This window comes from Mercenaria mercenaria, chromosome 2 (genome assembly GCF_021730395.1).
Source record: "Mercenaria mercenaria strain notata chromosome 2, MADL_Memer_1, whole genome shotgun sequence".
NCBI lineage: Eukaryota > Metazoa > Mollusca > Bivalvia > Venerida > Veneridae > Mercenaria > Mercenaria mercenaria.
The window spans coordinates 28,799,884-28,871,972 of record NC_069362.1 but is presented as its reverse complement, the minus strand read 5'-3'; the positions used below and the strand labels follow the sequence as shown (position 1 = coordinate 28,871,972).

The window sequence follows — 72,089 nt, the reverse complement described above, 5'->3', positions numbered from 1 at the left end:
TTGCAATTAAGCAGAACAAGCAGATCAGTTATTCATAAATTCATATTATCTCCCCTTGTTACACAAAATGATATCGATAGAAAAGAATAAAATGTACTCTTTTGTCATAATACAATATTCTAATATTGTGTACCATGACTGCATGTATAAAGATAATTTATTTATCCAAACAGAAACGGTTATCATTTTCATGTAAGATGTTTACAAACTTATATTACAAAAAATATTCGACTGATGACATCCAGTTATAGGTTTTTATCCTATTTATAATACATGGGGTAATTCCCATGCCGAGCTCTAATCAGACGCTAAGTAATGTTGATACTCAGAATAACTCATAATACATCAAGTTCGACACTTTTATAAACATAAAACATATACAATATTTTGTCAATTCCTATTTTCTTTCTTTGGTAATTGTTTTATTCAATATTTGTATATATGTCAGGTGTTTAATCATGGATATACAAATTCCATCGAAAGTATTATTGAATTAATTAGTTTTACTACCTCCCCTTATGATTATTGTATAATCTTATTTGAAATACTGAAAAAAGTGCCACTCAAACCATGTACCAAATGCACAAATTGTATATCGACAGCTTTCTCAACTGTTTTAACTTTAAATCGTTTGGGACTTTAAAATCTTACTGAAATTTAAAAATATTGCAATGTTTAGATTTTCAATGGGTGGGCGGGATCTTATCCAGTTTTATACATGCAAGTAGTGTACGTGTTGTGTTAAGCAATGCAGACAACCTCGAATGACTTAATTGACTATTCAGCTCAGCTATATACCATTGAAAATAGCACGAAATAATCGTGCATCCTACACTTCAATAACTTTTCAATACAGTAAAATCTTTTCTTTAAACCTAGGATAAATACATTTATTTCCTAATTCGCTACGCGCAAACGTAAATAAATCATTTATCCTATAATCAAAGTAAATTAAGGGAAGAAAGAAAAACAAATACATAAATTCACATTTAGGATTTGTTATCTGCATTGTCATGTATCGAACTAAAAACAAAGAACGGGAATATGGAATTGTAATGTAAAATGAAACTATTGGTAAACTTCTGACTGAATCTTGGCTATCACTGAACAACGGACAGTCTATTCAGTACGTATGGACTTCATAGTCATCAGTATGTTCATAGAATATATCAGAATGTCTTAAAGCATTAAATTCAACAAACTGAAAATTCCTCATGTCCAACACAACTTTATATATGCTGCTTAACTGAGATGTTCAAGAAACACTAATTAAAAAGAATTGTTGAAATGTATTTCTAATACACATGCAATGTCAAAAAAGGTATGCTGACATAACATTTTTGAATGACTTTTCAAATAGTCAATTTACTGACTGGAGGTCATTGTGATAAATTTTCAGTTAAAGCAAAAATTGAAAAATTCCACAAAAAGACAGATTTTTAAAAATATTTTCCCGGTGTGAAATATTAAAAAACAAGAGCTGTCTCCATAGGATGACACATGCCCCCGATGGCACTTTGAATGAATAGTTATGGCCGATGTTAGAGTTATGGACCTTTGACCTACGGACCTGGGTCTTGCGTGCGACACGTCGTCTTACTGTGCCACACATTCATGCGTAGTTATTTTAAAATCCATGCATGAATGACAAAGATATGGACCGGACATGCCCATCATTGCACTATCATGAAATATGACCTTTAACTTCTAAGTGTGACCTTGACCTTTGAGCTACGGACCTGGGTCTTGCGCGCGACACGTCGTCTTACTGTGGTACACGTTCATGCCAAGTTATTTGAAAATCCATCCATGGATGACAAAGATATGGACCGGACACGAATGCACTATCATGAAAAATGATCTTTACGTCTAAGTGTGACCTTGACCTTTGAGCTACGGACCTGGGTCTTGCGCGCGACACGTCGTCTTACTGTGGTACACATTCATGCCAAGTTATTTGAAAATCCATCCTTGGATGACAAAGATATGGACCGGCCACGGAAATTGCGGACAGACCGACAGACTGACAGACCGACAGACGGTTCAAAAACTATATGCCTCCCTTCGGGGGCATAAAAATCAGCAATTCAGTTAACCCCATTTATCAGAAATAGAATAAACTAAATAGGTACTGAATTACTATCGAATCTGAGAACAATAGAAATCATAAAAATACATGTTCATTTATAAACTTTTTCTTATCAGTTGAGTATTGTTATTCACTAAACCCGATTACATTATTCTTAAGAATATACAGAAATAATCTTTATAAAATAATATAAGTGCTATTTTGTGTTTCTTCAATTATCATATATAACACGAAAAACAAATAATATATGCAAGTTCTTCTTAAATATAGCGTGATTGTCGTATGTAAATCAAGTCGATACAGTACGTGTCTTCATACAACACGACGTTCAAATCGTATCTACGTTTATGTGCATACCGAAGCAATAACGAAAACAAAACAAAAATAAGACAACGCTACGTAATAAACCTGAAATTGTTCCAAACTAACCTCCAAACCAGATTTTACCCATCTACTACTGCTTGATATTGACAGTCATGTAGTTACCATCGTGTATCTTCATTAGAACTACTGTGACGATATCCACCACCTATAGTGCCTTTACATATAATTTGGTCAATTTTAATACTACATAATGAACTAAAGTAAATGATCTTTATTTAATTTTTGGGTTAAAGATGCCATTTTGCACGACTATTTCATATAATAGAAAACGTTTGATCGTCACCCTATATCTGTAACAGTCTTTAAGTGATGTTATCTTCCATTGATTATCCCAAATAAATAACAGGTGCTAAAATATCCTTCGAATTAACAACCATAGTCACCTGGAATGCTACATTATATATGTGGCTTAAATGATCTAAATTCGCCTTTCGAGATAAATTTCACTTTTCTACAGTTATTCAATGTATTGACAATCGTCCAATTACCATCTTGTAACTATGACAACCTTTCTAAAGCGTATTCTACCACAGATTTAGGTAATAAATGCGTGACCAAGGTACAGCAATCTCACTGTGTTTTACCAATTATATCACAAGTAATTACATGAACAATAATCAGCAATCGCTAAAATAAATCATTAATCGACTATTCAACGTTACCACTATAATCAGCATTTATCTTTCGCTAGTACGATTGTTCCATGTACTGACAATTGTTTAACTAACATCTTATATCTATAGCAATTATACTGTAGTCTAATCCATCACTAATAATGCAAACAATCATGCGACCAATAAACGATTAGTAGACGATTAGAATGCCATCTAATATATTATATTTATTCAACTTCCGATTATACGACTGTTCCATATACCGACAACCGTCTTATAACCACCTAATATCTATAGCAAATATACTTTTATCTTACACATATATATCTTTGATGAAAAAACACATCAATAATAATCTACAGGCTTCAAATCGCAACTGTAATTGACTACCCTAGTCAGATGAAATGCTACTTATCCAACATTACTTTATTGATCTTCGTCCGTCTTTCACTAGTACGATTGTTCCATGTACTGACAATCGTTTAATTACCATCTTATATCTATAGCAATACTTTAAATAGTCTAATCCATCATTAATAATGCAAGCAATCATGCGACCAATAATCGATTGGTAGGCGATTAGAGTGCTATCTTATAAATATGGCTTTGACGATTTTTAATTCGTCTCTGAATACGACTTATTCTCTTTACGATTATTCGAAAAAAATGATAATCAACTAATTACGTTCTAATATCTAAAACAATTTAGCTTTGATAATGCAGACAATTACGTGACCAATAATCTAAAGGTTTCAAATATACCTTTAATTAACTATTCTAATCATTCAGAATGCTACCAAACCAACGTAACTTTCCTGCTCTATATTCAGCTTTCGATTATACGACTGTTCCATATACTGATAATCGTCTTATAACCACCTAATATCTATAGTAAATATACTTTTATCTTACACATATATATCTTTGATGATGCGAAAAATCACATCAGTAATAATCTACAGGCTTCAAATTGCAACTGTAATTGACTATCCTAGTCAGATGAAATGCTACTTATCCAACATTACTTTATTGATCTTCATCCGTCTTTCACTAGTACGATTGTTCCATGTACTGACATTCGTTTAATTACCATCTTATATCTATAGCAATTATACTTTAAATAGTCTAATCCATCATTAATAATGCAAGCAATCATGCGACCAATAATCGCTTGGTAGACAATTAGAGTGCTATCTTATAAATATGGCTTTAACGATTTTTAATTCGTCTCTGAATACGACTTATCCTCTTTACGATTATTCGAAAAAATGATAATCAACTAATTACGTTCTAATTTCTAAAACAATTTAACTTTGATAATGCAGACAATTACGTGACGAATAATCTAAAGGTTTCAAATATACCTTTTATTAACTATTCTAATCATTCAGAATGTTACCAAACCAACGTAACTTTCCTGCTCTATATCCAACTTTCGATTTTACGACTGTTCCATATACTAACAATTGTCTTATTACCACCTTGCATCTATAGTAATCTTACTTCTATTTTTACACATAAATCTATCTTAAAGTTTGATGATGCGAAAATTCACAATAATAATCCACAGACTTCAAAATACATCGTACTTGACTTTCATAGTCAAATAAAATGCTACTTATCCAACAATGTTTTACTGATCTTCATTCATCTTTCAATAGCACGATTGTTCCTTGTACCGACAATCGTTTAATTAACATCTTATATCTATAGCAATTATGCTGTTGTCTAATCCGCCATTGATAATGCAAGCAATCATGCGACCAATGATCAATGACAGAAAATCATAATGTTATCTAATAAATGACGATGTGGTTGTTGTTGTTGTTGTAAATCATTTAATTACCTTGTTCACTGGCACCAGAACAGAAAGAAATTGCCTCTGTACATATTATACCTTACCCCTAGGTATTCTATAAGAACCATGGTCATGAACGGGAAAATATACTAACTCGTTGCAATCGCGCATTTCATACCTAAAACACGCAGTTCGGTAAATGTGTACTATGGATATCAAACAAGTGGTAATTTATCTTACATTGTGTACCGGTCTCATTTCTTCAATACATTTTATCTTAGAAAAAGAACGCGTAGTTTATAGTTATTTCAACGTTACACAAAACACTTGCTTGAACTTCCCTGGTGAAGTTCCGTTCTAGATTACAAAACCATTCTGATTGGCTAATGTGAAAATATATGTCAATCGTCATTTTACTACACGTGTTCGCTAAAATGTGAAAATGCAGCATAAATGTGCAAACTGAATAAAATAAACAGAACAGATGCAGACCAATGTACGATTTCAAATTAAAGATCATATACAAGATGAATTTCATTCATCATTTCGAGTTTTATTGTAAAAATGTGTTTTTTATGCCCCCGAAGGGAGGCATATAGTTTTTGAACCGTCTGTCTGTCGGTCTGTCGGTCTGTCAGTCTGTCGGTCTGTCGGTCTGTCAGTCTGTCGGTCTGTCGGTCTGTCCGCATTTTTCGTGTCCGGACCATATCTTTGTCATCGATGGATGGATTTTCAAATAACTTGGCATGAATGTGTACCACAGTAAGACGACGTGTCGCGCGCAAGACCCAGGTCCGTAGCTCAAAGGTCAAGGTCACACTTAGACATTAAAGGTTATTGCATTGATGGGCGTGTCCGGTCCATATCTTTGTCATCGATGGATGGGTTTTCAAATAACTTGGCATGAATGTGTACCACAGTAAGACGATGTGTCGCGCGCAAGACCCAGGTCCGTACCTCAAAGGTCAAGGTCACACTTAGACATTAAGGGATAGTGCATTGATGGGCGTGTCCGGTCCATATCTTTGTCATCGATGGATGGATTTTCATATAACTTGGCATGAATGTGTACCACAGTAAGACGACGTGTCATGCGCAAGACCCAGGTCCGTAGCTCAAAGGTCAAGGTCACACTTAGATGTTAAAGGTCTTTTTTCATGATAGTGCATTGATGGGCGTGTCCGGTCCATATCTTTGTCATTCATGCATGGATTTTAAAATAACTACGCATAAATGTGTGACACAGTAAGACGACGTGTCGCGCGCAAGACCCAGCTCCGTAGGTCAAAGGTCCTAAACTCGAACATCGGCCATAACTATTCATTTAAAGTGCCATCGGGGGCATGTGTCATCCTATGGAAACAGCTCTTGTTTTAAATTCTATTTTTGTTTGTTTACATTCCGCCAAACATGTGCACACTACCGTGACCTCTAAACCGGATGTTCATTAGGGAAGGTCAAGCAAGATTTTTTTGTAACGTTGACGAAAGCTTAAAATATGTTGATAATCTCAGCAATATGGAACATTGAGATAATGTGACTGGCGCACGATGGAAGATAAATTATCGCTTGTTCAATACACTAGGTACCCATTCACCGAACTGCGTGTTTAATATGAGAAATTTACGATTGAAACGGGTAAGTATATTTTCTCGTTCATGACCATGGTTCTTATAGAATACCTAGGGGTAGGGTATAACATGTACAGAGGCATTTTCTTTCTGTTCTGGTGCCAGTGACCTTGTTATATCTATAGCAACTTACTTTGGTATTTGCAGTAAGTCACGTGACCAGTAATCTACAGGTTTAAAAAATACATAAAACTAACTATCCTAATCAATCGATATGCTACCCACATGATCATTGTTTAAATTTCGATTCTACATTTGTTCCTTGTATTGACAATCTTCTAATTACCATTTTGGAACTATATCGCTATTCGACGACTATATATTGTGCAATTAATTTAGTAGACCAATAATCAGCATGTGCTGAATATAAATGTTAACTTGAAAGCCTAGTCAATTAGAATGTACAAACAGAAAAACGGGAATTTCAACATAATGTAATCCAAAAGTTTGCAATATGACATTCAAAAGATACCCAAATAAATTATATAAAATTGGAAATATTGACACGACTGAAAATCTAATAATCTAATAATAAATAATAAATAAATATAATGTAATGTAAATCTCGCGCATCGGCGTTTGCCCTTGCCATTCGGCCTGGCGTAATACAACTATAAATCTCGCCCATCGGCGCTTGCCCTTGCCGTTCGGCTTGGCGTAATACAACTATAAATCTCGCCCATCGGCGCTTGCCCTTGCCATTCGGCTTGGCGTAATACAACTATAAATCTCGCCCATCGGCGCTTGCCCGTGCCATTCGGCTTGGCGTAATACAACACAAGACCTCGCTCCTCGACATCTGACACTTAGACCAATCACATCTCAAACTAAAATTATATTAAACGAAAATAATACTCATCTTATATAAAATGTTCAGTCTTTTTCTCTCTGGACCATATTGATAAGTTTGTTGTCAGTCAACCCGTGGTCTCCTCACTCCCTGTTTAGACGGAATCCGACACTCAGCTCGTCCTAAAATATTTTTCATCTACACATCAATGACTTTTCATGCTGATGTACTGTGTCCCTGTATCCTGAGTTTATCAGCATTTCGATAAGTTTACGACAGTCTTTGTTACAACTTGGGGTAGATCCAAAGAATTTTTTGATAGACCCGTATGATGAACTCTGAGCAGAAAATACAACTTTTTTGCCAACTTCTAGATGAAAAGGAAATGCTGGTGAGCATTTGTCGTCATTGAATTTCTTGATAATGTTCAATGATCTAGTTGAACTCTCTTGTCTGAATCAATATAATTCTTTAACTCCGCTGCAGCTAAATTGCCGCCGAATTTACAAGTGGTCGTTTGTTCACCAGCCATTATAATCCAGTTTATAAATGTAAGTAGTGTACGTGTTGTGTTAAGCAATGCAGACAACCTCGAATGACTTAATTGACTATTCAACTCAGCTATAAACCATTGAAAATAGCACGAAATAATCGTGCATCCTACACTTCAATAACTTTTCAATACAGTAAAATCTTGATTTCTTTAAACCTAGGATAAAAACATCTGTTGTACCTATACGATCAGTTAACCTTATATCGCCTGCAGCCTAACAATATAAAGCGACGCGCACGAGTTTTATCTAAAATTTATGAATTTATCCTATTTCTAAGTGTTAGAGAGCTTTACGATCAGGCACGTAGGGTAGATAAATAGACCCTAAATACCTTATAAGTGGCAGATGTCCGGTATCCAACGCAGATTTCCAACGACGGCCAGTTAATTGAGTGGTTCTATGAGCATACCGTTGCAAAGAATAAGTCACAGGACGAGCCTATTTGCCCTACTCGAGAACCTACCGAAGCTTAGTATGACACTTGTCGATAATTTGCTATACCATACGTACGGTCAACGCACTGTTAAAGTTAAAGCATAGCAAAAGTTCCTTCTAGGGCATATCTATATAAATATAAAATGATCATCTTGTAAAATTTTGGATGCAATGTCTGTTTTATACTGCCAAAAAACTTCCAAGTAAGTAGTTACGCTAGTTATTTAACATAAACTGTTAAATCCAACAACAAATTAGATCTGTTTCCACTTTCAGTAGAGTAAACGGCATCCGGTTAATCAATTGCGATTCGATGCGTGAATTTGTTGCGCAAAATTAGAGGGTCGCAATGGGGTTTGTTTTCATATTTTAACTATGCATTTCAAGGTAACGATAATATTTAGTTGTTTACATTTAAATTGCTGATATATGTCTATCTGGCCGACTGAATGTATGTTATATTCCTCAAGAATGGAGGAAATAACATCCTCGGGTTTAGTAATATGTAATCCACGGAGCGCGTTCAGTCAGAGAGTCGCCTCAATTAGGAAAGAATACTCTAACCACGGGTGGTAAACGCGCAATCCAATTCCCGCTGGGAATACGCTTAAAATGGGTTGCGCAACGTCCGGTGCTGGTGTTGCGCGTATGAAAAGACGAAATTGAGATATGTGAAGTTATGATTTTGCTTAGTATGAGACAAGAATGAATTTTCTCGAAAAAAGCAAAATGCTATTCGACACAAATATGATAATACATCATATGTGTAAAATATCTGGTTTGTAAGTTATGATTCGGCTCTATTATCACGAAAACTCAGGCGACAACAAGCGTGAAGTATGAAATCAACAAAAATGGACGTTTTTTGACCTCATATGCCTAATCTGAGGACATTTGATGCTTTTTATGATAACTTAACTGTTATAAAGTAACGAATATCTAAATTATTTGCTTCAAATCCTGATTACGGGGACGTAATTGACAGAAAAATAATCGGGAATATGGTTGCGAACCGGGAATGGAGTTGCTCGTATACAACATAATGTATATAATGTATACGCGCAACTCCATTCCCGGGGCGCAATCCCATTCCCGATTATTTTTTTTTGCCAATCTTTACCCCAAAAGCAACATTTCATGCAAATGTATGTAATATTCATGACTGTTTTACACGTGTTTGATCATTAGAAGCGTCACATTTCCAAAAAGGAGGCACAAGAGTTAGAAAATTGGCATTTTTCATGATTTCATGCTTTTTTTGACAGTTCGAGCCAGCAGAGTTTTCGTGATAAAATAGCTGATTCTTAAATTGATAAGTTGGTATTTCACACATATGATCTTTATTCATTTTTATGTCGAATAGCGTTTTGCTTTTTTCGAAAACATTTGTAAATGTGTCATTATTTACAAAAGACAAAAACCCACCTACCTCGATTTTGTATATATTGATGCGCAACACCAGCACCAGAAGCCGCGCATCCCATTTTTAGCGTATTTCCAGTGGGAATTAGATTGCGCGTTTACCACCCGTGCTAACGTCAGAGGTTATTTCTAAGGTCACGGAGTTTTATTGGCCAGCTTGTAATGACAACAGCTTTCGGTATTAGTAGCTCAGTCAAGTGTGACTTATTGAACTATAATATTCCTTCTCAAGAGAAGGAATAATAACGTCTTAACACTACGCAGCCAATATGGGATGATAATGACGTAGAGAGCCATTGTGTCCGTTTATAAACACGCCTGTAAATTATGGATCACACAGTACAGCTATATATAAAGCACAGACATTCCGGGTTCGGACCCCCATCCACCCGGCTCTTCTCCGCCCCTGGTTAAGTTTAGCCAATAACTTTTAGCATTTCACCATGAGAGCGGGACAGCGGGCTGGATGGGGTCCGAACCCAAAGTGTCTGTGTGCTTGGCCAGTCTTACGACATTTGCAATATTATGAACCTCCGGAATTCGAGGACGAATTTCCAGTTTGTGGGGGTGTAAGTCACGGTACGGACTTAGTCACGTTAGGGGAGAAGATGTGTCAGACAGCCGGTTAGCTTAGTCAGTACAGCACTCGCCCTGTAAACGAGGGGTCCCGGGTTCGAGCCCCGGACTTAATGGCCATTTTTCTCACCCTGTGACACATTGTTGTATATTCAAATCACTTGGCATAAATATTAAACATTACAGTTAACTTTCTTTTATTTTCTATTTCATGAAATTACAACCCTTTTGTATGATAAAGTAAAACACATGTATTTTTTATATCAGTTCTCCTATTATTTTGCCCCCGAAGGTGGGCATAATAAAATAGCACAGTCAGTCCCTCCGTGTGCGTGGTTTAGTGTGTGTATGTGTGTGTGTGTGTGTGTGTGTGTGTGTGTGTGTGAGCGTGCGTGCGTGCGCGAGCAAGCGCATCCGGCTGTATCATAAACATTTATAGGGGGATTTCAAAATTATTTGACATAAATGTTAACCATATTGAAAAGGCGTGTCGCCTGGTCTCTCATATCAAGGTCAATGTCACAAATGATGTGTGATTTTTTTTTCGTGTCCGCAGGGGTTTTGAAATAAAATATATTGTTCATCGAATAGAATGTCAGAGGCTTGATTCATCCACATGTGCCGTCTTTATCGCAACTTTGTTCGTCTTTGATACCATATTGTGATGTAATAGTTTGCGGAACCTCTGTAGCATCGAATACGTTTGGTAAAGTATTCCTCAAGAAGTCGGTTTCTTTCGTAAACAAATACTGACCAATAGAATCTTCCCTATCAAACTTGATGTAGGACTGTGATGTGACGTCATATTTTGGCCAAACTGTAGAAGATACTACATCTGATGCTGGTTTATTCGGATTTCTAAGAAAAAAAGATAGAGGAAAATACATATTTCATGACTTAAAATTTCTTTATACTAAACATTTTCATCGTTAGTCTATGCATAATTTATATTAAGTCGATCACGAGGATATGAGAGAGGCCAGTTTCCCTTTTAATGCTGAGCGTCAAGCAAGGGAGCTACTGGTACCATTTTTCACGTCTTTGGTATGACGCGGTCGGGGATCGAACCCAAGACCTCCCGCACTCAAAGCGGACGCTCCACACTAGGCTACTGAGCCGACTTTTCATCCTTATGATTTCTGTACAAAGATCTCGAATCAAACTTAATAAGACCTTCATTATTTATGTTAATTTGAGAAAGGAAATTACGCGCTATACATGATTGGATGAATACTGTGTTATATCACTGTTATATTTAAATAATAATCGTGACAAATGTCATACCCTGTTTTTGCAAAGTTTGTCCAATATGTCATCATTCTCCCTGACAACTCGAGCTCCCATTCTGGAGGTGTGTAATCAGATATGTTCATCAGAGCTGCCAAATCAAAGCCGTATCCAAACACAGGCGCTAATTCGTCCCCATGGTTTGCCATACTAACCCAGCTTGGTGTTTGAAACATTTGTTTGTCCAGAACAGGAACGAAGTTGTAGAGGTAACTGTAAACATCAGATGCATTGGAATGAACGCGACTCATTTCTATCGCAGGAACATTGAAATAAATGTCACCAAAAAGGCGCAATACTTGTTCACGAAGTGTTCTGGGATCATCAGGATTTTTCCAGTCCGTGTATTCTGCAATCAGAAGCTGTTTCACAACTTCAGGAACAGTTCGCTGACCATAGAGTAATGCTGTAGCACCAGGAATTTGCTGCGTATTCATCTGTTCTCTAGTTATCTCAAGTTCTTCCAAATTATCTGATCCGAACATTATAAGAAACATCCCGCCTTCTATACCATTAACGCCATTTATTAGTTTAAGTGTTCGAAAGAAGTTTATTTCCTCACTCTCTTCATTTACTGCTTTCCTATACAAGTCAACGGGGTTCGTTTTGATAAATTCTCCATCAATTGTTGGAACAGCACCAACTTTTGCTGCGTCAGCCATACCAGGAGATGCCACTGCGTCAGAAACAACTTTGATTATATTTTCAGGTGTTGCCGACTTAAGACAACTGAAAACTTCATTCATGTCTTTAACACTACAGTTCATTTTCTCAGCATAAAATTTAGCAACATCGATGTTATTTTCCTTGTAATATCCCGGCACATTTAAAGCCCCGCTCTGCGAGATACCACTTCCGAAGAATCCGTCATTTGGGGGATAAATCATTTGCAATAAAACACTTATTGAACCTGCGGATTCCCCAAATATGGTCACCCTATCTTTGTCACCTCCAAACGAACCGATATTTTCATTGATCCATTGCAGGGCCAAACGTTGGTCCGTAAGACCAAAATTACCCGAAGATTTTCCATTGTCAATATCAAGAAATCCAAGCAATCCAAGTCTGTAATTGATGGTGACTACAATCACATTTCCGACAGATGAAAGGAATCCTCCATCATAAAACGTTCCTGAACCGATTGAAAATCCGCCGCCGTGAATAAAGAACATAACCGCGTGGCCTGATTTCTGGTCGGATTCCTGTCGTGGTACATAAATATTGAGAAATAAACAGTCTTCTGATGTCTTCTCCTCGGGCTGGTGAGGAAGAACTATAGCTTGTGGACATGCTGGTCCAAAGTCTGTAGCACTGTACGGCTCAGGAAATGGGCCAAACGGCTCCGGCTTTCTGAACCTCAGTTCTCCAGTTGGAGGCTTAGCATATGGAATGCCGAGATATCTGTCAACTTCATACGGTTTATTTCGAAATACCACACTTTTAGTTTCTCCGCTTATTGTCCCTAGTCTCATAGTCACACTTGGAACTTCCACTGAAAGAAATCGAGAAACCAAACTCAGAAGCAAAAATATTCTTGATGTAAAATGTGCCATATCTCTCTGTGTATCTGTGTAAACCACAAACAAGCAAATATTTAACAGTTCCTATACCCCCGTCCGTTATATAACTTGATACATGCGTACTCGTTTATAAAATGCGATCTGTGTATTTCACAAGTTTAACACTGCTTAGATTGATAAAGTTACAGGGTTGCATAAAGAAGCACGTCCCAGTTCAAACAAGAAGGTCGATATTCCATACAATTTCACACTTCTTTTACCTGCAAGTCTATACCAGAATGTAAATGGCTCATTCGACTGATAACAAGTGTCACTGATATAAGTATTTTCATTATATATAGAAACTATAACAAGAATATTGAATCCGTTAATACCCGTCAAATCAATATTTCACAGTAAAACACTAGCGTGTCAGTTTTGTATGGAACGCCCTAGCTGTTTTCAGATGTTTATGTTAAGTTCATTAAATACTGTAATCGGTGAATGAAATATATCCCCATCCCCCTCTCTCTTTATATGCAACTGTAAAGTTAAAAAGGTACAGCACATGTTAGTGAAAACTCTTCCTTTACAATGTTTTATAAGTAGACGCACTCCATATCCTGATATACGTATAGGATAAATAATCATCAGAAGACAGCTAAGTCGTTCCAAAATATGATCATATTTCTTTAAATCACTCATTTATAAGGTTATGAATTTTTAAAAGGCATTGTAAGAAATTTTATCATAGTTGAGCAGAAAGACACTGTGATATGATAATGTAAACTTCTTCTACTTAGGCCATGCTAAATCAATTTTTATTATATACCTACATAAATTCTGTAAAAAATCGGCTTGTATTACACAATTAAATATGAACAGACAGACAAAAATTCCGTATTGTACCTTTTGAATTCCGTATTGTACCTTCCGTATTGTATGCTTCCGGACTATTTTCACATTAAATCACTATCCTTCTCCAACGAGAAGGTTTCAGTACAATAAAAGATGTTTTAGTCTTCCTCTCGCTGTGTTTTGTATACGAGGAATGCTCGAAAAGTATTGTGCATTGTGGTGACACGCCATTTCCACAAGGCATTTCACGTCGGTGTTTATACAACTGATTACCTCTATTCAATATCTACGCAAAGGTATATACATGTATTCCATTCAATAATCATTTTACAGAATTGTCGCTATTTCAATTTAGACATTCGTTGACCACTGTAGCAGAAAATGGTTGGTAAACGAATAACAATTACTGAAGAAATTCGGTTATATATAAAAGTTCGCTGTAAACTCGGTTGTTCTTCGAAAGAGCTTTTGCCGAAATACCCCGTGTTTATGGGTTTAGAAAGGTGTCTTATGAGACGGCTCGTAGGTGGAAAAAGAAATTCGATTGTGGTGTAGTCTCTTGAAAATGTCCCAAAATCAGGTCGGCCAAAGACAGCAACGTGTGACCAAAATGTTTTGAAAATCACAGAAATTCTTCAAAATGATGCTCGATATACTGTGCGCAATATTGCACGCATTGATGGCATTTCAGTATCAGCAGTTCATTTTATTTCAAAGAAAAGGATGCAAGCAAAATGCAGATAAGTACAACGCATTTGAACAAACTTTGTCTGTTTAGGTTATTACGTATTTCATTAAATTAAAAAATGAATGAACATATATAATTAATGTTCACTAAAGCTCATGAATAATTTCAAATACTAGTTAATGCGTTATTTATTTCGAACACTCATTGTTTATCTAAGATATCAAAACTGGGTTCTTTTCAAGGGAAACCCCGATTCTGTTGAAATCTATTTATATCCTCGGCGGTTATCCGGTGACCTAGTTTTCGCGCAGTAATATGTTACTGCAGTCAGAACAAAAAACAACAGAAATGTATATTATACCGACTGAAAAATTAGTTGATGTTCGACAGTTGAAAATACCGTCGTGGCAAAATAACTATATTTTGATGGTTAAATAAATGTACTATTTGTTTGTACCTACGGCACTATGTTTGTTCGGTTAGCAGGAAGGAAATTTCTACATTGTTAAATTTGGATCAATTGTGAGACCCAAACATTTCACGTTGTGATGAAAACTTCATATATTTGATAAGTAGAAGCACAATATATATTGATGTATTTATCTCACAAGTTAAAGCATAGCAAAAGTTCCTTCTAGGGCATATCTATATAAATATAAAATGATCATCTTGTAAAATTTTGGTTGCAATGTCTGTTTTATACTGCCAAAAATTTCAAGTAAGTATTTACGCTAGTTATTTAACATAAATTGTTAAATCCAACAACAAATTAAATCTGTTACCACTTTCAGTAGAGTAAATACGGCAATAAGATATTGACCCGGTTAATTATTTACGATAGGATGCGTGAATTTGTTGCGCATAATTAGAGGGTCGCAATGGGGTTTGTTTTCATATATTAACTATGCATTTCAAGGTATAGTAGTCGCAACTTGACCGCGATGGTTGACCTTAGGCTGATTATTCATATCGATGATTTCATTTTAGAAATCAAGGGTGCTTAGGGTATCCGAATCAGGCCCTTCCCCAGAAATTTTTGAAGGTGCTGGGGTAAAGTTTGCGTAATATATTTATATATTCGGAATATATTTATATGGTATTAGCCCTCTAGTTTGTTTCCAGAGCATTATCAAAGTACATATACTTACATTTGATCAGTTAAAGCTTTCCAATACACTAATTTATATTTACACAAATTTATATTTCCTTTTTCTCGTGCAGCTCTTGTTTTACGTACACTCCTTTTCAATAATAGGTTGTGCCTCATTATGTATTATAATACAAAGGTGAACCATCGGGGTCAAGTTGCGTCCACTATAACGGTAATATTTAGTTGTTTACATTTAAATTTGCTGATATATGTCTATCAGGACCCAGTTGTTCGAAACTTTAACAGGCAATTAAGCTAACAGTCGATTTTAAGGGTTATATTTCAACATCTTAGAAGACTTAGAAATACAAAGTTATGAGTTAAGGATTATGAGCGCTTAAATGTCTTTACAGTAAAATCAAAATATTATACTAGTGTTTCCCACAAAGACAAATATTTTGAACTAAATTTTAACCAGCGGTTAGTTTAACAGCCTGTTAAATTTTCGAACAACTGGGCCCTAGCCGACTGAATGTATGTTATGTTCCTCAAGAATGGAGGAAATAACATCCTCGGGTTTAGAAATATGTAATCCACGGAACGAGTTCAGGCAGAGAGTCGCCTCAATTAGGAAAGAATAGTCTAACGTCAGAGGTTATTTCTAAGGTCATGGAGTTTTATTGGCCAGCTTGTAATGACAACAGTTTTCGGTATCAGTAGCTCAGTCAAGTGTGACTTATTGAACTATAATATTCCTTCTCAAGAGAATAATAAGCATCTACATTTAAAACTGTTATAGGAATTATACAAATTCATTCTTTAACCTGGTTTAAACTGAATATATCATCGTTGATGAACTTTTAATTGACGTTTGAACTGACCATTTAATAAGAAAAAGTAGTAGCTCAAAAGTACTGGGACATGTATATATATTCAAGTGTGCTTATAGATACGCGAAGCCACCATACAATATAATAAGACTACTAGTCTTTTACATTCCATTGAAAGCGCTATGATCCATTGATCCATTGATCCATTGACACACACCCTGGTTTCTGAAACATATTTTCATCACTTAAAAGTGGCGAAACTAATTTTGGTCAAGTAATGCATATGATCAAAATTCTAAGGTCGGATCATTTAAACTTAAGTTCAACGAGTGCTTTATTATACATAATAGAGTTTTACTGGAGGTATTTTCAAAACTTGTTTTGGTGTCCTTGTTTTTCAATCAAGATAGAGTTTCTTTCAGCACATGTATAAAATTTGATAAACATACTTTACCTAAGGAATGAATATAACAAATATTCTGTAACATCTGTTAAGATTAGCGTTAAGCCGGAATTCATTAGAAATGCAAGTTTGTAAAGCTACAATTCCCTATTGTATGCCTTGAAAGCACAAGAAAGAAATTAATCAGTTTTTAATTTGCTTTTGGTTTGAAATGTTGAAAAACTGAAATCTATTAAACGGGAGTGTATGACTATAGATACAGAAAATATATATTTTCCATAAAAGGGGCGTTATCACAATATTTTTAAGTCATACATTTTTAATAGGGACCTAACTAACTATTTGAACCCTTACCCAAATCTATACTCAACATTTACATATGCTGCAAGTACAAAAATCAATTTAGAATATATCAATTGAATAGTCAATAATAATTTTTTTCAACATTATAACTGAAGTTGTTTGTATTGTATATATTTCGATATTTGAATACAATTCTGGTGGCATGTCCTTCTATTTTTGTGACAAATATATTATTTAAGGTGAAACATATTGTCAAAAAATAATAACTTTCGATTTGGTAAAAGATTATTTCGTATTAAGTGATTCACAATCAGCAGCAACTGGTTTTAAATAGTATGACTTGATAAGAAACTATGTGCAGAAATGTCCACATAAAAGTTTTAAAATGGAACAATTTGTTCAATGAATATAAATTCAGAGTGTTTTTTATCCACATGTGCCATCTTTTCCGCAAGTTTGTTCGTCTTTGCTACCATATTGGGATGTAATAGTTTGCGCATGCTCCGTAGCATCGAACACGGCCGTTAGAGTATTCTTCCAGAAGTCGGTTTCTCTTGCAAACAAATATTGACCAACAGAATCCTCTCTGTCAATCTTGATGTAAGACTGAGATGTGACGTCATATTTTGGCCAAACTACAGAGGACACATCATCTGACACTGGTTTATTCGGATCGCTGAGAATAAAGGTATTAGAACGGTTAAATACATATTTCGTAGTTTATAATTTTATGCAAACTATTTTTATCTTTACGGTTTGTGTTCGAAGATCTTAAATCTAGTTTCGTTATTTTGAGTTTAAAGTGTGCCTACCAGTATTCATATTAAGTTAAGCATACCATTAAAATGTTCTCTGTACATGTTGCGACATGCTAATGAATGTTTGTTGTATTATTGCTATATTGACAATTGGCGTACCTTGTTTTTGCAAAGTTTGTCCAGTATGTCATCATTCTCTCGGACAGCTCGAGCTCCCATTCTGGAGGTGTGTAATCAGATATATTCAGCAGACCTTTATAATCAAAGTTATATCCAAACACAGGCCCTAACTCGTCTCCATGGTTTGACATATTAACCCAGTTTGGTGTCGGAAGTAGACGCTTGTCCAAAACAGGAACGAAATTGTAGAGATAACTTTCAACATCAGATGCATTAGAATGAACGAGACTCATTTCTATCGCAGGAACATTGAAATAAATGTCACCGAAAAGACGCACTAGTTCTTCACGGAGTTTTTTGGGATCATCAGGATTTTCCCAATCCGTGTATTCAGCAATTAAAAGCTGTTTCACAACTTCAGGAACAGTCCGTTGACCATAGACCATTGCTGTAGCACCAGGAATTTGCTGCGTATTCATCTGTTCTCGAGTTATCTCGAGTTCGTCCAAATTATCTGATCCCAGCATCAGAAGAAACATTGCACCTTCTTTACCATTAACGCCATTCATCAGTTTAAGTGTCCGAAAGAAGTTTATTTCCTCGCTCTCTTCATTTACTGCTTTCCTATACAAGTCCGCGGGATTAGTTTTGATGAATTCTCCATCAATTGTCGGAGCAGTACCAACTTTAACTGTAGCCGCCATACCGCCAGATGCAACTGTGTCAGAAACAACTTTGATTATACTTTCAGGTGTTGCTGATTGAAGGCAACTGAAAACTTCATCCATGTCTTCGACACTACAACTCATGTTCTCTGCATAATATTTAGCTATTTCGATGTTATTTTCTAGGTACAGACCAGGTAACGTTAAAGCCCCACTCTCCGAAATACCACTTCTGAAGAGTCCTTCGTTTTGTGGAAACATCATTTGTAGAGAAACACTCATCGAACCTGCGGATTCTCCAAATATGGTGACCCTATCTTTATCCCCTCCAAACGCACCGATATTTTCGTTGACCCACTGTAGGGCCAAGCGTTGGTCATAAAAGCCAAAATTACCAGATGCTTTTACATTGTCAATATCTAAAAAACCAAGTAATCCAAGTCGGTAATTAATGGTGACTACAATTACATTGCCAACAGAAGAAAGGACACCTCCATCATATATCTTTCCTGAACCCATTGTAAATCCGCCGCCGTGAATAAAGAACATGATCGCATGACCCGAAGGCTCATCGGGTCCTTGTCGTGGTACATAAATGTTCAGAAATAAGCAGTCTTCGGATGTGTTTTCTTCAGGCACGAAATGTAGAAAGAAAGATTGTGGACATGATAATCCGAACTTTGTAGCACTGTATGCCTCCGCGAAGGGACCATACGGTTGCGGCCTTTTAAATCTCAGTTTTCCAGTCGGTGGTTTAGCATATGGAATTCCAAGATACTTGTCAACATCATACTGTTTCTTTTGAAATATCACATGTTTAGTTTCTCCAGTTATTGTTCCTAGAGCCGTAGATACTGATGGAATTTCTGCTGACAGAAATGGATTCACTAAACACAGAAGTATAAATTTTCCTGCTAAAGATTTTGCCATATCTCTATATATGCAGAGAAAATCAAGTAACACCCTAACAATTATGTATGTATGATAACTGTAAGATATAGCCTATATATTTCACAAGTTTAACACTGTTCAAATATTTAATCATTTAATCATGTTCTTGAGTTTAAGTACAGGACAGTGCATAATATAGAACGCGTCACATTGGTGTAGTTAATTTTTAATACCACACTTCTTTGAAAGTTTATATTCCTTTCACTTTAAAAACTTCACGTTCTTTACATATTTAAAAAGTATACACTTAGGGTCCATGATATTTAAATTTTCAAATTCGGCTCATTTGAAGTCGAGAACAAACATGAGTCCACTATCCCATTTAAACACGAATCTTTGTCTTAATCTTTTTCTTTACATTTGTCCTTTTCCTTTTTATGTTATGTATATTGTTTTGTTTGTCTGTTGTGTTTCTTTCCTTATTCCCTCATCGCTCCCCCTCTACCCCTCGCATTTACTTCAATCTCTCCTGCCATCCAGCTGGCTTACGGAAGGTCGGTGGTTCTACCCAGGTGACCGCTCGTGATGAAATTGTGCACGGAGGGGCACCTGGGGTCTTCCTCCACCATTAAAGCTGGAAAGTCGCCATATGACCTAAAATTGTGTCGGTGCGACGTTAAACCCAACAAAACAAAAACAATCAATCTCTCCTACTACTATGAGTAAGGTTAAGTGCCCACCATTGTTTGGCAACCAGCCGTTCCTGGGCGGTGCACCACTATGTTTTGTTTTTTTCTTGATTGTCTATTCGTTTGATTTGCTTGCGTCCGTGTGTGCATGCGCGAGTGCGAGCGTATGTGCATTTATCCCTTCTTTTTTCCACTTTCCCTAACACCCCAGCCTTTGCTATACCTCTTACCTCTTTTTACATCTTGCATACATGTTGATTTTTTAAGCAGCCCGTCTACTATATATATCTTTCCACTAACTAATATTTCTATTTGTTGCGGGCCTTCTTTACGGTGCATGGTACTATAGCTAGTATTTCTATTTGGTGCGGGCCTACTTTACGATGCATGGTACTATAGCTAGTATTTTTATTCGTTGCGGGCTTACTTTACGATGCATGGTACTATATCTAGTATTTCTATTTGTTGCAACCCTACTTTGCGATATATGGTACTATAGCTGGTATTTCTATTTGTTGCGGGCCTACTTTACGATGCATGGTACTATAGCTAGTATTTCTATTTGTTGCGGGCCTACTTTACGATACATGGTTCTATAGCTAGTATTTCTATTCGTTGCGAGCCTACTTTGCGATGTATGGTACTATAGCTAGTATTTCTATTCGTTACGGGCCTACTTTGTTGTTATTGAAGTCGAATTAAATACAGCTACCTATCCGAAGTTCGAAAAAAATGAAAAGGAAAGTTATTATGATTAATAAAGTTGTGATACATGTTGAAATAAAATTAAGTAAGACTGATGTTTGTTGCTGTTGTAAATAATGGTAAGAATCAAATTTAATGTAAAGTTGATAAAATAAAAGAGATTGGTTGTTATACTAATGTAAGAGAAAGTATAACGGTTTGTTTCATATAATCATGATACAGCAGTAATAATGGAATACTGATTGTGTCTTTTCGGATATTTGGATAAGTAATTACGTTATCGTCATCACTGTTGTCGTCACGGATATGTTGTAATTTCAGTTCATCAACAACAGACAAAATCGTTGAAAACTTCTAAACAACAAAATTGTCTAAATTTCAATCATAGTCTTCAACAAGAATCTCCATCACAATAGTCGTCATCAACGACAATGACAATAACAAACCCCACTCGGACCAATTTTTTTCCATGTTTTCCTTTTTTCTAGTAAGTTTTTACTTCTTCTAAGACTAATTATGGATGAATTGTACAAAAGAGGAAAAGGACATCGGACATTATGCTAGGGATTTTGCCCTAAGTTCAATGCTATTTCTTGACTTCAGTAGCTGATAGTTTCGTATAACAGCTTCAAATACTTATAAATAAGTTATATTTCTATCAAACTGTCACAAAAAAATAGTTTTATTTCATATTTGTTTTCTTGAAATTCGAACAGTTTGTAACTAAGGGTCATATTTTTGAAAAAATTAAGATGTGTATTTTTAGTTAAAATAAGCATTGGTATTTAAGGTATGTCTACTATGAAATATTTTAACACAATAAATAAACTTATACCATGCAGAGTATCAGTTTTGTTGATACTTTTGAAAATAAACGAAATAAAATCAATAGGTAACTTGGTGCAATCACATTTATTCGTACGGAATGAAACCAAATCTAACGATGAAGCCGATTACCCTAAACTTAACGATAGAATGGCCCATTGATGACCTTTCTATAAATATCTCTGCCAGGTCAGAAAATATGTACTATACACATGTACAATACTGACCGGGCATTATGTGGAGGATTATTATTGAATACATGCAGTGGTGTAGCTGGCCATACATTGGCGTAGTTGGCCTTTTTCAATTGAAACGGAGGGGTGCAGGAGACTGCCTATTCCACTGTGGGTTCAAGGATGCCTTACTTTTAGCATTTTATATCAGTGGAACAGAACTTCACTAGCTAGTATCAACATTTATATAGACATTCTTGGGGTGTCTGTGTCTTTGAGGTCCTTACTAATATTTCGGTTGCCTTCACAATAAGTTTCAGACGTGTGAGCGAATTGATGTTAATTCTGGGGGTGTCAGTGCTAGTTCTGGGCGAGTCAGTATTAGTTCTATGGGTGTCAGTGTAAGTTCTGGAAGCAACTTGGTTAGTTAATGAGATGGTGTCTGGTGTAGTTCTGCTACGTATAGGATGCTGGATCGAATAAAAGCAAATGTTGCTCTTAAAATGCATTCTAGGTTCGCTTCAACTGTATCCTACAAAAGGTAAAAAAAGTGCACCTATTCTAGTAAGTGGCACTATTCCCATAGAAGTTCGTCTGTATTTCTTTGTCATTGTAATGTATTCACTCACTATTGGTCAGCTAGGACTAGCCAGTAGCTGATAAGCTCCGCCTCATCTCACCTTATATTATGTTACAGTTGTAGTATCAAATTAGAATAGATTTAGTAACTATGAAAGTGACTTGTGTCTTTCTAGTCTAATGACTATATAAATTTATATCCTATCAAGAACCCAAATGAACATTACATTTTTGGCGACGAGCATGGAAATTAAAAATAGTGCCATAAAGGATTATAAATATTCATAATACAATTTCTTCAAAAATCAAGACTGATCTATTCTCTCGAGATGGCTACCAGAAAATTGGACTTGCCAACACCAAAACCTTTTAAAGGTTTTGTAGTATATTTGTGAAACAGACTATAGCAGAGACTCCTTATAATTTTAAATAAGCAGATCCTCCCGCAGTCGCAGAGTGACCACGCTTGTGGATAGTTTAATACAACATGTATTTATATAGTTAATACAACATGTATTCATAACACTTGTATATTTTCTGTAAATAAACTGTAAATATGTATACCTTGGATTTATTATAATATGTACAATTAACGACAGAACTAATATCACAACATGGTGTCAGAATAAATGGATTATTAATTTGTGGAGTTTTAAACGGATTATAAGCAGTGCATATTAATTTGTGATTAAAATCAAAATGGATATGTCAGGAATAACACCGCCCAGAATGGACTGGGAAAGTTCTAACTTGCCAGAGGCATGGAATCGGTTCCAAAGACATGTTGAACTGATTTTTGAGGGACCGCTAAAATCAAAAAAGGAAGAAGAATGACTGGCATATCTTCTCATTTGGAGATATCCAGCAATCATGGTAATTGACGGGAGACGCAAAGAAATCGTTACAAACACATTTTGACAAATTCAAAAAAACACGTGCAGCCTACCTTAAACCCTGTATTTGCTCGATATGAGTTTAACAATGAAACGCAAGGAATGGAGTCAATTGACCAATTCGTTACCAGGTTAAGAATATGTGCTACGAACTGCCGATATGGGGATAAAGAAGACGAAATGATTCGTGACAGGATTGTGTTTGGCACGAATAGGGCCAAAATTCGTGCGAAATTGATCAATGAAGGGGAAAAAATTAACATTACCCCGGGCTATACAAATTTCACAAAACGATGAATACTGTCAACAGCAAATGGCATCCATGGCCCTTGGAGAAAAACCGAATAATGTGGATACCGTACAGAGAACAAGAAGACATCCTCTACCAACATACCCTCAAAGACCCGAAAATTATGGATTCAAACAATGTGGAAACTGTGGAATGAAACATAACTCGACTTCTCGTGCTTCCTGTCCCGCGTTTGGGAAAACGTGTTTAAAATGCAGAAAACAAAACCATTTCATTAAAATGTTCCGCTCCAAAACAAAGGATGTACATGATATTGAAAAGGATTGTGTGGACTGTAGTGCTCATGGATTTAGCTATGAACATGAAAGTGAAAACAATGGCGCATGCGGATTTAGCTATGAAAACAGCGTTGAATACTTCATTGATACGGTAAGCGCTTCATCTTTTCCATCTCAAAGCCCAGACTGTGCCTTTGTTTCCCTTCTCGTTGGCCCAACAAAGCAAAGCCTCAAATTTAAGATTGATACAGACAGCGCTGTTAACATTATTTCCCGCCAAATGTATGAAACACTTGGCTTGAGAAACCCCTTGGAACCCCCAGATAGCAAACTGACCTCATATTCTGGTGATTTGATACAGGTCATCGGAAAAGTACGCCTGGAATGTGTACATAACACTTCCTGCATTGTCACAACCTTCTATATAGTGGATACTGTAGCCCCGCCTCTGTTAGGGCTGAGATCCTGCCTTGACCTTGGTCTCTTACAATTGACATACGCCATAGAAAAATCCCCGTCTATCGAAATTCAAGAAGCCATGACAAAACAGTGTGTAATGTCCGGGTATGGTGACCTTTTTAAAGGTATTGGTAAAATCCCAGGGAAATGTAAATTGTATGTGAAAGAATATGCTGTCCCTGTGGTTAACGCCTCTCGCAAGGTGCCGGAAGCTCTTAAATTAAGGCTTGAACAAGAGCTCCTACGAATGGAGAAAGATAAAATCATAATGAGGGTTACGGAGCCTACAGACTGGATGAATTCTATAGTTGTCGTAGAAAAGCCAAAAACAGGTTAACTCCGAATATGTCTAGACCCCAAAGCCCTCAATGACTCAATATGCAGGCCACATTACCCTATGCCTACACTAGAAGATGTGACAGCAGATCTCAAGGGTGCGTCTCATTTTAGTATTCTAGACATTACACATGCTTATTGGAGCATAGAATTAGAGAAAGAGTCGTCAATGTTTACAACTTTCTCTACGCCGTTCGGAAGATGGCGGTACCTGAGATTACCGTTTGGTATTTCCTCATCCGGTGACATATTTCAACGGAAAGTTCATGAGATATTTCAAAATATTCCTGGTATACATGCCATTGTCGATGACATTCTAATCAGTGACCGTTCTAAGGCAGAACACGACGAAAGCTTGCGTAACACACTGCAACGCGCACGAGAAGCGGGCATCAGGTTTAATCCTGATAAATGCGTAATAGGTGTGTCTGAAGTGCCGTTTTTCGGGCACATAATCTCTGCAAAGGGCATAAAACCTGATCCAAGCAAGATAGAGGCAATTACGAGGTTAGAAATGCCAGACACGCGCGGGAAACTAGAAACGTTTCTCGGTATGGTCAATTACATGGCTAAATTCGCGCCAAACTTAGCTCAGGTTATTGCCCCTCTACGGAGGGAATGTAGAAATCGAAGGAATTGAATGTTCATTATTAATTGATTCTGGATTTAGGGTTAATTGTTTGGATCGCGCTACGTATGAGAAAATAAGATCAGGTGATACAAAAATTTCAAGTGCTCATTCAAAAATCTATTCTTATGCGCAGTCAAAGCCAATCAAAACGTTGGGAGTAGCAGAGTTCAATGTAAAAATTAGTGGAGAAGTTGTAAAATTGAAATTCCACATAACTGATCGCGTGTGCACACACACCATTACTTGGATTTAAAAGTGCAGTTGAGCTTGGATTATTAAAATTCAATGTCAATAGTGTTATCACAGAAGAAAATAGTGTGAAAGAAATAATTTCGGAATATGAAGATAGATTTCATGGGCTAGGAAAACTCAAAAACTTTCAGCTACAGCTAAACATCAATAAAGATTTCAAGCCAATTGCACAGCCAAACCGGCGAATACCCTTCAAAATGCGACAGCAAGTTAAGGAGAAAATCAAACAACTTCTAGATGCCGACGTCATCGAGAAAGGCGAGGGTGCCACACCATGAATATCACCCCTGGTTGTTATTCCCATGAGTAATAAGAACATAAGTATTTGCGTCGACATGAGGCAGGCGATAGAAAGGGAACGCCTTCCTATGCCAAACATTGATGAAACTTTAGAAGAATTAAGTGGAGCTTAATACTTCACTAAGCTAGACTTGAATGGGTTACCATCAAATAGAACTCGACCCACAGTCACGAGAAATAATAACATTCGTCACAAATGACGGAATATACCGCTATCGTCGATTAATGTTTGGAATCTCATGTGCGTCAGAAGTCTACCAGCGTGTAATACAGCACACACTTCAGGATATCCCGAACTGTAAAAACATTTCGGATGACATATTAGTATATGGTACAACCAAAGAGGAACATGATGCAGCACTACGAAAAGTGTTACAACGCCTTCGCGACAAAAACTTAACACTTAACAAAGACAAGTGTGAATTTTGCAAGACAAAAGTGTGAATTTTGCAAGACAAATATTAAGTTCATGTGTCACACTCTCACAGCTAAAGGACTAATGCCACAAAACGACAAAATCAAGGCAGTACTGCACACTGCACCTCCCCAAAATGTGAAAGAAGTTAAATCTTTTTTAGGCCTGCTGAACTATTGCTCAAGTTTCCTTCCCAACTTTACAACAGTATCAGAACCTATCAGGAAACTGACAAGAAAAAACGGAAATTTATATTGGGGAAAAGAACAACAATCAGCATTTCAACACCTTAAGTCATTATTAACCAGTGCAAGTGTCATGGCATTCTACAACCCAGAAGCTGAAACAACCATAACAGTAGATGGATCACCATATGGTCTTGGAGCAATACTGTCCCAGAAACAAAGTGATGGACACTTTAAACCAGTTGCTTATACAAGCAGGACATTAAATCAAGTTGAAAGACGCTTCAGTCAAATTGAACATGAATGCTTAGCAGTTACATGGGGAATAGAAAAGTTTCGAACATACGTTTATGGATTAACATTTAAAGTGATTACAGACCATGAGCCGCTTATTAACATTGTCAAGCCAATACACAAACCTCCAGCAAGATTAGAAAGAATGCTACTAAGACTACAAAGTTACAAATTCACGATAGAATTTCAGTCAGGAGCATTAAATCCAGCAGACATCCTCTCAAGGTCAGTGTGTAGTCAAGAAAACTGTGAAATTTCAAGCATCACAGAAAACTACATGGATTATGTATGTGAGAATGCAGTGCCCGCAGCCATGACCCTAGATCAAATTGATAAGGAGTCAGCTCAGGATTAAGTGTATTACTAACGGTAAATGGCCAAAACATGAAAATATTCAAGACATTTTTCAAGCTACGCAGTGAGCTATCCATTCATTGTGCTACGTGGAAACAGAATCATAATACCACAGGGACTTAGGCCAAGAGTATTACAGATTGCTCATGAAACATATCAGGGGATTGTAAAAACAAAGCAAATGCTAAGAGAAAAGGTATATTGGCCTGGAACTGACAATGAAACTGAAACTTGTTACCAGTGCAAGTTAGTTTCAAACCCGCCTCAGAAACCTGCTATAACGCCAACTGAATTACCGGACCAACCCTGGCAAAATGTAGGAATGGATCTCACAGGACCGTTTCCTGGCGGAGAATATATTCTTGCTGTGATAGACTACTACTCTCGCTTCCCAGAAATTGAAATCATGAAATCAATTACCTCTAGGGCTATCATTCAAAAGCTTATGAAAATATTTCCACACACGGACTTCCGTCAATAATCAAAACAGATAATGCACCAAATATGGTATCTAAAAAATTGTAAATTTCTTCAAAACAAATGGAATTAAACATCATCGCGTCACGCTGTATCATCCACAAGCAGCGGGATTAGTCGAAAATTTCAACAAAGCAATTGCTAAATATGTAAAAACTGCCGTCTCTGGAAAGAATAACTGGCGAACCGAAATCTACAAGTTCCTAATGACATATAGGACTACCCCTCATGTATCAACAGGATCCGCACCTGCGATGTTGCTGTTCAACAGAACAGTAAGGAGTAAAATCCCGCATTTCGAAAAAAAAGAAAAATGACTCTAAGATCAGGCAAAGGGACTCTTCCCAAAAACAAAAAATGAAACATTACGCAGACAGACGAGCAAACACTCGTATTGTAACATATAGACTTGGACAGAAAGTGCTTATTCTGAATAAAAAGTGTGGAAAATTAGACTCAAGACGAAATAATGAAATATACTCTGTTACAGGTCAAAAGGGAAACCAAATTAAACTGAGGTCTAAACACAATGACATTTTGAGAAGACACGTTACTCAAATCCGACCATTTTATCAAACATAAACTGTCAGAGAGGTTTACAATAAAACAAACTGACCATTAATCCGACAGTCTGTGTTGAGAAAAAATTAATGACAGATTACAGAAAGTGATTACCTTAAATTAAATGGATATAAACTCAGTCATTCAAACTCTGGCAGAGAAACATTAAGACTCATTAACTTTGCACATTTTCTGAGAATGTTTACAATAATCTTAATTTTACAACCTTAGTTGTTGCCACCTGTTTAGATTAATTGCCATTGATAATTTGAATGACATGCTATCATTTTTGCCAAAGATTTGAATGTTTTCTTTTCAGGAATCGTACTAGAGTTCATGAACTGTTTAAATTTATTGCATATTATCCTTCTGAGAAAAAGGCGGATGTGATGTATTCACTCACTATTGGTCAGCTAGAACTAGCCAGTAGCTGATAAGCTCCGCCTCACCTCACCTTATATTATGTTACAGTTGTAGTATCAAATAAGAACAGATTAAGTAACTATGAAAGTGACTTGTGTCTTTCTAGTCTCATGACTAAATAAGTTTATATCCTATCAAGAACCCACATGAACATTACAGTCATGTTTACGTTAAGACAAATATGTAATATGTCGAAGCCTCTTGCTTGGTTCTTGACTTACGACAGATGCAGTTGTCTCAATCCTGATGACACTCAATCGACGGACTTAGACTGTCATGAGGTAACAGATCTGATTGAAAAATTCATAAGATATACTTATAACGATCTGTCTGCTATTTATTTAGTTTAGTGTTTTCTGTGCTTGAAATATTTACAAAAAATGAATAAAGCTGTAGATATGTAAGGTTTAGGAAACACATGCAATAAGTGTCAAATATTTATGTAAAAATTTATTTGCTGACACCCTGTACGTAGTTTTATTTTTTTTTAATTTTAAACACTTTCCCCCTGTGACCAAGTGCCAGTTTTGCAACATACGCATATAATAATTATTTACAAAGGCATGTGAACTATTTTGTTGCGTCACTGGTGGGAAACATGTTTAAAACGTAAAAATGATTTATGTGCATATTTTAATAGAAAAAAGAATGAGAAATGTCTACAAAGTCTTCTTTTTTGTTCATAAACTTGTAAAATGAAGTCGCATTTATCACGAAATGGTCTTCAACTATCGTAACTATGCAATTTCAGAAGTCTATCCCATGTCACTTTTTCCTCAATCGGATAGGTAATCTGAATAGGAAAATGTCCGAAGTCCTTTTCATTTTATAAGCGAGTTTTTGCTGTTAAATTTGAAATGACCTCTGAATCAGGAGGGGTAGAGTTAGACATCTTTAAAAATACTGAGTTACGTGCGGTAAAAGTTCTCTATATGTCTTCATTCTTTAGATTACATTTAGATTAGATGGAAGAAATGCAGGTACGCTTTACTATTGCCCGAAGGATATTTTTGAATGAAGTGAGCAAATTCAAAACAGACCCACAGGATTCGACCTTAATTTTTCAATGTTGGAGTTAGAAATATCCTGTCTCATTAATTCTGTTTACTTGAGGCACCATAGACAAAAATTATTATTACTGTTTTATTTTGTGTTTCATAATTGTTTATCAATAGTCTGATGCTTCTTTTATCAAAATTAATGCTGTAATGAATTCTCTGCAAACGTTTTAGATAGTTACGATCACCCTGAATTTTGTCTCTTCTTGAGTGTGAGGAAATTCCATAAATTATACAAAGTTTACAAAAAACGGCACGGTAAAAGTTGTTAAAAATTTGCAGCACAGTGTGAAACATGGTCAACTTTAAGAATATACCAAGCAAAAGCCATTTTTAAACATTACTCATGACTAGGAGTCCAGTACCTTAACAATGCTTTTAATCTTGGTCAATCGCATTGTCGATGATAATGGTGATGACGATGACTGATGATGATTGTGATGATGATGATGGCGATGATGATGGTGGTAGTGGTGGTGATAATGGTGATGGCGGGATTAAAGGTGGTGATGACGGCGAAAATGATGGTGATTTTTGTAGTGCTTGCGTCGACAACAGTGGTGGCGGTTGTGGTGGTAGTGGCGATGATGATGATGATGATGATGGTGATGATGGTGACGACTTTAATGAAAATAATGTTATTTAAATTTCTGTGACACTTCAATGTATTGAAACATAAAGTAGTACACAGTGAACATATCATATTTTGCACACTCTAAGAAACAATTTACAAATGTTACAATTGAAACATGTGTGGAAGCACTGGCACCAGATCAGAAAGAAAATGCTTCCGTACGTGTTATACCACACCCTATGTATTCAATAAGAACCATGGTCACGAACGGGAAAATATACTGACCCGTTTCAATAGCACATTTCATACCTAAAACACGCAGTGCGGTAAATGTGTACTATGGATATCAAACAAGTGGTAATTTATCTTCCATTGTGTACCGGTCCCATACTTTCAATACATCTTATCTTAGAAAAACAACGCGTAGTTTATAGTAATTTCAACGTTACACAAAAAACTTGCCTGAACTTCCCAGGTGATATTCCGTTCTAGATTACAAAACCATTCTGATTGGCTGTTATGAAAATCTATGTCAATCGTTATTTTACTACACGTGTCCGCTAAAAAATGAAAATGTGCAAAATGAATAAATAAACCGAACAGATGCCTCTAGACCGGATGTTCATTAGGGAAGGTCAAGCAATTTCTTCTGTAACATTGACGAAAAGCATAAAATATGTTGATAATCTCAGCAATATTTAATATTGAGACAATGTGACTGGAGCACGATGGAAGATAAATTATCGCTTGTTCAATACACTAGGTACCCATTCACCGAACTACGCGTTCAAGTTGAGAAATGTACGATTGAAACGGGTTAGTACACATTCCCGTTCATGACCATGGTTTTTATAGAATACCTAGGGGTAGGGTATAACACGTACGGGAGCATTTTCTTTCTGATCTGGTGCAAGTGTATGGAAGGTCAAAATAATTGACCTTATGGTCTTCCAGTGGCAAAATATATTCCCACAGCAAAAGGAAATATTATTTATTGTTGTCTGTCTTCTTTCAAGATATTCTGCTGATCAGAAGGCATGGTTATTACACGGATGATGAAGTTGTTCTCAGGCATGATGCAGATGAATGGTGCTAGGGCTTGCACTGGTAAGCCCATTATGTGTGACGTATACCAGGGCCAATCTTAAAAGAATAACAATCGCGTAATCGTAGTAAATTGACATGCAAAAAGTATTTTACTAGGATGATACATGAATTACCCCTTCATAATCTTGCAAAGTTTTACTGAAAACTATCGTACCGTTTCGGAGATTTTTATTTTTTCATCAAATGAGGTGTCGTCATGTACACTGAGCAAATTATATGTAATCTGAAAAATGGCGTACATTAAAGGACGTTGTTCTTTTGAAATACCTGCAAGGCAGATACTTCGTGAACTGCATACCTCATATAGAAAGTCTGCAATATCAGAAAAGCTATGTTTACAGGTGGGTACATAAATTTGAAAATGGTCAGGCAGTCCTTAGAGATAGGGCTCGTCCTTTTGCAGGCCCAAATCGGCAGTTGCGTCAAAGAACATTTCTGCCGTAAGACCTCTTATTAATGAAGACGCAAGGTACACGGTGTCCGAGATAGCGTCTTTTCTTTGCATGCCAACTGGAAGAACTTACGAGAGTCTCACTAAACAAAGGTTTGTGCCCGATGGGTGCCTCAAATGTTAATATAGGAGCAAAGGGCCAATATGGTAAAATATGCTTAAGAAACGCAGAAAAGTCATCAAATTTATGATGATCGCACAATGTCACAGCACTTAACAGGAGACAAGACCATTATGAGCCACAGCGCCGCGTTGACAACAGACAATGACTGCGAAAGGGTGATCGTAGACCAGTAATTGCAAAATGAACTAAGTGTCAAAAAAGTTTTGTATTCCATCTTCTTTAGCTCAAAGGGTACTGTTGCACGTCAGTCATCGGAAAGATTTTATAGAGGCAAAGTACAGTACTGAAAGCGGTTTTAAACGAAAATACAAGCAAATGCGTCCAGGGACTGGTCTTTACGGTCTCAAGTTGATCCATGACAACGCTACACGTCACAAAAGTGCCATCGTTAAAAAGTTTCCGAGATGTAAAAGTGGTACAAATCTATCATCCTGCTTATTCACCAGATCTAAATCCTTGTGACTTTTTTTTTCTTTTCGAGGCTGAAAATGTTTTGGCTGGGCGTAAACATTTATCGGATAATGCACTTGGGAATGGTAGGGAGACTAGACTGCGGCGTTCAACTCTTGAATTTCTCGACTGCGGAAGTGTGTGGAGGCAATGAAGGGCAATAAACTAAATCTGAATTATGTACCATACTGTAGCACGATTGTCATTATTTTTTGAATGACCCTAGTAATGTTAAAAGATAATATTTTACGAGTCTCCCGAAATTATAAAATGGATGTCCAAATTAGAAAGGTGAGAAATCAAAATCTGTAATTGTCATAGTTTGAACCAGAACTGGCAGATGCTTCCCGAAATATGATCGACTGGCCACATACCTCGTCTTATTAGTGAAGCTTCCGAAGAAGTTTCTTAGAACTCGCGCAAGTAGGTGTTAAAAAACGCACGCACAAGATATGCGCATCTCCTTTTTGGGATTGAAGCTTCAGAAAATCGGCATGGGGTTGAAATACTCCATACCAGGATGACGCAATAGTTTAATGATGTTGATTAATCAAAGGACAGTAACTCGATAAAATCATGCGACCGGTACATGGAGATTATATGAACAACTCCCCTTGGTATTCTTAGGAGCGATGCTGCTGAATATCAGTCAGTGGTTGTTTAAAGGACTGCGAAATAGTTTAATTATGGACAATAACTCAATGAAAAATCATCTGACCGGGACATGAGGACATCATATGCATTCCCTCTTGTGAATGAAGTTCACTGAATTCCAGCTGAAGATTGCTGAAAAATACCCCAGACAAAGATGGCACTGCAGTTAACTAACGTTGAATAGTCAAAGGGCAATAATTCAGTGAAAAGAATATCCGACCGGAACATGAAGAACTAAGCGCCCCTATTGGGAAGGAAGCTTTACTGAAATCCAGCCAAAGAGTTTTGAAAAATACTCTGGACAAGAATGGTACTGTAGTTAACTATTTTTGGATAATCATCAGGCATCAGTAAATCAGTGAAAAAATCATCCGACTGGAACATGAAGATAATATGCGCATCTTATCTTGGGAGTGTAGAGTCATATGAAGTTTCGCTGAATTCCAGTCAGTGGCTGCTGAGGAATATTGATGATGCTATAGTGTACTAATTTTGAATGATCAAAGGGCAATAACTTATAATAAATAAAGCTACCAGAACATGAAGATAGTATGCGCATCACCTCTTCACTGAATTCCAGCAAGTAGTTACTGAGGAATACTCCAGACAAGAACTGCGCGATGGACGAACGAAGCGATAACATATGCGTCCCAATTCGGAGAGCATAAAAATATAAGTTCCTTTCTCAAAATTGTTAGCAAATACTACGAGGATTTTATAACAGAGTAGCTTGATTACCTGTCTTCATTTTCTTTGTTTTCTCATTTCAATAAAGTAATAAAACATTATCCTCAACACTGCTATTAACATTACGAGGATTATTCAAATATGAATGCATCTAGAACGTTAGCTCGCTCAATAATGCGACAATCGCAAGGAAATTATGATTATTGGATAGATAACTTGTTAGCTTTACATTGATACCACACCCATTAAAATCCGTTCACTTCAGCCGTGTCTATCGCTCGCTAAACATTGCATACTCGTGTATACCAATACAAAATCATTAGGAACAGCTCATACAATTCTGAAACGTAATTTGAAAATGAGAAAGATCTGTGCTAGAGGGATTCCCTATCTTTTGACAGATGAGCGGAAAAAGGCACGCGTGCAATGCACAAACTTGTTGCTTAAACAGCTTCCAAATTACAATGCACGGTCTTTCGCAAATGTCGTCACTGGTGACGAGACATGGGTTCACTTTTTTGAGCCCAAACGAAAGATTCAGAACAAAATATGGGCAACAAAGTCTCGCAAAAGACCATGCATTGCAAAGCGGACCATGTCAAGAAGGTAATGTACAACTCTTGGTCCTGCCATTTAGGTTGCTGTACCTAAAGGCAAATCCGTAAATGCGAAGTTTTACAAGACTAAAGTTCTTCGAAAACTGAAAAAATATTTCAAAAATCGAAGACCCGCAACTGGTTTGGCCAATGTCAGATTGCTACATGACAATGCGTCATCGCACAAGGCGTCTATAGGGCGAACGTTATATTGACAACTTTTAAATCATGATTTATACAAAAAAAGTGTAAAAAAAAGTTCTGGAAAAAAAACGCTGACATGAAACCCTACTTTCAATATTTCAGTCACACTTCACACACAATCGAATCAGGGTAAAACATGTATTTTTGTACCACTGACCCTGCATTCTGTGTGTGTGTTCGAGTTTAAGACCCTGCATTGTACGATGTTGGATTGACAACGCCTTAAAATTATATCTTCACGAAGATCATTGCACAACAAATCATAAAAGACTCGATCATTTCATATTTTATAAGAACAGTGTTATTAGCGGAAGAATCCTTTTACAGGTAAACTCATTGACACGCCTCTGGTACATGCATTTTTAACTACAAGGAAAATGGCAATCAATCAATAGCACACATACCGTTCTGAATACATTTAAATTAACTTGATAGATCAGATCTAAATGGCAAAGTAAAACTACGGAAAATAAAAACAGATTAGTGAGCTGAAGTAATTAAAGATTCATTTATGAGCTCCTAGAAATCTGAAACAGTCCCTGAAGCAATTCCCATTGACATTCTTAATTAATCTACTTCATTAAACGCTTTTGCAGATTTTGTCAATAAAAGACAGACGACATGAATATAACAGACACATTGGTTGATACAGCTGTGTTTGCTGTGGTTACAAAACAACATTCCAAATTAGTATCTTATCAATATATTGACAAAACAGCATGCTGAAAATTCAAAAAATATATATACTTAAAAGGTTTCAATGTCTTGCACGAAGTTGTACATAGTAAAAAGGATAGGAAATACTAGTACATCTTTGTAAATGACTATTCGAATTCTTTTCGAAAACTTTAAGAGAAAACTGTTCACTAACCTTCCATAATCTTCTAGTGATTTGAAATTTGAACAACATAAACTGGAAGTATACAGGGAACAGCAATGGTGGTCGGACTGAAAACAAAAACAATAAAAATTTTAACTTTTATAAGACGGCAAAGGCATCTCAGCCTAGTATTATTATTTTGCCTGAATTAAAATTGTGTTTAGAAAAAAAGGATTTTGAATTTCTTTTCAAAAGACGGGGTCGACTATTCGAAGACTCTTCCGTTAAGGAAAACTCATATATTTGGATATTCCCTAAACCCTTTTGTTAAATTAAGTAGGGGTACCCTATGCCTAACTCACTGAGAGCTGAAGAAATTCAATATACTGAACTAAGTCTGGTCGAAATCGTTTAATATTTCAGCACAAATTCATGACGGACTCACTGAAATTAAAATAATGTTATAAAAAGAAATCTAACTTACTAGCAAAGAAGTACTTATGTTGCAGATTGAATGGCATGCTACTCTTCTTCTCCTTTGCAATCTGAAGAATAGCATAAATGCAAAATAATACTCTATCTAATCTAACTGTGAGGGATATCAGAAAGTTACATCGTAACGAATATCAAATATCGAAACATTTTTCGATCTTCCACGACCAGATATACCTACAGTCGTACGTGTTTTACCGTGATAAAAAAAAGAAAACCAAAACAAAATATTTGAAATATAATTGGTACTCTTAGAGAGAAACATAAACGTTCTTTTTATATTTATATATAATCAGCATTGAAAATTTAGAGTCGAGTACATAGCATATGGAAAACAAAGCAGTAGCAGCGAAAATTTGATATTCCATAAAGCACAGTGCAGTCCTACAGTTCCATATAGTCTTCAAATACATTTGTTACTGACTGCAAGTCCGCTGGCTATGTTAAACACATTTCTGTTTTTGATAATAACCGATGAACTAACCTACCAAAACAGTTAATAATTAACTATTTATATTGATAAAAATTACCTGGACGGGCATGACGTCACCGACAACAAACTGCTTCTCCAAACGTACATCAGGGTTCTTGTTCATCTGGAAAAATAAAACGAGATATGGAGAGTAATAAAATCGAAACAGCTAGAAACTTTACATTTGAAATTCTGTAAAACTATTTTGGTGGAAGACAATCTACTTGTAATGTGGCTGTATAATGGTGAGCAAGGTCGATCCCCTCTTTACAAAAATGGATTCATACGCATCGTCAAATACTATTACAAATTATGGGTGGTGATAATATTATTATAAAAACTATTGTCGATTTTTCTACGATAGATGTGGAAAAAATAGTATATTTTGTTAAGCACTGTTAACAAGAGCTCCGCAAAGCGGGGCAATATAGCCTACGCTCGAAGCCCTAAATCGATGGAGGGGGAAGTAAAACTGAAAGAATATTTTTGGTATGTGTGCGTCAAACGGGGATGTAATGCGGCGGGGGAGTTGAGGGTTTTGCGCGGCGGCAGTAATGGTATATTAGGGCACAATAAACTTAAAGTGAATTTTTAGATCGTTTGTGTGTGTGGGGGGGGGGGGGGGGGGGAGGGTAATTTGTGTCTGGAGGGAGAAGAGTAATGTGGATCGTTGCACTGTTCAAATTGTCACATCATCATCCACCTATACTCGAAATTTAAAATCAATACCTTGAATAGTTTTGAAGCTCCGAACACAAAACACAAAGGGCAGATTCTTTGCAAGTCAACCTGGGAGTGGGATCTTGAACTTTGACCTTCAAACCAACTTCTTGTGCTCCCTGCACATTGTCTCACCACCACCTATCTATATGCCAAGTTCGAAGTCATTACCTTCAATGATTATTAATTTATGCTCTGGACATAAAATATTTGACCTTGCAGTAACCTTGACCTTTGACCTAGCGGCCTGGTTCATTCGATTGAATACTAAAGAATAATAATATAGAAGTGATTTGTGTGTATATATGGAAGACAGGTGGAGGTGGGGAGTAATGTGGACTGTTTACTCCTTAAATTACCTAATCACCATCCACCTGTATTCCAATTTCAAAGTCAATACCTTGTCAGAATAGTCTGAAGTTGTGTTCCTGACAAAAAATACAAAGGCCAGATTTGAACTCACTTTGCGGTGTTAACCTTTGACCTACCGACCAAGTCCATGCGCTCTTTAAATCATCTCATCGTTTCCCACCTATATGCCATTTTAAAAAATCTTGAATGGTTGTCAAGTTATGCTGCAGTCAATATCTTCAATGGGCATAAAGTTATGCACCTGACACGAAATGAGAAGGACAATGATCTACCAAACTAGTCCATGCGCTCTGCACATCATCTTCCTAAATGCTAAGTTAACAATCAATACCTTAAATAATTATCAATTTATGCTCCGGACATAAAATGATGTAACAATTTGACCCTTGAACTCCAACTGACACCTTGATCTCCGACCTACCAACCTAGTTCATGAGCTATGTATATCATCTCATCGTCACCTACCTATATGCCGAGTATAAAATCAATAGTCAATACCTTGAATGGTTATCAAGTTATGCTCCGCACACGAAAAATGACAGACAAATGGACAGACGAGCAGACCGACGGACGCACGCGTCATCATATAATATGCCCGTTTTTCCAAAACAAAAAATTGCGTATGAAAACTGGTTACTTTGATATGACTTTCTAGATATAAGCTAGATTTTATTATTATTCTCTCATCTTTAAGCAAAGACTGTTTGATGAATTTGTTCAAGCCTGGAGCAGCATATTTTATCTACGAAATCTGAGAAAAAAATCTTTTCTTTCCGAGAAAGCTCAGCATAGGCTTCGCATACAAATTGGCAGAACAATTTTAACTGAACTTCTGATGTTGATCATGTAAATTATTCCACCAGCTTGAGGAACAGCCCTGGAACAGAAGAAAACACAAAACTCTGAATATACAAAATTGTGAGAACATGAAAATGCAATGATTTTCTCCATTGAAACTGGCCAATGAATACCGCTTTCAACAGCCCTTTCCGCTTTGTTCAAACAGAAGGATCCGGACACAGCGGACCATGAACTGATAAGGTCGAATTTAATACAAAAGTATCTGTACGCCATCTAATTATGGAAAACATTTGTGAAAAATATTGCCAATTCAACCAATGTGGAAGATACAGAAAACAAAACTAAAATCTGAGAAAGTATTTGCAGTTCAGTAGTTCCCATTCGGGTATATATATATTATCCCCAACCGCCATTTATGAAGTTGCCGAGTTCATGTAGCTACAGAAGTCAGTCATAACACGACCGGCGGCGTTACGTTTTAATTTGCACGTTCAGTTTGAATATTGATCGAAACGTATTATCTGTTTATCCTACATTCACTCAACATTTATTGAATTATTACCTTAAAGAAAGTCAAAATGAAATGGTGAAAGTAATGGTTTGATTTGGAGTCCTTGAACACCGACAGGTGACCAAAGTCATGATGCAGCCATCCTGCTTGTGTCTGAAATAGAAAGTACAAGGTGGTCACTGCCTGCAATGGTCAATCACACTCAAATCTATTGTCATATTAATTCGAAGAGTTCCTTTTTGACCAAATGGACAAGGACGCCGATTTCAAAGTGTATATCTGGTGTGTCTTTCCGCCATTAAAGGTGGAAAATCGGAGAAAAGGCATTGTGTTACTTTCAAACCAAACAAAAAGCTAACATTTATATAACATTTGAAGCTAACTGTATTTGTTTTTGTTGGGTATGACGTCACACCGAAACAATTATAGGTCATAATATGACGACTTTACCGCTTTCCATAATGGAGAGACTCCAGATGCCCCTTTCGGCGTTATTTCATCACGAGCGGGCACCTGGGTAGAACCACCGTCCGTAAGCCAGCTGGATGGCTCCCAGTATGAAGAATGCTACGCCCGAGTGAAGCTTGAACCCAGTTCGATAAGTGGCAAGTAATTTAAAATCAGCGACTTTAACCATTCGGCCACAGCGATCCCTCACAATTTTGATTTTATGTACAGTCCAGTAACGTTACTAATGTTATAATGAAACAGCGATAGTTAACAGCTGGTCGCGGGAAAACCCTAACTCAAAATATCTAATCATAAAGTCACCTGCTTAGCTACATAATGTATTAACATTCCAAAAATGTGACTGCATTTTCATATCTTTTATAACAAACAGTACAAATCCTGACCACATGTCAATTTTGTTTAAAGCGTAGCTGATAAGTGTCACGTAAAGCACTTAAAGTTTGGATATTTTCGTACAGAAAAGTTTTTGACGCAGATTTTGACATTTATCGCGGCTTCAATTTGAACGGAGAACAAGTATATGTCCTAAAGTAACCGTGTAGAAAACATAGCTTGGTTCAAACAGTTTCTGAAAGAACAAAATAATGTTTATACATCTAAAGCAAAAGTAAAAAGGTAAATTTAAAAAATACTACCTACCAAAATTTAAAATATTGGGGAATTTTAATTCCTTTACTTGTTTTAAGAAAAGGTCGATGATTGTTCATGCAGCTGTACGGTCAGCTCAAAACATGCAATTTTACTCTCTTGTCACTAGACGTTTACTTTGATTTTTCTTTAAAATCAAATGCACGAGTCCTTCACCAAAGGACTATCTAACATTAAGATTGTAATCTAAACGGTCGTACTCAGTTGCAAATGTTAGTAAAAAATATAATTCGCTGGAGACTAAATATATAAACACACAGAAATAATTGTTACAGAAGGGTGTTCTGAAATTACCATTCTAATTGCTGTTTCTTTCAACTTTCTGAAATCTTTGTTCATTTCATGATCCACGTAACCTTCCACAGGCCCGACATGAATTGGTTTAAGGTACTTCTTCACATGGTCCAAATTAGTATGGAAAGCACCGAACGCTTCCTGTAAAACAAGGAAGAAAATTTAGTTGGCCTGCATGTTTACACTTATATAGCACGCACGAACTACAGCATGCACACAAGTTACATACATGTAACATTGATAATCTTTCGCTGTTTATATATTGAGTGAGCAGACAGAGAAAATCATCAATGGAAAATGATATGTAAGCAGTCGTTACGTTGTATTTTATCCGGTTCTGAAAAGACGACGTGCACTCAGTCGTGTATGAATTATATCGACAAGGCATCTTTGCAGATTTCGTTAAAATGTAATAACTTTAACAAAGCCTACTCAAAGAAAATATAGTAATATCATACATCAGACTTTTTACATGTGGTTATACTATGTGTGTTATGTATTAATGGGCCCAAAATTCAAACTTTCCCGGCAATGAAATTTGTCAATCAGAACTAGATTATATATAAAATGTTCTGTAGACTACCGACCAAAGCGGGGTCGGGGCGAAAGGGGTGGGAAGAAGCAAGGACAACTTTGGTGTGGAAGCGGCCTTACAAGGAATTTGTGTGCGAGCGAGTGAATAAGCAAGAACTTTTGTGTGCGGGCGGGCGAACTAGGAAATATGGTGCGCGAGCATGCATATTTTCTTCGAATGATTAGTTCAAAACAATTTGATTGCAAACCGGTTTTAACCTTTGTAACGTGAACTCGATTTACTAAATGACAAAATGGAAGTGTGTTTGTTTTTTTTTTCATTTCATAAGCGATAAATCGATTTTACAATCAGTCGTGATCACAAACACTTGTATATATGTGTATACACTACAAGACAATATTGACAATAAATTTCGGAATCGATCTGACCTAAATTGTAACGCCAAAGGAGGCAATTACTGTTCATATTAAAACTCCACGTTTAAATGGACAAGAACACTATGTCATAATTCAAAACTGAACAGAACAGAACAGAACAGAATGTACTTTATTTTCGAAGACACAGTATTCTGCAATAACAATTGAACAAATAAGTAAAGATCTAAGGTCAAATTAGCAGTTTTGTATGACTTCGCATGTTCGTCGTGATAATGTGCGACCTACGTTTTCAGCCTTGTCAGTTAAGTTAAATGACGTTACGTTCGTTGTCGCATCCTTTAAATCTTAACATGACGAAGTGCAGATCGCAAGTATACGCTGCCGCCCTGTGACAACGCAATGGTTTGTATTTGCACCTTATCAAACATTTTTCTACTTGACACGGACAGTCAGGGTAGCTCTATATAAAAAGCAAAACTTCAATCATGTCTATTCAAGGTCACACACTCAGTAAAATCAAAGGTCATGTTGAACAATGCTCACGTTCAAGTCTGCTCATCTTTTAGGATTACTGAACATTGTATTACAAAACACAAATATTCACCACAGTGAGTGTGCGACCTATTCGGGTTCAAGGTGAGTGTATTAATTACTTGGGGTTTAGATACTTTTCAACTGATTTCGTAGTCCAGTGGTTAGAGGCCTGAAGATTATAGGGCGAGAGATCAAACCCCTACCTGGTCACTATTTTTTAGCTCCCACCCACTTTTTCATCTTATAACATTATTCTAATTGTTTATTGCACAAATTCATAAAGCATATCTATATTCAAGGATACTGACCATAAAATCTTAAATAAACAATAAAACCTATAAAAGACTTGTTAATTCTAGTGTAGACTTCAGATGTTAACTTAGATTGGTTGCATATAGCTTATACATATGTTTACCTATAAAAGGTTTAATAGTAACTTTCATAAAAATGTGTTGTTTGAGGACCTTTTAAGTGCGTTTTATTTGACCTGGCGGGGCGGAGTTAATCTCAGGCTTATGCAAATAATGGTATTCTGTTCTGTTCTGTTCATATGCTGCACAATATTGCAGTGGACCGTCGCGAAAACCCGCCCCGCCAGGTCGTTTAAAATGAACTATAAAGAAAGTCCAACATAGAAGTTATTAAGCTACGATGGGTGGGGCAAAGTATACAGATAGTGTATAAAGTTACCTAGCTTTCATAAGGTTGTAACTGATAACCGAATGCGTAAACTTAAAAGTCAGGCGAGTTTCATTATGAATGTCACCATTTATTTAATTTAACTTCACACAAAGTATACAAAAATAAACATCGGGTTCTAACACCAGATTTTATTTATTTACCTGTGTAACTACGGAGCCCTTTGTGAGTCTGCAGGCAAACAGTTACACACAGTTATATTTACTGAATAAACAAACGATTTAGCAGTAATTGTACCGTTACTGCTGCAGGCACTGCGAGATGTTGATGAATTCAGCGTTTCATACTCATATAATAAAATGAGAAACTTTTATATGTTCACCAGCATGTAAAAACTATACTGCAAAATAATTCCTTCTGTTATTTAGATTGTTGGCATGAGTACACTTGAGACGGCAAAGAATAAGCAGAAATGATGAATCGCGCAAACTAAGGGTTTAATGAATTTAAGGAGTTAATACGTACAGTAGCGTCTTGTCCAGCGTAGTGACCTAAAAGCCTCGCTCCACCGGAATGCTTTTTTGACCATTCCGTTACGTCGTACACGTGACCGTCAATAACGATCCATCGGTCATCACGTGACGAATGTTTCTCGATCTACCTCACTCCAAGGGATGACCTGCCCCGCCCCTAACTTCTCTCGTCTCTCTCCCCCACGACCCATTGGAAAACTACTGCTGTACAAATCCTGTGAAATCGAAGAAATCCTGACAATTTGTCTGCATATATATATATATATATATATATGATAATGTAAACTGCAATCATAAATACAAAGGCTCCACTTAGAATGCATACTTGTTTTTTTTCAATGATTTGAACGCAGATTATTTCTTAATGAACCGCGAATTGTAAGGATTGCTTTACTCATTTGGCTTATAGGGATGACTTATTTATGATTTGATATTTTGTAGTTGCCGTGTTCAAACGGGACAGCGACAGTCATAGGTTATCACGCTGTCCTGATACGTCCTATTATTTGGACTAGGTAAAGATATTCATATTTATACGCAATCACGTATCGACAATCCGTTGCTAATTTGTATGTAATTGGAAGACATGTGTGAATATAGTTTCAACCCAGTATCTGCATTAGTTTCAAAAAAATATTATAACTTGCATGTAAAACTTTAACCCCAAAAAGGTGTCTGACTTAAGTAGTTATAAGGCTTGTGACATGTTGATATGACCTTAATTTACAGACCCGAAGAAATATGTGAAGTTTTAACCAAACATCTGCATTAGTTTTGATATACTAACTTGCATATAAAACTTGAAACTGCATTTTCTAAGTCCAAAAGAGGCATAATTTTGTCAAAATGCATATTAGAGTAATGGGACTTGATCATCTGCGGTTAGTTATATATAATGACCTCAAGAAGTAAAATTAGGTTTCAAAGCAATATGTCTATAAATGATACCCATAATTTACATTAGATTCGATCAAGAGATATCTAACTTGGTTATTTTGGTAGATCTGATGGGTTGAAGTAGCCTGGGAAGCCGTTGATAATATTTGTGCTTTGTCAGAAGAAATGATACATAATATCTATGAATTGACCCGACTTAATTTGCGCTAATTAGTGTTAATTGGCATTCGTCGAGTTTCTGATATTATCAACGCCTGGGGAAATCTGAAGGAGTTTCCATGTCAGTACTGATTATCGATTTTCTATAATTAGCCTTAACATATGATCATATTTGCGCTTGTTTGAAACGATAACGAGGCAATTCTGCTGAAAACTCGGCAATTTTCGTAGATCACTTGGTCTGCATTTATATAATATCTTGATGGCTATGACGCAAACTTAAGTTTACTGACATATTTAAAAGTTATTACAACTTGCTGGAAAAGCTATGGGAGGTAAAAACTGGTATTTGTCTATGGCCCGGAAATGTTCGGAAACCTTCGGAAGTATACGATTCCGATCTGTCTTTTCCGTGAGAATTCGGTTTCTGTTTTAAGCCATGGATTATTGCTTTCAGAAGTTATCGTTCTTTATCAGACACCCACATATTTCGGGTGTAATATAGGTGTCGCTGCGGTCGGAAAACAGGTTTCCCCAGGCTGTCAATTTGCAGGTAGAAAAAAAGTTAGAAATTGTCAGACTGGATTCCCAGGCTAGGGTTGAAGGACTTGTTTGAAGTTTCAATTCGATATCATCTGCGTTTATTGAGATAATACCAATGACGCCATGTTTAAAGTGTTAATGCATTCGGATACGATCACCCACCTTTTCCAGCTTCAGGAGGTGGGTAGAATTCGGGTGACACAACTACCATCGCCCGGGTTACACGAGTTATACTCGAGTAATACCCAGGGGCGCTTTTGTTTGCAAAACTCCGGTTTGGGTTTTAGCTTTTGGTTTGGATAAAAAATAATAATAAACTTAAACTGGTTTCTGTTAAAATGAGTTCTTGAACAAACAGGCGGTTTGTATGAAAAAAATGGCGAATCTAGAAAAACTGGTAATTAAATTTATTCTAAATGGAGATAAATGACAGATTTTGTATCTAATAGCCAAACATATTAAATAACATGTACTACTATTACTACTCCTCCTGTGCCGACACTATTTAACATCTGTATAAAGCAAGGCTAATTATGGCATAGATAGTTGAGTCACTGCCTTTTGCACTCAGCAACATAAGCCAGTAGACCAACTGAGTGAATACAAATGTTTGTTTTTGTTAAGTTTAATGTCAGACTGACAGAATCATAGGTCATAGTTGATATATATATCAACTTTCAATGCATTGTTTAAGGCATGGGCGGGCATCTAGGTTAAGCCACTGTCCTTTAAGTCAGCTGGATTACTTAAAAATCCACACATGAAAGAATTCTACACCCTGAGCAAAGTTTCGAACACACAGCAGTGAAGGACAAATAATTTAAAGTCAACTACCCTAACCATCCGGCAACAAAGACTAAGACTGAGATGTTATCATTTAACTGTATCCATTATCCAGTAGACTTTTTTTATTTCACTTTGCTGAAAATTAGAGATTAAGTGTTTTGTAACAGGGATAAGGCCTTAATTGAAATCATTGCTGTTTCCTTGTTTTAGACACACTCAGCAAAGTTTGATAGTTGTGATGTAGTTAATTTGCAAAAATTAGATGATGTTATACTACTCAAGGTTCAAGCAAAGCACATATACTCTGACTCTGGTGCTGGACTGATTTAAGTAACCAGTTGTATTTTAGGCCAGCGAGTGTATCTTACCTCACAAAAACTTGTTTAAATCAAAGAGCTATAAAAATAATGTATATTATACTTCTTTGTTTAAATAAATATAAATTAAGATCCTTCAAAAACGGTCGACATATTTAATCTCTGACATTTTTTTCTGATGACACACTGTACATCCAAAATCTGGCAACAATGAGTTGGATGGCATCCAATGACACCCCTGACTTGATCAGATAATACTTAATACTTTGAACTTTTATGTCACTGTATTAAGAGGGACCAGAAACCATGGATATACATTATGAAACAAAATTGATATGTATATAATTATATGTATTTCAGTAAATTGAAATTTCTCTACACTACATGCAGCCACAGGAAAACACTGCAGCAATTACAAGACAGAGACTGAAGCACTCATGAAGGCTGTCTCAATGATTTAAGACTCGGCAGAAGAAAGCCCCTCAGTCGTCTTTCTCATAGATGCACTGTCTGTCATGGAAGTTCTGATCAACAATAAAGCTCCGCAGCTAGCCATGAGAATGCAGAGCCTGAGTATAACCTGCGAAGTAGCACTTCAGTGGATTCCATCCCATTGTGGACTTGCAGGCAATGAAGAGGCAGACAAACAGTCAGAACTACCAACAGAATCTGTGAGTTACAAGGAGAAAGTCACCATCATCAAGGCACTAACGAGACCAAGGATGGAGGAAGATGCTTTTCATCTCCTTGATCGGTCTGAACAAGTGATGATGGTCAGGCTCCGCTCAGGGCACAACAAGCTCAATGCTCATATGTACAAGAAATACAGACTGGCAGCATCGCCAGCTTGTCCATTTGGTGAAGGAGATCAGACTGCGGAGCATATACTTCAGAGATGTAAAACGCATGACCAGGAGCGATAGACACCTCAATCCACCAGAAACTGTATGGAGACACTGAGGATCTGCGGCAAACCACAAGTTTCATCAAGGCTACTGGTCTGACAGTGTAGTCGCGAACGACAACAAGAAGAAATGAATTGAAATGTCTTCATGTCATTGTACTATTTAGGGTAATATGAGCGGGAGTAGTTATTGATCTTTAGAAAGTAGGTATCATATTTGACCTAATCGGATCTGTTAGATGTACATGCCACTTTCATAAGGCAGTAATCACATTTTGAATACCTGAACCATACCTTTACCTCCAGCAATTTGCATATATTTAGTAAAATGGAAATGCATTTTGTCACAACTGGTTAAACACTCGCTTTCAGGTATTGTGACATGTGTATATAATAATACCTACCCTGAAAACATCAGTCAATTATTGAAAGTCAGAAAAAAAATATTTGAAATCAGTAGCTGGTTAGTGTTTCTCTTTTGACTTTGAAAATGAGACAAAAGAACATTGTATGGAACAGGAGTACCATGCATTATCAGTTGAAACAAACTTGTGCAAACGTGTTTCCGAAGTTAGCATTGTAATAGATTGTACAACATTTGACAACAACGTACAGGATCAGCTCTTTTTACAGACTTAATAGTCTTTTTTTTTTTTTGTTGTTGTTGTTGATAACTGCTTTGTCTATATTGAAATGGCTATTTCATGGGGACACGAATTCATGGAATTCAACTTTTGAAGATAAAAACGATGGTATTTTATCAGCTTGTTAGAAATTTATTACACAACTATGAAATCCTTGAAAATTAGTCCCCCACAAGTATAAATGACTTTGCAGTGTTTTTCGGCCATTTTTCTGCATAAGTTAACAGGTCCTCTGTCAGTCAATGTATTTTCAATTAATATCTTGTCAGGGATACAAAAAATGAAAATTTAGTTTGAAAATGAAATGTCATTGATATGAATAGTTGTATGCATGAAAATAAAAAGAAATACTCATTTTGCTCTTAAAATTTAAAACTGCATCTTTTAGTCAGGCTAGAGAACTGCTTTGCGTATGTATTTATATACATGTACTAATGATATTTATGTGCATATAAAGTTAAGTCAATGTGCATAGGGCTTCTTGCTAGAACGTGAACCTAGAATTCTTACAAAAGTAAGTGTGTTTCTTTACACTACAAGAAGTGGATCCCTTGCTTAGCAACAGAGACATTTATTTAAATACAAATTGCATATGTATGTTATCCTTTAGAAACAGACACATTTACTATAAATTAAAACTTTATTCTATAACAGTAATTGGATTTTGGACTGTTCGAGGTCGAATAATCTTGGAACGAAATTAATGGAATATTTCGATGGTTAGAGAAACTGATGAAAACGATGTATGCCAACAGACAGAATGTTTTAGAAGTAATTATTGACAAATGAATTCGACTGAGCATAAAGATTACCACGGGTTTTCACCAGAAATGAACAAATTCTTAATATTTTTCTTTACCCCTTTACATTTTGGTCCACACGGTCCGCCATTTTCTCTCGAACTGCAATAAATTTCGGATACAACAAACCGAACAAACCGCCTCCGGGGGCAGTTTGGTCGGTTTGACAAACCGGTTAGCGGTTTTTGAAAACAAATGACACAAACCTTTTCGAGATCAAAACCAGTTTAACAAAACAAATCGAAAGTTTGGCAATGTGGTTTGAAACCGAACTGAGTTTGTTACAAACAAAAGCGCCCCAGGGTGACTCGGGTTAGCTCGAGTATGTATGCCGAACACGCCCAGTGATCAATGAGCGAAGCGGCAAGGGAGATCATTGCGTTGGAATTTGAAATACAACCCGCTGGATTTACTCCTTTTCGCTACATTCCATTCCTCTTTTCGAGACATTAAATTCTTACCTAGCATGCGATAGGAACATGCCGATTTCAATAGAATGCTGAGTGATACATACTGAAACGCGGTAGATTAAAAGAAAACACGGTGCTAGAGGAAAGGAAGTAATATTAGCACTATTTATATTTGGGCTACTTGTGACTAGACCTGCGGAGGCTTACATTTGATTTGGTAGTGATCTGCATATAAAGGCTGGACACCACAAAATTTGACTGTTTTTTAAAAGCAGAGAAAAAATAAACAAGGTAAAACACTGCACTAAACAGAACTATTCAAGAGAAAGATTTCAAGGCACAATTAACATGCGGTTGACAGGCCCTTTTTCCACCATCTTGAACCAAATCACATGCAGATATAGTCCCTAAATGGCCGCAAACAGGCACAACTGGCCTATCAAAAAGTCATGTTATGCATATCTGACATTCTCATTCTGTCAGATTGTACATACACTTACTATTTCATATCCCCCCCCCCCCCCCCCCCATTAAAGTATGCCATTTAATGCAAAACTTCATCAATATTCACCATCAAACAGAGGAACTGTTTTCCGTGTAATCTCAGCCTTATTGGTTGACCAAATAACTCTGCTCTTGTGCTGTTTTCTTATTTGCTTTAAGAGTATTAATGACAATATTAAAAAAACCAATGTTTATCTTTAAAAAGAATATATAATCATTTTTCAATTAACTATTCTCTTGCCTGATTATTGACTGATAATAACTATAATTTTGACCAAATTCGAATAATCTCTCTACACTACTGAGAAACGAAATGCTCGTCACTAAGTTATAACGATTCGGCCAGTGAGTTTCTTTCTGATTAGGAATTTCATATGTAAATAAATTGAAAATATATGAAAAAAATGGAAATAAGGCAAAAAGAACTAACATGACTGTAAAAATGTACAGTAAATAAGATCATATCAAATATAAATTACATATTCCCCAAATTCAGGAAGGAAATAAGTCTATTGAAGAGAATCGAACATTCAACCGCTGACTTCAGTGCGTGGCATGTGTGTAATTTCTGGTTTGGCCAGATGTTATTCCGCTTGGGAAAAATTAACATATCAGTACAAATATCCATATTTCATTTCCAAAAAGGTAGTACATGTATATACTTAGATGAATAATGATTTTGAAATAGATTATATACCAGGAGTTACAGGAGAACATTAACAGTTTTGTTGGCATTTAAAAGTCACTGCAGGTCGAACCGATACTGATAATGGCTTTTCTTAGCCGCCAACACAGACACTTAGGTATCTGATTGTCTGAGTTGCATACAGATAGTATAGAAATTGCTAAATCTAGTTTGTTACACTGCTATAATTAAGGTACAATTTTCGACTTTTCCAACTTTTGACTGGAACATTCAAGTAGTTGGAAAAGTAGAAACAAAATGCTTTGATGGTTTTAAATATTGCCATATCCTGACTAAACTTGTTAGATTTTGAAAGCCATGCCCGTGAAATGATTTTTTTATTATTAAACAACGTTGAGCAAAATGTTTCATAGGGTCTGGAGCTGCTAACCTGGCCTGTCCTAACCCAAAACATCTATGGCCGCCAATGCCTTGGGAGATTCTGGTTCCACTTTCAAATGAAATACTGTTGAAAAGTATCAAACTTTTGATGTTGTAAACTTGTACCTCGTCGAAGACATTTTTACGAGTTTATGCTCATCTAACCGTAAGATTCTTTGCATATTCTTTCTATAAAGGTACATTTTATAAGATAAATATATAATGATCATCTTGTAAATGTTTGGTTGCAATGCCTATTTTAAATATTGTAATCGGTATGTGGAACCCCAGGATGGACGTTTGCCCCTTTACCTATAGGGTCTCTGACCATTATAAACTAAAATAATTTAGATTTAGATGATTACTCCACCAATCGATTCCAGACCAGAGTCATACCCAAACCAACTCGAGTTGACTCAAGTTTATTAATTAAATACGAGATTTGTAAAACGCTCATTACAGCTGCGTCAAATTACGTTTGAATGATGTTTGCAACGTCACGCTAATGATGTACATTTTTGTAACAAAAAAATCAACAACTTTCAATATAACTAACAACTTTCAAAAAAAGAGAAACTAAACCGGGTTCTGAACCCGGACCACAAGGTTGGTAGTCCAACGGCTTAATTTAACCACTCGGACATAGACATTACTGCTAAAATTCAGCTACGTTACTTATCGTAGGTAAATCCCCGTCTATTTTTGGCTCCCATTTTAATCGATGATTTAAGGAGGAGGACTTTTACTGTTTTATTTTATTACTGAGAGAATATTTTACGATATCGTCTGCAAATGGGAGCATCAATTGACTGGGGCCTATTTAAAGAGTTAATCTTTGCATTATACGATTTACAACAAACATTGTATGTATGGAAACAGATTTTACTAAAGCCGCTCGCATACACTAGACTGACTCAACATGGCATACGCAATATATTACGTACGACATACAAGTTATCAAATACTGCTACAATTTTTGCGCATGCGCACTGTAAATGGAATTCCCCAGCACAAAGAAAAAAATGCGGGACAATGAGAGAATTGTAATGGTTTTGTTGTCACATATTTACCATGCATTTGAAGGTAACGACGTATGTTAACCTTTGTGACAAATTACATGTTTGGATTGTTTCAATAATGCCACTTTTCCATCATAGGGTTTAGTAATATGTAATGCGCGTTCAGCCAGAGAGTCGTCTTAATTTGGAATAATTTTAAAGTCAGAGGTTATTTCTAAGGTCACGGAGTTTAACTGGCCAGCTTGTAATGACAACAGTTTTTGCGATCAGTTGCTCAGTCAAGTGTTACTTTCCAATTCTAAATGTTCCTTCTCAAGAGAAGAAACAATAATGGACTACATGTATTATTACTACCAATAAATGAAACACGGGAATTCTACTTCTCTAAACAGAAATCATCTAACGACGTTTCAAATGCGCAAAACAACATATATTTCCTGTTTTAGCGTGCTGTGATTTCAACGGATCTTAAATTCTTATTAGTTAACTTACTGCTACTTTTTCGACCAATGATTATGAAAGACCTTGACAAATGTTCGTCAACGTAACAGCTAGTCATTATATTCAACATAACTGAGTCAGAATGATCTGTGAAGTACCGTGATAATACTGGTATGCCATCGAGCAGTTATACAAAATAGAAACATATTTCATTTAGAAATATTCTCTTTTGCTTTTTATATTGCAATAGCTGGTTCTAAGCTTGCCAATTAAGGGCGATTTTATTGTTTTATTAAAATCGGTAAATTATTGAGAACTAAAGTTCTTCTTATCTTAAAATCAAGTAGATCTCGTTTGTTTCGCCGGTCTTAATGTATTGGGGTTCTGTAATTCCAGTTTTGATTTAGTTAGATTAGTTTACTCTGTTTTTTCTTTCCTTCGTTTAGATCACGTGAAAAAAGTATAAGTCTCACACCAAAAAAGAAATGACTTTTCCATGTTATATGTAAACTAGCCGAAAATGTAGATCCATGTTGTTGATGCAGTATTGTACTATGAGGCATATAAGGATGTGGCAGTTTTAGTTTTGCCTTAGTCTTATTGCTTCCTGTATTGAGAAAAGATCAAGACCACTTTCATTGTGACTTTGCTTGCAGGTTTTACTTTAATTCATTGAGAAAATTTGTACGTATATAGTTATTGCTAAACAGCAGCTTTTATGGGAGCAGTTTCAGATGGTGCTGTTTTTTCAGAACAGATTGTTTGTTTTTGGTCCTTATATATAACATAACATCTAACATGTCTTTTAGTTTTGATAAAAAGACCTGTTATACTAACTGGCTATAAACATTACTGTAATTGGCCTTCTGATGACGAAGAACATCACTGTAATTGGCCTTCTGACGAACAAGAACATCACTGTAATTGGCCTTCTGATGGCGAAGAACATCACTGTAATTGGCCATCTGACGACGAAGAACATAACTGTAATTGGCCTTCTGACGACAGTGAACTTCGATGTAATTAGACTATTGACGACGAAGAACATCTCTTTCAATCGATATTTGTTTGGTCTGGTCGTTCTTAAGGCGTATCTAAAAAGCTGTTTCTCCTCCGGAAACAGAATTATCGGTATCAAAATGATAAATTAAAAGCTTTTATTGCCAGTGAAATCGAGGAGAGCATCAAGATTTTCGACCGAACCCGTCCTACATGCCTTGCAACAGACTGGTATCATACATTGGCTCCTGCAGAAACATTGCTCACGTCCTGTGAGACAAATCCTGCTGAGTCTCGGTACTAGTATATATCTGTTGAAGGTAAAACTCTTGCAATAGGAACTCACTTAGATAAAGAAAAATAGTTTGTATTACACTGTACAGATCTTTCTACAGCTATGGATCATAACCCACTGTTGAAAACTTCTCTGTCTTCAGTGATGTGATTGTGAGACTTGCTGTTCCAAATTTTGACCACGGGAAACAAAAAAAAATGAATGTATTCGGAAGAGCCTCACACTAGCTATGATCGATGAAGACTCTCCTCCGGAAACATGGACTCATGTCTATACAGATGGATCAGCCTCATCAAAGATGGAGGTGCAGGAGTTTTCATTCTATACCATCTGGCAAGAGAGAAACACTACATGCAGCCACGGGAAAACACTGCAACAGTTACAAGGCGGAGACTGAAGACTCATGAAGGTCGTCTCAATGATTGAAGACTCGGCAGAAGAAAGCTCCTCAGTCGTCTTTCTTACAGATGCATTTTCTGTCATGGAAGCTCTGATCAACAATAAAGCTCCACAGCTAGCCAGGAGAATGCAGAGCCGGAGTATCACCTGCACTTCAGTTGATTCCATCCCATTGTGGACTTGCAGGCAATGAAGAGGCAGACCAACTGGCTAAGCTACGAGCTAGAAAATCAACAACACCTGTGAGCTACAAGGAGAAAGTCACAATCATCAATGCACTAACGAGACCAAGGATATAGTGTAACCAGGTGGATTATTCTGGATCTTAAGTTATTCAGAAGTTACTTCCCTTTAACCAATTCTTAATAGCAACCAGTTAAGCACTGCAATAAGTTCCCGCTGTTTTATGAATTTTAATCACATGACACCGCTTTTTCTTCAGTTGTCCGACATGTTTTCAAGTGGACAAGTGGAATTGTTTCATTATAATCTATTTTGTGTTCATGGCGGAGTGGATGCCACTTTGTATATAATAATCGTGGATAATACATTCTCTGTGCGCGCAATCCCAGCATGCAACCAATCCCGCCCTAGACTGTGTCCCATATTTATGCCTATTTATAGAACAGTCGGGTTCGACGTCTACTGCACTCGCCTCCCCCCCCCCCCCACACACACACACTTTATCGAATAGGAAGGTACTCTGGGGGCTGAACACCAATGTAGGTGGGACATCGCTTGACCTGTGAGGTATCCTAAACCTCATCATGCTGGTTCGCTGCACTGTTTCAGCAGATGATTTGGGGCCTAGCAACCAAACCCTCCTTGCTGACTTGCTGATACATGGTCATGTAACATGATCCAGCCATAACTTTTCTGCTTCTAGTGTCTAACACTATTCGACACCTAATGATCCACGACCACTACATCACTCTAAATTCTGTTCTAATACCTAGCACTATTCGACTCCTAATGGTCCTGGACGACTACATCTCTCCTCCTCTCTTCCCCCTCCGCGGCAAAGGCTAAGTGACTATTCTTAACCTCTGTTCCCCTGAGCAGTACATTCTTTGCAGCGGTACGTATCAATATCCAGTGCTTCAGTGGCTGTAACATCTACATATATACCGGTCTGTGTTCACAGGCTGAGCGGTATCCTTGATACCACACACTTGCTTATGCTGGTCTACCGGGGTGGAATAACCATCTGTCCCCCTCTGGATCCCAGGGTAGGTACAGATACCCCTCATCATCTGCACCGCCGCAAGCACCCTGCTCAACCTCAGCATCACAGGCTTGTGCCACCTCTTGTTCGATTCTCCCACTGAGCTGTCCGACCCCTCGGTGTGAACCGTCTTGCCACTGTTGCCTAACTGATCTTTTGCAGTTTGCCTCAAACCCTCAGAGTGGTGGGCTGCCAAGTTACCCCCTTGGTCGCCCCCGATGCGGATTCCCTGACTGACATGGTCATTGACAGCCGCTAATCTCTGCACCCCTTGCGATGCCAATGGAACTGCAGTGTCCACCTGATCGACAAACGATCCCCAGTTTTTGTTATGTGCCCTAACGCAGTAGTCACAACCTCCACAAGGCAAATCTCCAGGCTCCATCAAAGCAACAAACGCTGCACACTGTCCATCACTTGCCGGCATTCTGGACAAGGTATATGCGTTCCCGTGCTTCTGGCATGGTCGGTGCTTCAACACCATATCATACTGCGGTAGCTCCTCGAGCCATCTTGCGAGTTGCCCTTGTGGTTCTCTGAACCGCATTAACCAAGGTAAGCTAGAATGGTCAGTCCTGACCGTGAATCTTCTACCCAGCAGGTAGTGTCTATACTGGCGTGTGAATCTTACTACAGCCAACAGTTCTTTTCCAGTAACACAATACCTGCGTTGTTTGCGGTTAAGCGCAAAGCTGCCATACGCAATAGCCCGTTCAACGCCATCCTGAACCTGAATAAGCTCAGCCTCTACCACTTTGTCTGAGGCATCCGTGTCCAAGATAAACTTGACTGTCTGGTTTGGTAATGCCAACACTGGTGGTTCAGTGAGAGCCTGTTTCAAAGCATCAAATGCCTCTTGTTGCTCTTGTGTCCCATCGAAACTTCTTTTTACCCACGACACTGTACAGTGGTTCTGCCAGCTGTGCAAAGCCGTCGACGAAAGTCCATGATAGCTGACCATACCCATGAAGCGTTCCACATCTTTAGAACATGTAGGTACAGGCCACTCTCGCACTACAACCACATCAACATCAGACATCGCCAAACTATTGCTACTTACAACTCTTCTAAGGAAATCTACTTCCTTTTGGAATAGAAACACTTCTTTGGCTTCAACTTCAAACCATTATCTCTGAACCGCCCATGAGCATCCGCTAGATTAGTAAGATGTTCCTGGAACGTCTTACCTAGCACTAGCACATCATCAAGGAAAGCTATGACTGTCTTCCAGTTTAACCCCCTTAGGACAAGATTCATCACTCTTGCATAGGTTGCTGATGCATTACAAAGTCCAAAGCCCATTTTCACATGCGCGTACAGTCCGTACTTTGTGATAAAGGCAGTCGTTTTCCTATCTTCCTCCTTGATATTCACCTGCCAGTATGCGGAATTGGCATCTAACTTAGAAAACCACACACTGCCAAGTATCAAGGCAATCATCTACCAAGGGCAATGGAAATACATCTTTTGTCGTGACGGCATTCAAGGAACGATAATCGATGCACCACCTGACAGATCCGTCATGCTTCCGGATCATAACCGGTGCTGAAGCCCACTCTGAAGCTGATTCCTGTATGACACCCGCTTTGAGCGTTTTCTCTTGGGCCTCTTCCTCCCCTTTGCATCACCCGTATCAATGCTATGTTCGATCTTAGTGAACTTCCCTAAGCCGAACTCATCCCTTGCAAATACATCTTGAAACTCAATTAGCAGCTGCGCTAACTGAATTTGCTGGTCTTCATTCAAGTGCTTGCTTGAGTCCAAATACACCTGCTGCAAATGGTCTTGAATACCATTTGTTAATGAATCAGATTCATCCGGACTACCCGGTGAACCCTCAGTGACCTCACACGCCCCCGGTGTTTCGTCACAACTATCATGGTTGCTGTCTAGGAAACCATCAACTGGGAAGGCTCTACCAATTTCCATACCCTTCCGAAGCAACCGGTATCTATCACTGGTGTCCATAACACACATCAATAGTTCCGCCCATACACCACGGACTGCCCATGGAACAAGGACTTCCACATTATCAACGGGTTCTACTACATAGTCTGGCATTTTCTGATCCAGGCTACATTTGACCCTCACGACTGAATTTGGCGGAATGACCTGACGCTTAGCAACTGTAACCCGAGCAACATCTGGTACCTCACCACGCTTCCCAACATTTACTAGTAAGTTGATAACCTGGCTGTCAAATGTCAATATGCCCCGGCCCATGTCTAACATGGCAGACCATTGACGAAGTAAGTCGAAACCAAGAAGCATTTCTTGTTCAATCGGAGCTACATATAATTGCTCCCTGTACCATTGCTCCCCTATTTTTAGTTTAACTGGGCCCACTACAAAACCCTTCATGCCCATCTTGCGGCCTGCTGTCATGAGCTGCGCTCCGCGTAGCCTCTTTGATTTCCTTTGCAGGGCGTCATACACCTTATCTCAAATAATGGTCACCTGCGCAGCGGTATCTACAACCGCTGTAACCGCTTGATCCCCAACTTGAATTTTCATGCTAAACTGCGAGGCTGACGTCAGCTGGCAAACCTTAAACTCTTCAAGTTCACCACTGCCAGTCTCATTCGGTCCCTAACCTGTTCAGCACCCTTCATGCCAGAATCCTTAGTCAACACTACTTCAGGCTGACCATTGTCAATTGTCCCCTGCACAACCGCTCCAGCACCGCTGCCTGTGAATTCTCTAAGCGTAATGGTTCAAACACTGCTTCAGTGATACCTGGCACTGGACTATCCAGTAGACTAGGCTGACCAAGCACTGCCCCTCGGATGCATCTTGCACCAATGCATCACCATCCGGCAGACTGTTCACCATTGTGTCATCTGCCACTGGCGGATCCTGAGAGGGAGGGTGCACTGCCTGGCAGTGTGACACCCCAACACCCTGGTCCTTTTCAATTGCCTCATTTAGGCCTGGTCATTTCCGGATCGATTGTCGGCCTTCAAACTCGATCCTTTCTTGTTTAACGGCTGGTTGGCCGCACACTTGTCTGCTCCCTTTGGACAATTTCTAATGAAATGCCCCTTCTCACCACAACCATAGCATGCTCCAGACACTGGTCGTCGTCTAACAGGTGACTTTCGCCTGTTAGTCTGCTGTTTCATTTTTGCAGATCCCTTCTCCAGCCCCAGCTGCAACTTCTTTTCTAATTGCTGTTGCAACTTGCCCATCATGCTTTAAAGAGAGGATAGATCAGGAGTGGCTGCACTTCCTGTCCCCCATCTAGTGTGCAAAGCTGATCTGTCCTCCACCGCATACACTGCTTGGCGGTCCTCGTCAGTATCAACCTTGCGATTATCGCATTTCGCCTTGCCAAACATGGCTGGTGAACCTGTTGATAACGGCGGACGCCATTTATTGCCTGTTCGATTGTCACAAGCTCTGACATACATACATGGTGACCAGTTTCCCTATCACTCAAACCCTGACAGAAGCGAGTACTGCTTGTTGATCTGGATAATGTTCCGGCAAATCACGGAACGCCTTTGTTGCCAAGGTTAAAGTTCTGTCTGACCAGTTCTTCGGGGACTGCCCCTGGGACTGTGACGCTTGCTGAAACCGCAACTGTGCTGTAGCCTGAAGCTCTTTCGCAACAAATCTACTTTCCAGCTTGCGCATCAACCTGTGGTAAGACAGATGCTCTCTAGGATCAGTAAGGACTGCATAGAAATCAATAGCCGCACCTGTGAGACTCCAACACAGACAATAAAAGCGCTTTTTTGTCCATTCGCAAGCTTCTGCGTAACGAACAAATTTTTACTTAAATGTAGCCCAGTTACCCTTACCATCATAACAAAGATTTCTTAGCAACGTGTTGATAACATTCCTAGCACGCTTACGTCGCGCTAGAAGACCCTCATCTGTGTGTGTTTTTGAGCTAGAACTATGGCCTGGCTGTGTACTAACTTCATCATCAGAGCTGCTCTCACTATCCGAAGAACTTGATTCAATAGATTTGAATCTAAGCTGCTTCGGTGTAGTATCTCGCACAGGAGTGTGTACCCTATATGTACGATGCACCCCTGTGGAAGGCACACCACTGGTAGCCGTGCTAAATACAGGTGTTGAGCCGCCCACCATGGAAACACGCACATTGTGCCGTCCCACAGTGTGCCAGCCGCAGTGGAAAGTCCAGCACCACCGCTTCTACTCATCGCAGGGTTAGACAGGGTGGGAAAATAGCCTGCACTTATTTCAGACTCAGGCAAGCCGGCGAATGATGAAAACACCTTTGGTTTGGCTGCCGGTGAAGCTTCTTCACCGACGTGAGGCTTCACCAAAGTGTTCGAAGGTTCTCATGTTTCTGTTAGATCAGTTGGCTTTGAAACAGACGGAAGGAAGTCAAACTCCTCTACCGCAGGTGGACTTACCTCATCGTCAAGACCAGTTGTAAGTGCCTTATTCGGGCGAAAATCAACTTCATCCAAGGCATTGGTTTTCACTAAACCCCTAGAGATACTTACTAAAATCTCCGGTGTTATGTTCCCACTGCTTTCCCTTATTTGTATTATCAATGGGCAAGCCTAGCTTTTATCCCAGGGATATGCATCAATTCTGTAGGTGTCGCAAAATTAATGCGCACCTTCTTTGGCCAGCTGCTCTCAACATACTGATTTCAGAAAAATCCATCTTTTGGAAATTCTGAAATTTACCTGAAAAACAAAAATAAACAAACAACTATACAGGCCACAGACCCTCTCCTCTTTAATAAATCAAGAATGTTTCCAAATTTAATTTAAAAATGGGCGAGGACCAGGGGGGATGCACAACAGCTTGGTAAAGGTCACGATGATCCGCTCCTGCAATGATTACTTGTTGTACTTCCGGCCAAGCACATGCGCAGTTGTCTGTTTCCCACGCTGATTTCTGCTGCAAAATATAAGGAAACTACACCTTATTTTTGCAAAATCTATCGATAAAGGGCACCTTATTCCATTTACCGATCGACTTTAATTGAAAGCAGCTGCTGTCAAAGCTGTACAAAGGATTTCTCAACGTTGGGTCAGTGACCGTCACGGAGCAGGTGCTCGCAGCATTCTTCTCAATTGACGAAGATTTCAGGCGAAATGTCCGTTCTCGCTAACTTCTGACACCATTAAAGTGACACCCAGTAATGGTCAGGTGACTTACCGAGTCTAACTCCGGTTGGATGACACTTTGTATATAATAATCATGGATGATACATTCAGTTGATTCCGATGGTACAGTAATGGCTGACTGACGTCTCTGTGTGCGCGATCCCAGCATGCAACCACTCCGGCCCTAGACTGTGTCCCATATTTATGCCTATTTATAGAACAGTCGGGTTCGACGTCTAGTACATTGCAGTAATTCTAAGACATCACTCGTTTTCTATTCTATTATACACCTTGTTTTGCAGCCTTATAGTAACACATGGTGGCAGTGTAACCAGCTCACTGAGAAAGTACATTTTTGGTGTGTGTGTGTGTGTGTGTGTGTGTGTGTGTGTGTGTGTGTGTTCCGTCAAGAGCCCAGTCCACAATTGGTATGTATTTCTATATGTAAACTATGTGATATTGTTATATTTTTGTTATTTCATCGGTTCTACTTATTTTATGTTAGATAACCATTGAGCCGGACACTAGACAGGAAATACCAGCATCCATTTGTTCTACATTGCTTGATGATTATTATTTATATTGAAGTTGTAATGTATAATGATGATTGTATAATTATCATGATGTCTGATATCCGGGCGAGGCCTGTGTTTTCTGTGACGATTTGATAAAAGACTTTGTGTCTGATATCCGCGCGACGCCTGTGTTTTCTGTGACGATTTGATAAAAGACTTTGTGTCTGATATCCGCGCGACGCCTGTGTTTTCTGTGACGATTTGTTTTCTCTGACGATTTGATAAAAGACTTTGTGTCTGATATTCGGGCGAGGCCTGTGTTTTCTGTGACGACTTGATAAAAGACTTTGTGTCAGATATTCGGGCGAGGCCTGTGTTTTCTCTGACGATTTGATAAAAGCCTTTGTGTCTGAATGTCTTAGACATCCGCCTCTGATTTACATGGAGGAGGTGACAGTTACTTGCGGAGAACATTTTTTCCCTTAAAAAAGCTGGTGTGTTTTCTTACAAAATGAATGAGTAATAACGATACCTTTGATAACTGAGATAAAGTATCAGTCTTGTGGTTAACGCCTTTTTTCAACAGTATTTCAGTTATGTAATGGCGGGCAGTTAAATAACCAGTGTTTCTGAGTTCTGTACCAGTACTCCGCAAGTAACTGCCAACTTCCCCGCATGAAACAGAGGTAGAGGACGAATGATTTCAGACACGATGTCTTTTATCAAATCGCCACGGAGAACATACGCCTCGCCCAGGGCTCGAACTCACGACCCCGCGATCCGTAGATCTGCGCTCTCCCTATTGAGCTAAGCAGACGGGAATCAAGACCTTGAATGTGATTCCTGTAACAACGCTGTCTACAACTGTGTGTCGATAATACTTTTCAGAAATTTCGTCATGTTTTTAGATTCAGAGTTTAAACAACTTACAAATAATTTCTATTGCAAATCTTAGTGTCATTTAGAAAGCAATCAGTATCTTCCTGAGAGTTTTATATTTAGTATTTGTTTGTTTTATATTTAGTATTATTCATACCTTCTAACATACTTAATAAGATTTGAAATATGTTAGTTTGGGTACTTTTCAAAACTGATTTAGTATTTTGATATGTAATGTCTAAGTACACTATAGTCATTAATCATAGATTATTTTACGATATTTCTCGGTGTTCACAAAATCCATTAAACTGGCAAGTATTTCTCACATCTATGTTTTCTACCACTTAATTTACAGCCTTTTGCAATTTCATTAATTTAAATCTAAAGATCTTACTTAAAATGTCTATAAATATTTCTTTTTCTTGTTAGTTTCTATTTTTTGCCTCTTTTCAACAGTAAATATTTTATTAATGAGCATATAAATATCTTAGTACGATTCTGAGATTCAAAACAAAATGTTTTATTACCCTCATGAATGACTGAAAAGACACCCAAGGATATCTAATAGGAATTAGACCACGATAATCCGTAAATAGCCAATCGCAAAGCAGACTTGTACCCGTCTATATTTCATATACAACAGTAGCGTTGTATATATATCGGGGGAAACTTGGGCAAAAAACGCGTGAATTTCGTGTCAATTTACCATCTAACAATACAGGCTAACGCCGGAGTTAAATAACCTTGCAATATTCTCACCAGTTATCAATGGGATAAAAAATAAGACTGACATGGAGGTAAATTCAGTTGACAACATCTAAATATTAATATCGTAAAAATGACCCCATGTTATTAGATATCAATAAAATTGAATTACAATAAACTACATATTTGTAGTGTAGAACCAACTGGGTAAAAACGTAATTTACACATTCACTGAAACGTTTCCAACAGTTGTAAGTTTTTATGTTCACTTGTTATAAAAAAGACATGTCAGCACGATCCTCACATTTGCAATCAACTGGATCCATTTGTTCGAAACTTTAACAGGCGATTGCGTTAACGGTAGTAGATTTCGACAGTTTAGAAAACTTAGAAAATCAAATGTACTTGTTAAGGATTATAAACACTAAACCAACCATCTTTAAAAATTCAAACATCATACTAGTGTTTCCCACCCGCCAAGACTAGTATCTTGAATAGAAATTTAACAGGCGGTTAGTTTAACAGCTTAATGCAGTGGTCGTGGGTTCGAGCATCATTGGGGTCACGACAATGACTTCTCATATGACCCCAGTACTAGTTTTCATAGGAAACGGACTCGAGAGTGGTTACAATAAGCTTAAACAGTTAAAGCTTTCATCACAATCGAGCTAAAACAAATTAGTATAAAATAAACTAAACTAAATTACAGCCCGTTAAAGTTTCGAACAACTTGGCCCAGTTAGAAAGTAAAACAACTACATCATTCTTACAAGAAGAGCACGATATAGTAAAAGGTATTCGTAGTCCTACGAGCATCTACGCACTAACTATATCCTGATAAACAAAGTAAAAAAATAAAAAAATAACTAACTAACTAAATAAATAAATAAATAAATAACCTGGCTATCTTCATGAATCAACGAATCAACGTATCTGTCATCGTGTTTCGCCAACATGCAAACTCCTCACAAAAACTAACTGTTCAGCATGCAGTCCAATTTTGAGTATTTTTGAGAAATCCATATTTAACTGTTTAGCATTAATTTTGCGATTGCAAATAAATGACTCAAAGTGTTAATGAACGTTAAATCTTAGTAAATCCGGTATTTGAGTAAAACTGAATTTATACACCTGCATTTTTTCATGTGCCCCACTGACAATTAAGCGCTAACGGTACAAAGATGATATTACTCTTATAAAAACACGTTAATCCTTATTTCTATAGAACGCGTGGGAGAGTTTTCAATAATTGCAGTTTTTATGTCACGTGGTCTAAGTCGGATAGACAACTCGTGCCGTTGTCTACGGGATATATACAACTCGCTTTGCTCGTTGTATATATCCCGTAGACAACGGCACTCGTTGTCTATCCTATACAACATTATATTCCAGGAAGGCAACCCCTCAAATCGTATATCTATAATAGTGTACGGCTGGATGTGTATATACTAATATATTCACCAAAAATTTACAGTCAAAGTAAAACATAATTATCGACCACAATGATGACACTATTTAATACAAGAACAGTATAAACAGAAAACTGATACTATTCTAGCTTAATTGAAAGTTGCATTAATTCAAAATGAAACAGAAATACAGAATATATAACAAAATATTTCAAATGACTTCTTCATTGAAAATAAAATCTCAAAATCGATACTTTAAAGTTTTAACAAATCAGTAGTATTGCTATGCATCCAAGACATAATGCATCTACGATCTACATGGTTGTCATTTACAGCGAAATCATAAAAAAGATTGAAAGACTTTTTCATGAAAACATTTTTTTTTATTTTCATGAAGTTGGTCTTGCCGAACAATTTGTTCAGGTGGGCTTAGCATGACAGGCTTTACTGGCCCCTGGAACCGTGACTGCTACTTGTACCGAGAAATGAGTACGAGTTCTGCAAATGTCGCTAAATGTAAATCTGTAAAAGAATAAGTTTTAAATATTAAGACTTTTTTTACAGGTAAATAAATCTTTTACTAGAAGTATGCACGTATTCTGCAGCGGAGATAGTGTGTGATTTTAGGGTCGCCATATTATTCCGCAAAAGAAATTATGTCTGTTTCTCAATGTAAAGATGCTAATCTTTTTATTTCATACGCATCTAAACATTATTATTAGCTTTCTATATAAATGAAGATTTTTTTTCCACGAACGCTATTGAAAATACCTCAGTAAATTATGGTGGTAGCTATCACGATAATAATGTAAACTTTCCAAGGAATTTTTGCATTTTTCTGAACCATTTCAGGAAAAAATAATATTTTCTAGATATTTTATTTGTTCCCTGAAAAATATTTTGGAGAAAAATTTTGCGTTAGTGCTTGAAACTGCAACGTAGAAATTGCGCAAAAAATATCGAGATATTAATGTAAATTATCGCAATAATATTTCCAAGAAACTTTCAACTATTGAGATAATCTTTTCATAAAATATCGCTTTATCAATATAACCTTTTTAATTATCGCGATAGCGACCTAGCTATCTCGTGGCAGAAATATGCCACCGCAGCCGATTCGAACTTTGCGCCTGAATATCGGAAGTAAATGACGTTTTAATTCCTATCGTAAATACATAGAGATAACAAGTAACAATTTCAAATATGCTTGAGTTCTTCAACTGAAATTTGGAAGCGGAAAATCATTCTGTGGAAGCACGAGTTTCTGTTATTTAGACAATATGTGACTTGATTCGCTACTATACTACAGTCAGGTTAATGTACAAATTTAAAAATATACTATTTTTTTGATCGAATATAATTTCAGAGTCTTGATTCATCCACATGTGCCGTCCTTGTCGCATGTTTGTTTGTCTTTGCTCCCATACTGCGATGCAATAGTTTGCGCATGCTCCGTAGCATCGAACACGGTTGATAAAGTATTCTTCCAAAAGTCGGTTTCTCTTGCAAATAAATATTGACCAATAGAATCTTCCCTATCAAACTTGATGTAGGACTGTGATGTGACGTCATATTTTGGCCAAGCTACAGAAGATACTACATCTGATGCTGGTTTATTCGGATCGCTGAGACAAAAAGATAAAAGAAAGGTTAAATACATATTTCATAACTCAAACCTTCTTTATGCAAAATATTCTTATCTTGACGGTTTCTGTACAAAGATTTTGAAGCTAGTTTCACTTATATTTTCAATTAATGAGGCCTTAAGGAGTGCCTATCATTAATTATGCTAATTTTAGCAGAGATATGACGTTGTGTACATGTAAGGACGTGCTGATGAATGTGTGTTATTGTTCCTTCTCATGAGAAGGAAAACTTATGGTGAACATGTCACACTTGACAGCAGGTAATTGATACAAGGGTATCATCAAAGGCATCCGAATTCCAGTAGGCGCCGCCATTTTGTACTTATGCATATTTATAACAAATAGCCTCTTTGCCAATGTGTTTTTACGCATCTTTAAATCAATCTTTAGTGAAATACAACTACGTAATAACAGACCTACAAAAAAACAATAATTTAGTTTAAACTATCTTACTCCTAAATCTTACATGTCATAATGAAGAATCGAGATTAACTAAATGAATATTCATCATCTAAAAATAGAATCCCGCCCAAAAATATCGTCTACTATTAATCTTCTCGGTTGCATTCTTTGCTATCTCCAGAGGTTTTTTTTACGATTTTATTTCATACCAGCTTTATTATTTTGACATTTTAAGTATTACAATCAAAACATACTGTAATAAAGTAAGACTGTTAATGCTATTGCACGATACGTACAGTCACCGGATTACAACATTTCAATTACTTCCCTTGTTTTTGTCAAGAACTGTATAGTGCATTTCTTTACTTTACTGTGCTATAAATTATTTCGAAGTTTGTGATTTCATGCCTTTTGATTAATTGTTTTGAAATTTTCAAGCTGTGAAGTTTTTGTGCGCACTTTTTACAAAACCATTAGTTTGTTGGTGCTGACTTATATAAAAGCTCTTTTTCTCCTGGAGTTCTTGGTATCCATTCTGGCATTTGACAGAACTCTTTTGCTACAGTATTGCTTATTAGAAATAAACAACCTTACGACCAAATTCTGATCAGTGCCATTAGGACAGCTGTCAACAATGGTTCCCAAAATTTTGATAGAGTCATGGTTATTGTCCACTGATAATAATCAGGTAGAATCGCTCATCTAAAGGTATTTGTATATTATTTTAAGTTAAATAAATGTTTGTGTGAAATAACTTTTAAGTATCCTTATTGAAATAGATAAGAATGTACGTAAACTAGTAAAACACATTGTTCATAATTGTTTTATTAAAGATCCCTTAAAAAGAATATTTAATATGCGCTAGAAGGAACCTTTTGGTAAGCTAAATCTTGTTTTATTGCTATATTTAACTAGAGCTGTCACAGGAGACAGCGCGCTCGACTATTTCGATGTTGGATAGTTAAACTGTGCACGTCTGAGGAAACTAGAGCTGTCACTGGAGTGTTTAATGACTCCAATTGTGGATGAAGATATTGCACAATAGCCTGAGTCTATGTCAAAAATATCAACTTAAAGTAATAAGAGAGGTAAAGATGAAATGTATCAAAACACTATATTAGTATATCCTAAGCAAAAAGGGGCATAATTCATTAAATATTGGTGCCAGAGTTATGCACCTTGTGTCATATGGTGTGGGTGATGATGTTGAACAACTATTTTAAGTTTGAATCAAATTCATTCAGTAATAACAGAGACAGAGTGAAAGTGCATCAAAACTTTAACCTAAAATTCTAAGTAAAAAGGGGGAATAATTAATGAAAAATTGGTGCCAGATTTATGCACCTGGCGTCATATAGGGTGGGTGATGATGTTGAACAACTATTTCAAGTTCGAATCAAATCCATTCAGTAATAACAGACAGAGTGAAAGTGCATCAAAACTTTAACCTAAAATTCTAAGTAAAAAGGGGGAAATAATTCATCAGAAATTGGTCCCAGAGTTTTGCACCTTGTGTCATATGATGTGGGTGATGATGTTGAACAATTGTTTAAGTTTGAATCAGATCCATTCAGTAATAACAGAGATAGAGTGAAAGTGCATAAAACTTTAACCTGAAATTCTAAGTAAAAAGGGGAATAATTCATGAAAAATTGTGCCAGAGTTATGCACCTTGTGTCATATGATGTGGGTGATGATCTTGAACAACTATTTTAAGTTTGAATCAAATCCATTCAGTAATAACAGAGATAGAGTGAAAGTGCATCAAAACTTTAACCTGAAAATCTAAGTGAAAAGGGGGGATAATTCATGAAATATTGGTGACAGAGTTATGGCCCTTATTTCAGATGATGTGGATGATGACGAGGAATAAGTATTTCAAGTTCGAATCAAATCCATTCAGTAATAACAGACAGAGTGAAAGTGCATCAAAACTTTAACCTAAAATTCTAAGTAAAAAGGGGGAAATAATTCATCAGAAATTGGTCCCAGAGTTTTGCACCTTGTGTCATATGATGTGGGTGATGATGTTGAACAATTGTTTAAGTTTGAATCAGATCCATTCAGTAATAACAGAGATAGAGTGAAAGTGCATAAAACTTTAACCTGAAATTCTAAGTAAAAAGGGGAATAATTCATGAAAAATTGTGCCAGAGTTATGCACCTTGTGTCATATGATGTGGGTGATGATGTTGAACAACTATTTTAAGTTTGAATCAAATCCATTCAGTAATAACAGAGATAGAGTGAAAGTGCATCAAAACTTTAACCTGAAAATCTAAGTGAAAAGGGGGGATAATTCATGAAATATTGGTGACAGAGTTATGGCCCTTATTTCAGATGATGTGGATGATGACGAGGAATAAGTATTTCAAGTCTGAATCAAATCCATCATGTAATTACAGAGATAAATTGAAAAAAGAGAAAGTGTAAAAAAACTTTAACCAAGGTGGGGACGCGGGAAGACGCCGACGCCGGATCGAGTAGGATAGCTCTCCTTATACTTCGTATAGTCGAGCTAAAAACAAATGATGATAAATGTCGTACCCTGTTTTTGCAAAGTTTGTCCAGTATGCCATCATTCTTCCAGATAGCTCAAGCTCCCATTCAGGAGGTGTGTAATCCGATATGTTCATCACAGCTGCCAAATCAAAGCTGTATCCAAACACAGGCCCTAACTCGTCTCCATGGTTTGCCATGCCAACCCAATTTGGTGTTGGAAGCATGTGTTTGTCGAGGAAAGCAACGAAATTGTATAGATAACTGTCAACATCAGATGCATTAGAATGAACGCGACTCATTTCTATCGCAGGAACATTGAAATAAATGTCACCGAAAAGACGCACTATTTGTTCACGAAGTTTTCTGGGATCATCAGGATTTTCCCAGTCCGTGTACTCTGCAATCAGAAGCTGTTTCACAACTTCAGGAACAGTTCGCTGACCATAGACTAATGCTGTAGCACCAGGAATTTGCTGCGTATTCATCTGTTCTCGAGTTATCTCCAGGTCCTCCAAATTATCTGATCCGAACATCATAAGTAATATTGCACCTTCTTTGCCATTTACGCCATTCATCAGTTTAAGTGTTCGAAAGAAGTTTATTTCCTTGCTCTCTTCATTTACTGCTTTCATATACAAGTCAGCGGGATAAGTTTTGATAAATTCGCCTTCAATTGTTGGAACAGCCCCTGGCTGAACTTTTACTTTGTCTGCCATACCGCCAGATGCCAATGTATCTGAAACAACTTTGATTATATTTTCAGGAGTTGCTGACCGAAGACAACTGAAAACTTCATCCATGTCTCCAACACTACAGCTCATATTCTCGGCAAAATATTTAGCTATTTCGATGTTATTTTCTTGGTAATATCCTGGAATCGTTAAAGCCGCGCTCTGCGAAATACCACTTCTGAAGAGTCCGTCATTTGGCGGATAAATCATTTGCAAGGAAACACTTAGCGAACCTGCAGATTCCCCAAATATGGTCACCCTATCTTTATCTCCTCCAAACGCACCAATATGTTCGCTGACCCATTGCAGGGCCAAACGTTGGTCATAAAAACCAAAATTACCTGATGATTTTGCATTGTCAATATCTAAAAATCCAAGCAATCCCAGCCTGTAATTGATGGTGACTACAATCACATTTCCGACAGAAGAAAGGACTCCTCCATCGTACATAGTTCCTGAACCCATTGAAAATCCGCCGCCGTGAATAAAGAACATGGTCGGATTCCTGTCGTGGTACATAAATATTGAGAAATAAACAGTCTTCTGATGTCTTCTCCTCGGGCTGGTGAGGAAGAATAAAAGCTTGTGGACATGCTGGTCCGAAGTCTGTTGCACTGTACGGCTCAGGAAATGGGCCAAACGGCTCCGGCTTTCTGAACCTCAGTTCTCCAGTTGGAGGCTTAGCATATGGAATGCCGAGATATCTGTCAACTTCATACGGTTTATTTCGAAATATCACACTTTTAGTTTCTCCACTTATTGTCCCTAGTCTTATAGTCACACTTGGAATTTCCGCTGACAGAAATCGATTAACTAAACTTACAAGTATAAATATCTTTGCTGTAAAATATGCCATATTTCACTGTATATCTTTGCAAATTAAAGCACGAACATATATTTAACACCTCGAACGCTATACACGTACTTGGTACTCGTATATGAAATGCGGTTTATATATTTCACCAGTTTACACTGATAGCTATGACAGTTCATTATGTAGTACATCTCACCAGGATATACCGAACACCAATAATTCGCTACCACACATGCATAAAACTTTGACGTTAAAATTGCGTATTGATTAAAAAATGTAAATGAATCATTCGACTGATAACAAGATTTAGTGCCACTTATATAATGTGTGTACAGACCAACCAAATACAAATATAAGTTATGGTGTTTGATAAAATGTCACATGTCTTCGTTACTCCTTTTATATATAGAACTTTAATAAATCAATATTTTTCAAGTACACTGAAGTTTAACCTTAAGAAATTATTTAGGAAGTTTGATGAAATCACTGATTAATTTTCAATCAATATTGCACAGTAGCACATAAACGTAATTTTCTATAGTTCTGTTTTATATGGAACATCCTAGCTGTTAGTCATAGCCTCTATTCCGTCTAAACAGCTGATCGCATGTACTGACATGCTGCCGTTTGACTGAGGCCCGATAGGGGTAGCCGAATTTAGAGCTCTATGTATAGATCTACCTAGCGGTCTTCTGATATTGATGTAGCATTCCATGCTATGCTTTTAACGGTATATGTAGTACCTCTACATATATTTATACATGTCATTGATTGAACATGCCTATAAAAGGCTTAACTGCTTTTATCTGTACTTGCCGTAATTTAAGTATATGCATACGGTTGTTTTCAACGCTATATGTTGTGCTAAGTTCTGCATCTGCTGTACATTTAACTGTATTAAAAGGGTATAACTTTATGTGCGATGTTTTCACATGTATATGCTTTTCTCTCAGCTTTACATGTGATGCTTTTACCCAAATTTGTGGTGTTTGTAACTCTGTCCGCGGTCGCTGCAACTGTTTGTGTAATATTTTCATCTGTTTATGTTGTGCCTGAAATGTGTCAAATATTTCGGCAATGCTTGTTATTTTTTATTTATTAGTTGGATCTTACTATGTTGTTTTGCCACATTGAAGTTTGTATGGCATGTAGTTTCGACATCGCCGCCATAACAGTTGAAAGAAATGAATATTAAAATGGAAACACGTACTGAAAAAAGACAAATGACAACCGTAAATACCGTTAAAAGTAACGCACGCAGAATAGAAAACACAACATATAATCACCGCATGTGCAGTTGAAAGTACCGCATGAAAATGTAAAGCCAATCTATATACAGTTATAGAGTAAGACATAAGACTGTAAGTATGTCATAAGACTATTTGTTTAAATTAAAGCAACTGATGGGTTTCATTTAATATTTTCCTATAAAATGATTTTCATTGCCGTACGCCAAATGCAGTCTTTATTATAGTTTTCCGGATAATTGACGTTACGCTAACACTTCCGACTTCTCAAACATGCAGAGGGTTGGGGGAAACTGGCAAATATAATTCCAGGTACCAACTTTTCACATACTGGCCAACATTCCTATAAACAAGCATGAATCTAAGTCAAATTGTTTTTGAGAAACATTTGTAACTAAATTAAGGACCATTACTCTTGTTTTTATGAGCGTAAACCTAAAAAAAACCCTGAAACATAATTTCACATGCTGAATATTATTCCTATAAGGTTTAAAGTATTTCATTTACATTTGACACAAACATTTCGATATTTTATGCATATTTTAGACTAAGTCAGGGTTCATAATTCTGGCCTTACTGTGTGAAAATCAAAAGTACAAACAACAAATATAATCTTGTAATACATGAAGACTCTGTGTCAAATACTTTTTCAGATATGCGCGACACAAATGTTTGACAAACGGACATTAGGAAAAAGGCAAATTTAAGTACCACTACGCCATCATCCAACAACAATGTGTTGTACATTTTGTATATATGCTATATTCATATATGTTCTTTAATATTTTCTGTTAATATAATTGTTGTGTAATACATGTATTCAGGATGGTCAGTTTCTAATTATGTAACTGATACTTCCTTAGGCTTCTTTTGATTTCTAATTTGATTGACATATGGCAGTTAGCATTTTATTAATATTTCCTGTGTCAAGGAACTGACAAGTCCTTTTAAGCTAATTATTCACACAGGTCAGTTTGTGCTTTTATATTCTCTACTGGTTATTGGCTATATTTGTAAGGTTCTGCAGAGGAGTATATGTATGCCTTTAGGAAATCAGTATCACTCCATGTAAGAAACAGTACATATTTCTCGATTCTTTAAATACATGCCCATTTGCATTTATTATTGTTACATAATAAAAATAATAGTCTTTTGCCTGAATGCTATTTCGAAATATAGCTGTAAAGGTACATTGGCAATTATACTTCATCTGCTACAGACAGAATACTCGAACTTTCCAAGGAGTATATACCGAAAAGAAATATCAATGTAAAACCTAATGACAAACCATGGATCACAACTAATTCTGAAACGTCCAGGCCCTATGTTCACAAAACATTTTTCGGTCTCAGCTGAATTTTGATATCAATTTTACTAAAACTGCAAGGTTATATTCCAACTGATACTGACCATCAATACTGAATAGTCATTTGGAAATAGTTATCAACTTCAAATTTAGTTTTAAACATGCTATTTAGATATAGATCTAAATAACAAAATAAGTTTCATTATCAAACTCAACTGAGACTGAAAATGTTTTGTGAACACGAGGCCAGAGCTAAGCATTCTCAGATGCCTGTTCATGGGAATAAATTCAGAATAATTCGTAATGAAATAGTCTTACTTATTCGCACTGCTAAACAAAGCCACTTCCTAAAATTGACTTATTAGCTTATACATGTATATCTACTGCTGGAAACTTATCAAATACTTCATCTCGCCACCTGAGTGTGGCAACCTGTGGCAACGTTAAATGTCGCAACGCCGCTAAATATCGCAACCACCGTTAAATGTCGCAAGGTTGACGTTAAATGTCGCAACCACCGCTTAATGTCGCAAAATCGTCT

General features: G+C 37.1%; 3 protein-coding genes, 1 long non-coding RNA gene and 1 pseudogene across 4 annotated transcripts; all 5 read right to left on the bottom strand.

Annotated features, from left to right (window-relative positions):
* Nucleotides 1–10,479: 10,479 nt before the first annotated feature.
* On the bottom strand, nt 10,480–13,491 carry LOC123563598 (acetylcholinesterase-like). Its single transcript, XM_045356473.2, has 2 exons — nt 11,578–13,491; nt 10,480–11,151 (listed from the first exon to the last, which is right to left on the bottom strand). Exons 1-2 carry the CDS (start codon nt 13,131–13,133, stop codon nt 10,902–10,904), a joined length of 1,806 nt encoding a protein of 601 aa, XP_045212408.1. The 5' UTR covers nt 13,134–13,491; the 3' UTR covers nt 10,480–10,901.
* A 4,033-nt stretch (nt 13,492–17,524) lies between these two features.
* On the bottom strand, nt 17,525–19,837 carry LOC123563597 (cocaine esterase-like). The gene is made up of 2 exons (XM_045356471.1): nt 18,169–19,837; nt 17,525–17,927 (listed from the first exon to the last, which is right to left on the bottom strand). Exons 1-2 carry the CDS (start codon nt 19,722–19,724, stop codon nt 17,678–17,680), a joined length of 1,806 nt encoding a protein of 601 aa, XP_045212406.1. The 5' UTR covers nt 19,725–19,837; the 3' UTR covers nt 17,525–17,677.
* Nucleotides 19,838–38,378: 18,541 nt separating this feature from the next.
* LOC123563599 (uncharacterized) lies at nt 38,379–39,709 on the bottom strand. Its single transcript, XR_006688840.1, has 3 exons — nt 39,641–39,709; nt 38,909–39,010; nt 38,379–38,422 (listed from the first exon to the last, which is right to left on the bottom strand). It is a non-coding gene; the product is annotated as an uncharacterized LOC123563599 (long non-coding RNA).
* A 115-nt stretch (nt 39,710–39,824) lies between these two features.
* LOC123562069 (acyl-CoA 6-desaturase-like) lies at nt 39,825–43,079 on the bottom strand. Its single transcript, XM_045354722.2, is given in 4 exon segments — nt 39,825–39,896; nt 40,271–40,411; nt 42,881–43,015; nt 43,017–43,079. Coding segments are annotated over 4 exon segments (411 nt in total).
* A 19,910-nt stretch (nt 43,080–62,989) lies between these two features.
* LOC123563596 (cocaine esterase-like) lies at nt 62,990–69,454 on the bottom strand (annotated as a pseudogene).
* Between the last annotated feature and the right edge of the window lie 2,635 nt (nt 69,455–72,089).

Bases quoted from the DNA above. Each gene is read 5' to 3' on its own strand.
- LOC123563598 (XM_045356473.2), bottom strand. From the start codon at position 13,133: ATGGCACATTTTACATCAAGAATATTTTTGCTTCTGAGTTTGGTTTCT. The intron at 11,152-11,577 runs GTATGACATTTG...TTTTTTTCTTAG, and splicing joins ACAAACTTTGCAAAAACAGG to AAATCCGAATAAACCAGCAT.
- LOC123563597 (XM_045356471.1), bottom strand. From the start codon at position 19,724: ATGGCAAAATCTTTAGCAGGAAAATTTATACTTCTGTGTTTAGTGAAT. The intron at 17,928-18,168 runs GTACGCCAATTG...CTTTATTCTCAG, and splicing joins ACAAACTTTGCAAAAACAAG to CGATCCGAATAAACCAGTGT.